Source organism: Psittacula echo, assembly GCF_963264785.1.
Source record: "Psittacula echo genome assembly, chromosome: 6".
Classification (NCBI taxonomy): domain Eukaryota; kingdom Metazoa; phylum Chordata; class Aves; order Psittaciformes; family Psittacidae; genus Psittacula; species Psittacula echo.
The window spans coordinates 19002245-19061996 of NC_137743.1; the positions used below are offsets into that span (position 1 = coordinate 19002245).

At 41.4% G+C, this 59752-nt stretch overlaps 2 protein-coding genes across 2 annotated transcripts; one reads left to right on the top strand and one right to left on the bottom strand.

The window, feature by feature from the left end:
* Positions 1–29394: 29394 nt before the first annotated feature.
* ANKRD1 (ankyrin repeat domain 1) lies at positions 29395–36864 on the top strand (the record flags this gene model as incomplete). The annotated part of the gene is made up of 9 exons (XM_080620542.1): positions 29395–29421; positions 30838–31017; positions 32797–32934; positions 33025–33132; positions 33733–33831; positions 34882–34980; positions 35125–35223; positions 35392–35490; positions 36754–36864. 9 exons carry the CDS (start codon positions 29395–29397, stop codon positions 36862–36864), a joined length of 960 nt encoding a protein of 319 aa, XP_080476668.1.
* A 3067-nt stretch (positions 36865–39931) lies between these two features.
* On the bottom strand, positions 39932–56989 carry RPP30 (ribonuclease P/MRP subunit p30). Its single transcript, XM_080621574.1, has 11 exons — positions 56886–56989; positions 55878–55933; positions 55506–55562; positions 54748–54822; positions 54119–54190; positions 49893–49982; positions 47689–47805; positions 44206–44235; positions 43678–43715; positions 42479–42558; positions 39932–40483 (listed from the first exon to the last, which is right to left on the bottom strand). Exons 1-11 carry the CDS (start codon positions 56965–56967, stop codon positions 40377–40379), a joined length of 804 nt encoding a protein of 267 aa, XP_080477700.1. The 5' UTR covers positions 56968–56989; the 3' UTR covers positions 39932–40376.
* Positions 56990–59752: the final 2763 nt, after the last annotated feature.

The following is a 59752-nucleotide window of genomic DNA, read 5'->3' on the forward strand; positions in this document are numbered from 1 at the left end:
TATGGCCTGCAACTTCTTTATAAATTTGAGATCTACCCAATTATTCCGACCTACAATAAGAAGTTTGCATACCTGTCACAACAGGTGCAGGGGAAAGAGGCTTGGAATGGAAATACAGAATGAGACATGGAGATGGTGTTGGAGGACACCCTAAGGTTTTTTGCAAGGACAGCATGGAAAAAACAGCAACTATTTTTTTTTTTTGCTAGCATGAGGACTGTCTCCTTCGAATAGCTACAGATGCCATGCATGAAGTTTTGTCTGACATGGGACTGGAAGAGAAACTGCATCGTTACTGTCAGCATGGGCCGTGACCCTGCAAACATGTAAGTACTCGTACTCCCAGAGCATCCAGTGCAGATGAAGCTAGACAAAGCTATGGTCAATCCATGACAACCTAGCATTCCCATGGCTCCACTTTCCTGGCAAAAAAATCACTGTTTTTTTTCTGGCAGCCTTTATATTACAACCATCACAGGTACAAAGAATAAACTCTGCCTTCTCAGCAGCCTGCTAACCAGCATTCAGGGGATATAATAAGAACACAAACCTGTTGCTTGCTTGGAGACCAATGTTGCCTGCAGGTAGCTACACTAATATCATTATTACTTTGAGACTGTTGCAATGACTGTCCTTTGTGCACTGGAAGACAATTACTTCCCTTAACAAAGGGTAAGTCGTTTCTCTCATCCTTTAGCACACTGCCAAACAACTACATGAGAACAGTAAGCAACAGAGATCATCAACACAAATCCATTAGAACAAGTTTACATCTATAATTTTATGCTTTACTACTTGTTGACTTACTGGAAGGGCTGACTGCTAAATCAATGCACAGATCACTAAGATGAAGTTTCGTTATTTATTTGTATGATTTTAGTACCTGAAAGCCTCAGCCAAGAATACCTGTTGCAGTGCCCAAGGCCTTATTTGAGACACTTAACCAGCTGTCAGCTAAGTGTTATTCCTTAGTGAAGGCAGGCATGGTTATTATGTGCAGCAGGTTCAAGTGAGAGTGAATTCCACAGTTTGCGACTATATGTGGCTATGGATGCGTTAATGAATTGGTGCAGCAGAAGATTGTGAGATCACATGGGAAAAAAGTGTTTACAGGGAGGCAAAGTGTAGAGTCCAGGGAGTCATCACAGCAGTGAAATGAGATCTAATACTTTGGCAAGGCGTGTGTTTTAGGTTGTTTCTTAGTTTATGCTCTCTCTTCTCCACTAACACACATAATAAGGAATAAGGGAGATGTATGGTGCTGTCATGGCAGGAGAAGATGTAAAAAAAATATTTTATTTTCAGGACTATGTCAAACTCTTCATTTTTAGTTGTCTCTTTTCATTTTCTACTGTGACCGTTTTCATTCTTGCCTGCTTATCTCTGCAAATTCATACAGTATCCTAAGTGGAACATCTGCTTATCACTCATCTTACTGCTCATTTATTCAGGGTTCTGATGGAAGAAAGGTTCAAAACAGAAACAGAAAAAAAAGAGCAAGTTTTTTCAGTTGTAGTTTTTGGAAGGAGTATCCCCAGCTGGGAACATCTCACTTTCTTAAGAAGGGATCACTTTGGAGTACACGATATCAGCAGATAGCCAAGCATACATCGGTGGAGTTAACTACCTTCCTCATGGTTACCTGTACTTGCTGGAATTTTGTATCAGCACTTAAACAAAGAAGTAATGCCAAGCATCACGTGTAAATAACCCTAAATGCTTTACATCTCTTATCTCTTCATAAGTACTTACAATTGATATAGGTAAACCCAATTGTTCATATTTTTTTATTTTGTTTACTACAATACTTTTTCTTGGCAGGAAAGCAACTGTTGTTTGCACAGAAAGACAAAGGTAATAGAAGCATTTTGTCCACATGAACACTTGTCTAGGTATTTGTATGCCCCCGGCTATATGAATGTGTTCTCATACAATAAGATTTAGTAATCTGCAAACACATTTAACAAGTGCCAACCAAGAGCTCCCTAAACGAACCTCCACACATCACAATTCAAATATATGATTCAAAAATAGAAACTCAGTACAAGGTTAATAGAGATTTTTAGGGGGAGAGAGAAGGAAAATTCCTCTGTTTCTCTGTTTTGTTATATAAAACCCTGAAAAGTGAAGGAACACATGAAACTGGTTGATAAATGGGCATAAAATTTCTATCCTGGAATAATTCAATGACTCAAGAGCTCACCTGAGGCACCACATACCCAGGTTCACAATCTTACCAGGTCCTATTCTGACAAGAGCTTTGAACCTGTTTCTCTTTCGTCAGGGAAAATGTCCTCATCAGTGGCTGTTTGCTGCTCTGCTTTCGCATTCTGGTAGTGGCAAGGATTTAAGGAGAACAAGTTTGCACAAAAAGATGAGTTTGTTTTAGTGAAACAATGTTTTTGTATGCAAAGCTGATAGATAAAGAAAAAACCCAACCCTCCTTATCAGTTCTACTCCTGATGACATTAAGGGACTTCAGCGCCAGGGTGAGCACACGGAGACTCTGCTTTCCTCGCATCCTGCTGCAGCCCGAGACCAGCAATGCAGCCTCTCCTGCAGGAGGTCTCTGCTTTGCAGAAAGTCCCTGAGAGAGGGTGTCTGAGTGACTGCAGGGTCCAGCTTAGGGCCAGTATCAGGAGCAAGCCCAAAGAAAACTCCTCAGGAAGATCTAAAGAGAAAACCAGCATGAAAACATGACAGGTAATAACAATCCATCCTAGGGGATATTTAAGATCTGAGGGACTGCAGGAGAGGAAAAATACCTGGTTCTTTACTTGTAGGTAATAGACTCAGGGTACTTGAGATTCTGCCGTTTGGATTTAGGTTTGAGAGAAACTGGGCTGGAGAGAAGGTGACATTGAGACTCTGAATTGTAGCAGAGCAAGGATCAAAAAGGGATGAATAGCTGTGTGGCTGCTATATAAAAATTACTGTAGGCAGAGGGGAAAATGGAAAGCAATCAAAGCAGAATTGCCACACATGTAGCAGCAGAACCTAAAGCATGAGCAATAGAGGCACAAGAAGAATAAGCTTATGGTTGGTGAAGTTGCAGTTATTGGAAAGCTAGAGTCTTCAGGGAAGGTTTAGCCTCAAGATTTTAAAATGAGAGCGGAAGAAAATGAGAAATTATTTGGAATAGGAGAGAAATTGCAGCACCTTCTCACCTAGCCAAGGAAGTTACTTATACATTTACATTAATGATAAAGTTGTCTCTAAAGAAAACAAGATCATCAGGATAACATTAACAGGATAAGAGCAGCCTGCAGATCATTTTCAGTGAAGGTCTTAAGACCTAACATGACTTCTCACTCTTTATTTTGGATAAAACATGGCTCCCATGCCTGCCCTGAATTGGGCATTTTGATAGCTCCATGTTATTACCGTAAAAATTACTTTTCACTTGACCTGAAAACAAATAGGACTGGCTTTTACTGTAACAGGAAGTGCTGGGATGGGTCTTGCCTCAAAGATCGGCTGCAAGAAGTTTTATCGCATCTTACTCCGGGGCCAAGAACTTGGGACAAGTGTACAAAAGCTTTTATCGTCACTCTGATGAGTGTCACCATTTCAACACCACAGCTTATTCACATGATACTAGCAAGGGAGCTTTACAAGATCACCAACAATTACTTTTGGAGTCAGAGGGGGATCACAATCCACACAAGTAGTGCACACTTGAAACCTGTTGCTGGCTGCTGTATACTCAGCAAAAATTGAACTCCACTGAATTGAAGGAGTCAGGCTCACATCAGTACAGCTTGCTGAAAAAGGATAAGCTGAAGCTAAAGCAACGAGACTTGTCCAAGTGGACACTGACTATTAAGCTGAGAAAATACAACATGGAATCATGGTACAAATGTAAACATAAGCTAATGATTACTGCGTTCTCAGTCAGCTACAGAAAGATTGTAGGTGTCCAGACAAAAGCAGTGCCACAAGGACTGCACCATGATGTGAGCTCTCAGAGCACTAAGTAGCTGTGCATCACCCTTGTGTTTTTCATCCTAACTCTGTACATTTCTTTTCCTTGTTCATTACATAGCAAGTATAAATGCACAGATTTGACTCATTATGGGATGTCTCTGATACAAATAATTTCAAAACATTTTCTTCTAGAATAAGTTGCCAGGATATTTTCCACATTGCAAATCCTTGGATCCTCTAAGCTCTGAAGTCTGTCTCTTGAAAATGAGAAAAATTCCCAGGAAATCTTGTCCCAAGACAGATACCAGCATGTGAAGTTTCAGCCCAAGCAGTTGCTTATAGTTTTCTTAAAATTCATTTTAAGAGGTACCTCGTGACTGCCATCTCCCCACTAATCCTTTGTGAGCCAGTTTGCACAAGCTCAACACTAGAGCTCATCATGCCTCTACCGTCCACACAGAATACCTCAGTGTGATTCCTGTTTCTCCTACCTATCACATCTGGTCTATGCCAGGTTATCAAAACCCCTGTAATATCATGAGATTAAAGAATGGAAGGAACAAGATGAGTTGTTCTGACTGAAGAAACAGGACAGGCCATATCTGTGAAGATGACTCTAAGGTAAAATATTTTCATAGCCAGTAGTTCACTGTTTCAGATGACTCATCCTTAAGAAGATGAATCACTACAAACAGGTTGAGGGGAACCTAAAAACCAATTTCCGCATCATGAGTAGCAAGCTGTCTTCTCTGATAGCTGCTGTGCCCCCTTCTCTCCTTCCCTCTCTCCCATTTTAGACACCTGCTTCATAGGAGAGTTTTCTCCTCTCCACTTTTTCCTCTTTTGCCACACTCAAACCTCATTTAAAAAATCATGGGCGAGTGCTTTCTTTCAGGAAACACCACCACATAGCAGAACACATTGCTAATCCTGAGGTAATGCTTGGAGGTGTGCTTTGTACAGCTGACATCCTTGACCCAGATCCTCTCCATGTCCCTCCAGGAAGATGAAGACACACCTGAGAAATCTCATTTAACTTCCAAGAGCAATTTCAGAGATGGATCAACTCTTACATTCTTTTTTTTATTAAATTTCTAAGAGGACTGAAGCAGTTTGCTTAATGCCCTAGTAACCAAAGAACATTGATCCATGAAAATCTTCCCAGTGCTGTTCTGTCTAGGTTCCTACATCCAGCTTATCAGCTGAGTGCCTTGCAGCCTGGCATTAGAAAACACAGCTCAGATCTGTCACATGCTGTTTGTTTTCCCTTCCCCCACCCCCCATATGTGCAGTTTACTGTATGCCTTGTTTCGGTAGGTTTCATTCCCTGGGAATATACATACTGCTGTATGTTTGCATTATAGGCTGGAGGCTGCATGCTTTGTTCTTGGTATTTGTTTTGTTGAAAGCTGCAGTGATCTTTAGCTTGCAGAAGAGAATGCTTCACTGTCTTGGAGATTGTCCCAGGGAAGATTCATCTCCTCTGCAAACCTGAACACTTACTGACCATGAGAGACCTGGAGGCTTGGCTGACAACTAACCAAGATGCCAGCGCAGAGGAGTGAGCAATAGATTAATTAAGAGTCTAAGACAGAAATCCCCATCCAGTTGCTAAAGGTGCTATGGGTGCAGCTGCTCTGCTGCAAGACACAGGAGCCACACTGTGCCAGCTTGGCTATTGCCTCCAGTACTGTGGGAGAGTACAGATGCACAGAGCCAGGTGAGCTTCACAACGGAAGCCACATTCATGAAGAGCAGTGCACACACCAACTGCTTGCAGCCCTCCTAACAGCACCACTGCATTTGGAGTCCAGGGGAATGGTCGTCCTACACACAGCTGCCCCGTGTGAAGGCCAGAGCACAGTCAGCGATAGCTGAGCATGTGGGGGGGGGGTTAGCTGTACACTCTGTTGCATGAAGCAGCCAGACCCTTTGAGAACAAAATAAGGGTATCTTCATTTTTTTCCCATCATAAAACATGACTCTCATTCAATTTCTGAAACACAGAGGAGGAACTACTAGCTAGGAGTTTTGCATGTTAAAAATGAGGGTCTACAGAAGCTTATATAGAAGCACCACCATGTCACATGTGGGTGCAGCAAGAGGACTGCTCCCACCCTGAGAGCTGGTGTTGAGAGGTCTCACTTGCTATGCAGTACATTGAGATATTTTGTTCACAACAAGGGACCCATTTAATAGTGTTGTTACTGTACCAGATGACAAGGTTAAATAGCTTCTCATCCCCGAGGTTGCTAACCAAGCTCTGTTACAGTTTAATGCTGCTCTGGGAAAACCTGAGCCATTTTCTCTAGTAGGCTATTAGCAGAAATTCATCTCATTCTTTCACTGCTCGTTGGGATGCAGGGCCCAAAAAGCTTCCTAAAAAGCTCTGCAGAGCCAAGCAGGGGCAGAACTTCGTATTTTCTGCCCCAGGAAGCTAACACCAGCAGACCTTGCCCACTCCCCAGCACTGAGAAACAAGAGCATTTCCAGCATAACAGCCAAAATGTTGTGCTGAAGTGTTGAAATAGCTTTCAGCATCTTTTCCTTGCAGTGAACTAATAAGAAAGTTTTCACTTGCCAAAGAGTTTAAGTTAAACTGAATTGGTTTCCCCCTCCTAAAGCCATCCATGACATCTTTCTACTTCACATGGCAGCACACCACAGGGCACCAGCTCAACTCTCAACCAGCTCTTCTGAGATACACTTTAAGGCATCTCCCTTAGAGGAGATCCTGCAGATGATTGAATCTGAACTCCAGATGTCTGCAGGCACAACCTACAGCGGCAGATAATTAAACTACCAAGCAATATTGTACGGGTTTGAGTATGGACCCGCAGGATGTCCTGGCCTAAAGCCAAAGCTGTGTAGGCGCTGTCAAAGATCAAAGCAGAGGTTTATGCACTCAGTGGTCAAAGCTGGGGGTGGATTTAGAGACTGATTAAAAAGTAAAAATTCAATTTCTGGTAAAGTAACAAAAAAATAACGAATACCACCACAATGTTGCCATGAAATGAGTATGCCCAGTAGGCCTAATCAATAGGTGAGTACCCACACAGACCACTAAGAATCAGTCCCATAACCCTTCAGCTATCCCTTTCAGAAGCAAGATTACCAATACACTCTCTACAAGCCTCCAAGATGTACAACCAGTTGTACCACTAGATGCTCCTTTCCCCAGAACCTCTAGGCAAATGTGCTTCATAAGTAAAAGCAGAACAGAGCCCCTTCCCTCTCTTCCTCTTGTCCTCAGACTTCTTTTCACCCCAAACCCTGAAAGCAGGCAATGACCTTGATAAAGTCCCACCAGGACCCAGAACTACAGCTGAGCTTCCTACCAAGGGAGCTACCAAAGATGCTATACATGATATAAGTTTCAGTGTAGGCCAGTGGTTTGCCTTCAGGAAGTTAGACCCTAAAGAAAGATGCTCACTTCAGAGGGCCGTGCTGGTTTGTTAAACCACCTTCCTCAGAGTGCCTCAGCTGGCATGAGCTTCTGCCAGCATGCACAAGAAATGAATCCCTAGAGCAGTATTTGTTGTCCATCCCTGCATAGATTTTTTTACCTCTCATTATTCACATCCCTGACCTGTTACATTATTATTTCTGCAGCTTGTCACATTCATTTCTCCTTCACCGTCCTTCCCTTCACACTCTTACCATTATGGAAGCGCTGGACTTTCTTGCCTACCTCACAAGCGCTTCCAGTTCAATGCCCTGCTCGTTTTGCTCCATCTACTCCAGTGCCTTGCAAATGGCTTTTTGCTTGCATGCTTTCAGTAAGCAGATCACCAGATGATTCTCATAGAAGCTCCTACAATTATGGGACATTTGGAGAAGACGATGGAGAAGCAGCTGAATGAGCATGAGATGAGGGGGGCTCTGTTTCCTGATGCTATTTATGTTAACAGTGTTCGATAGCCCACTTTGCTACAGAGCTTTTCATGGCAAGACCTCAAAGCAGTGATTTTGACTTAGAAGCAACTGTGAGAGGCAAGAACTCAGTTAAGGTAACAGGGACCCCCATCTTCCCATTTCTGCCACAGCCTCACTCCGTGGCCTCTAGCAAGACTCTGAACTTTCTTTAGTTTGCTTGTTCAGCTCAGCTTTACATATGCCTCCCCAGAAAGATGGCAGAGAGGTAGTGTTCACAGCAGAAGATGCTTTGTTTTCATGGTACATGTTTCGCATGAGCCTTAGAGCAGTAAAGGCAGATCCTCCTCCTCACACTTATTTCAAGAGCCAATACCTCATCGATCCAAGGCTGTATTTAATACATGTTTTTCCTCTAACAAAAAAAATTCTAAAGCCATCTACCATTTGTCACAAGTGCTGCCAAGCTGAGTCACTTTTATTACTATCTTAAAGGGCAGGTGGAAGATCATATGGATCTTTACTGCTTCAGGAAAAGAAATCTTATTACAAGCTGCTGTTGCCTTTTTATTCTCTGTTCAGCATCTGTGACAATGCCATCTGAAGTATTCACAATTAATTTATTCATTTCTGGAAAAGCGGTATTTTATTTTATAGACTTGACACAGACACATTCCCACGAGAAAAAGAGACACATGGGATAGAACAAAACAGCTTCCAGAGCAGGTCTTCTGAAATCATTGATGTTAATTGGAACTCATTTCCACAGAGCAGGAGGAGATCTCCATCCTGGAACCACACATGCTCTTTCTCCACAATGTTTGCTGAGCAGGCACTGAAATGCAGGTCCACAGCTTCCATATCTAAGACCTGCCAGGAGAGCTGGCATGTGAGCAGAGTAGATGCGGCTGGTGGGACATCAGAATAAATAAAGAGAAGCTGTACTTTCTTTGCAGAGAAGGAAGAGCACGGAGCACCTTATGCCTTGCATTACTCCCCTGCTCCCAGTGTGAAACTAGTTGCTTACACCAATCTAGTCCTGACTACCATCCCACCCTGGTTCATACTCTCAATCTCCTTTACTTTGCCACCAATCAGCCTGGAACAAGCAACCCTATGAACAAGGACACCCTCAGATAGTCATGCTGTGTTAGATATTACATATCTCTCTATGACCAAGTCATACACAGAAAAAAGAACAGCAGATGATAAAAGCAGGAAAAGATTCCTGGGGAGGGAGATGGCAATGAATGATTCCTGCCCAGTTCTCTTCAGAGATAAATGTATCCCCCAGTACAATGCTTACTGCATGCTCTGATATATTCCAGCTCATCTTTTGCCTTTTTTGAACTCAAGTTAGCAGGTAAATACATGCTTACAGCACAAACAACCCAATCCCAGAGTAAAGCAGCCTGTGTTAGGGCTGGATTCAGCCACAGCACACCTGCCAAGCTGCCCTCAGAGCCATCCTCCTCACATGCCAGCATCAAGGGGGTGAGGAAGCCTGGGGCAGACAGGGTAGTCTAGACTTTCCTGCCCTAGGGTACATGCAGCCCTGCCAAGACCATGCTGAGACTGTTTAATCCTATTAAAGCACAAGCTGGGAGTACATGATACTCATTAAGAGAGAATAGCTTTCTTTGTTTCCAAGATCTAAACCCCACAACAGCAGACACTGTGGGATAACCCACCATTATTGATCTCCACAGGCAGGGCTTACCATACCCAGGTTTCACGGCTTGAAGAAATCCCACAGCCCTGCCCTTTGCTCCCATATGAAGACACAGGTCTAGGATCCCTATTCAGAACAAAGGGGTTTTGCAAATGAGGGCACAGCTAGTCCTCCAGCTGCTGCTTTACAGACAGACCTCTGCACACAGAGCCCGTACAGAGTCAACAGCCAGTTGTCACCTATCTTCCTGCTATCAAAATACCTAACTGACCAAAATGGGAATGTCACCTTTTCCACCCCACTCTGGATGTTTCTAAATCTCTCACTATGGCTGCTAACTTTGCATGCACACATGAAAGTTACAGGGTGCAACCTTCAGGCTGTGGAGGAAGAAAAGCATTAGCTGGTTGTGTAAGTCAGAAAACAAATCTGGTCAGGAACAGTAATAATTTTTCAAAAGCTGGGTAAAAAGGTCTAGGAAGATGGGCTGTGCAAACTCAGCCAGATTTCTTTGTGTGAGGAAGGTGCAGGTATTCCATAGCACATAAAGGTCTTTTGCAGCATCCATCTCAAGCACAGGATTCAATATTTCCAATGGTTTTAGCTGTCCTCAACATTAATAGATCTAAAAGATCTATTTAAATATCTGAAACATGAAGAAGTTTTCCCCTTCCAAAATTGCTTATTTTTGAGATACTTGTGCTGCAGTGCAGCACACCAGAGTTGATTAGATAGCACCTTACTAAGGAAGTGATGAAATCAGCATTGTTACTTTTATTCATTCCACCTATAATGAGCTGAAGCAATTCCTCCCACTCTCATGCCATTCAGAAAGACACAGCCGCGTGTATCCAGGTAACCACTGCTGGCATCACAGAGCTCACTGCAGATGTGTGCCCAGAGACACATCTCCCTGGAGCTCATGGAAGGGCCAAGAAGGAAGGGGCCAATCCTCCTGAAATGGTAACACACCTGAATCTACCAAAGACAACATTCTTATCTGCCCATCCTCCCCTGAGAATCTTGGTGAGGGTGTCCAGGTACTGGACTGCTTTGTGTATACATAGAGCTATGCGGCAAAGAAAAATAAATAAGAGAAGCAGGAGGACAACAGCAGCAAGGGGAAGACAAACTTATGCATGTAACCAAAAATTAAGTGGTTTTATTCCTTTATGCATATTTCCTGTCTCTTTTTCTCTGCATCCCTGAGTACTAAAGCATTGCCGCCCTATCTTCTGATAGCAAAAAACCTGCCCCCCAGTAATAACCATAAACCCTGTTATTTAAAGAGACTACCAGCTGATCCTGCTTCCCTCCCCCCTCAGTCAACTGAGCTGTCATCCTCCCCTCCCCCTTGATGCTTGCCTCAGGTAACTCCCCTTTAGATCTTCACTAAGTGTTAATTCACTGTGCTGCTGAAGAATCGCCACAGATCTTTCCATGCTGTTTGCATCCACTAACAGTTGGCATAAAGCAGAAGTCCCCGTTCTCTATACCCACGAACTTGTTTTTTAAAAAGTGGTGGTATTTAAAACAAAACATGACTATAATGTGGTTTTTTGCCACTAAAAATTAACGTTACACAACACTTCCTCCACATAGCCAATTGTGTTTTTTTCAGAGCCTCTGTAGTCAGTTATTTCTTAAGAAGGTACTTTATATGCTCTCTGAGGCAGTATTCATACTATGCCACATATCCTTGCTGTTGCTATGGAAATCATTCCTTCATAAGCCGATGTGCAAATGCAGGTCTCATTGCCGAGTATAGAGGCTAAAGGTGTGCATGAGTCAAACTATTTTTCTGTCCATTATTCCTCTGCAGCCTCACTGCTGCTAGGGCACAGGGGGAAGGAACAATTAGTGTCTTTAACAAGAGCACCTATAACAAGGAGCTCTGAAGGGAGTTATCAGGGTATTAGCAATACTGGATAGTCACAGGAAGGCTCTGGCTGAGAACTGCAGCCAAGCATGATTTAGTCATCCAGCTCACCTGCTCTGGGTGCCACAAAGTGACAGGACTCAGGCACAGGAGGTACAAAGCATCATTTGTAGCATTTTTAAACAATTGAGGGAGAAATAAATCTTGATGCATCATCGTGGATACAAGGCAGACAGTATCCCACCCCCTCTGCAGGCCTGTAGCCACTAAGAAAGGTCAACGATAAAATTATGCTTTCGACAAGGACCTGCTGTTAGCTATAGAGAGCCAGAGACTACAAAGGCTCCTGAAAGCCATCTGACTCGGGCAAAGCAGCAAGACCAAAAGGAAAAGACACCTACAAAAATCAAGCTTCTTCACACTTGCCATGTTTGATACCTCTTCTAATCATGGTTCTTGTGTTCCTTGAGACCAGCAAGTACTAATATGGATATTGGAGCACTCCCAGTCAGAACACAGCTTGATGTAAGCAGGCACTTTTCAGTAACAACCTCTGCCCTCTCAGTCTAAGAAGAACAGAGGAACCTACTGCCTCCAGGACTCAGCAACTCTTCACCATCAGTGGAAATGAAGCCCTTAGAGCAGAGGCCGTGCACAGCTAGCTGCAGAGCTCCTCCATGCCCACTGCAGCCAGACATGAGCATCTGTCTATGGGCATTTATGAACATTTCTGTTTCCAGAGCAGACAAGAATCACCCTACACACTTCTTTCCCCCTGCACTAGAACACTTGGTAGCAACTTCCATAGATGTATTGCAGTACTATGTCTCAGAGCAGTTCCTCTGCCTTGGTAGTTTCCTAGTTCAGTGTCCTTCATCCCTTCTGCAGCCTGGGGGAAGACTGGGATCAGGTAGGAAATAAAGGGGATAAGGAACACAGATTTATATTAGGGTTTTCAAGGCAGGGGTGTTTGGCTTCATTTTTAATTTGACAAACATTATAGTGCCCATCTGAGGGCTTAGGATTGTTTGGGTTGAGGTTTTTCCATTTGTTTTTCCCTTCAAATGAGGAATTAGAAGGCCATAGCAGAGAAAAGCAGATTAATCAAGAAAACAAACATGAGATTTTTTTGTTCCTCCACTCCATTGAAAGAACTGCTCCTGCAGAAGATCAGCAAGTGGCCCATCAATCACACAAACTAAAAGTTTCTATTCATATCTTATCCACTTTCTCACTGCTCTGCAAGAAACACAGGTATCATATCCATCTTCTCTTCTTAATTATCTTCCTCCCTAGACATTAAGGAACTCTTAAAAGCACAGCAAATAGCTTAGAGAGGCATGGAAGTTCATGAAGTTTTGAGCTGACTTTTTTTTCTTTCACCAGTTACCCTGGGGAAATGCAGCCAGAACAGATTCCAAATATCCAAACAAAATCTAAACATCTACAAAATAGCTCAGATCACACAGGCAATAATCTCAAAGCACAACTCCTTTGAGGCAGCATTATACATGAAAATGAAACACAAGCACAGTAAACAGGCTACAGCATATTACTGTAAGCAAGGCAAGCAGATCTTCCTCAATCATAGCCCAAAACAAAGATAGCACTTACTTCAGTTCAGGGCTAGAAGTGAGACTGCTATCACTCATAGTTGCACCAGTCCATCTTACATTCCCAGATGGAGCTGGTCTGGTTTTCTCTCATCTCCTCTTGTTAACTGCCTTCCAGGAGGTCAGTTGGTCAGTGGTCCTTAGTAGAAACACCTGCCAGTTCTGCACAGCTTTGTTAGCAGAGTGCAGGGATGGTTGGGATTTAAATAAAAGAATACAGTTAATGATTCTTCTTAGAATTTGTTGTAATTCTAACTATCCATGAGCTGCAATGGGCAGTTTTATGTTACCTTTCCAGCTAAAACCGTCTGCATTCGGACTTGGTCAATACCATCCTAGTATTCTAATAAACTGTTACACCATTTTATGAAAATCCAATAACAAGCAATAGCAGTGTTTCCAATTGCTTTAAGAAGATATAGTATGAATGTGAATTAAGTCATGCTGTCATAGAGAAGTATCTTGTGATTTATAAGTACCTACCTTATGCAAATTAGTACCACACAATTCTGCAGCACTGTGGATACATGTCTTTTGTGTCGTGGTATGAACACATACTATGCCTCAAAAGCTTTCAAACATGTGGGTGGGAGCTGGAGAATGCAAATGACATAAGAAACTAAAGGGTTTTATTTCAGGAACACCTTAGTATGCTAGAATATAGTATCAGATTAGAGGGTATGGATTAGAGAGTCACTTTCACTGTCTTGTTAGAAAGGGTGTAAAATGGTGAAGGAATAGCAGAGGAAGAGATGTATGTAAATGTAAATAAAGCTTGCGTTTATTATAATTAACCACCATTATTTTTATTTTTAGTATAATGGTGTTCATGATTAATCATATTCTGAGTGTAAATTTAAGAAATGTAATTGTGAATAGATTTGGTATGATCTGTTTATGACATTCATAAGCTCAGACACAATGCCACTGTCAGAGGGGTGGGAAGGATTCTTTGTATGTATATGAAAGCCAAAACCTCAGATCCTCTATAAATTCAAACTCTGAACAAGTTCCTGAATTTGATAATCCATTAGAATTATTTCTTCTTTCCCAACTGCATCATTTCATGTAAACTGCTTTTTCTCTTGGCATCCAGTTCAGAGGGGCAGTTTGAGCTAAAATAATCTTTAAAAATATTTGATACTCTCCTGTAAAAGGTGTAAGTGAATTCGGAAATCCAGATCAATCAAGTGACAGATTGTCTTTAATAGTTTTCTGTGATGGTTTCTTCAACAGAAACCCAAACCGAAACCCAAGTAAAATTCAGATGAGATTTTTGCAAATGTTAAGAAACCTTAGCCTTTGCAGTGATTGCTTCATTATGAAATGAAAGATTAAATTAATACATGAAAAGAGGATGCACATCAGAGAGAAGAGACATTACCGACTCAAAGTTATGCTAACCTTCAGTTCTCACTTGGGACAGACGCTATTTTTTGCTTTGCCTCAGAAATTACTCAAAAAGGACTTTTACATCTCATCTCCCAATAACAATTGCACCTTAATTTATGTGTATGATGACAAAAGGGGTCACAAAATACACATGCCAGTGCCAATTTCTAGAATTAAACTGCAGGCAGGAAAGAGCTTATCAGCATTTGAGAAGCTGGATACCATACCTCACCCTCAGCGTGAGGTTCACCCTCAGCTATCAAAAGCTCTCAGTTGTGATTAAGTCCCATGGGAGTCTAGTGGCTCAGCACCAGGCAAGTGATCTCAATGCATTTCAGGATGAGGCCATTTTCCTACTTGATGACAAACATTGCACTGCCTCTTTATACTGATTCTACACACTAGTAAATCTCTTTCACTCTAGTAAATCTCATCATCAGCACATCACACCAAATTTGGTGTTCTCTTGGCTGAACATTATGCAACTTGGCTTCACTTGACCAGCAACACACCCTGAGATACCGATAGAGGAAGGATATTTTCATCTGACTGGACTGTTACTGGGACCAAATGCTATTCATCTTTCCCTGCCACTCTCCTTTGTTGCTGGATTTAATTTGTGAGAACATTTGTCCTGTAGACAAGAAAGAAATAATGTGGTTGTTCTTGTCATTTTAAAAATAATCCCAGAACCTTTTAAGGGTTGATAGCATTTAATGTAATGTCTTGTCCTTTCACAGGACCAGAGCTGGGCTCTAGTATTCTTTTCTGTTACAAAGCAGAGAAAGAAAGTGATGTTTCCTTCTCTTCAGTATGAGCCTTTGGCCCTGAGTTCAGATCTCCATCCATTAACTCCAGATTTAGAGCTGGAGTAAGACAGACAATCATATATGTTTATCAGATGCATTGGTTCTACTGATTTGGGATAGCAATATACATCTTACCACTTCAAAGAGAAACCTCTCAGTTACTTGGCTGCTGAATATCAGGAAATCTCAGTGAAGCTGTTGCTGTGCACACAATGGAGTTGTTCCAAATACTTTCATTAAGTCCAGCATATTCAGGATGTGTCTGAACATGATACATGATGAGGTCATTTGTGCTACCCATTTGTGTTTGGACTGAAGTGACCTGAAGGTGCTGAGGCCCACATGGCGCTGGTGCAGTGTGTGTTCCTAACAGGTCCCATGAGTAGGACATATTGCACTTTCTGGTCACTCGCTTGCACTGGCATCCCTACACAGTGTAGTAGCTCCTCTGTGTGCTTTACAGCTTATGAGGCTGTTTGTGGCATCTTGTTGTATCTTAACAAAACTATTTCTAACAAAAAGCAGATTTTTGTGAGATTGCAAAATTCTGGGGGTTGGAAAATCGGTTAATTTATGGAAATATTCTTTCAGATTAGTTCTGTACTGTAAATCAGTAGAAACGCATGTTCTTCCGAGAAGACTGATTCAGGATTACTTGAAGAAAGGCATTTCAGAGAGATCCAGCAGAAACTTCACTTCACCCAGCAGCAGCTCAGCTGTCTTCATTCATCAGCAATATAAATCCTCATGTTTTCTCCCAGTGACACCAAACATTAGCATGCTTCCTTAGGAAGAACAGACTTGCAGTGACTCTGGAATGGGATGTGCATGTCCCTTGTCCTGCTGTAAACTGGAATCAAACCTGATCTAAATGCAACTCATAGACAAGGCTAGGAAGCTACCTGGTTCTGGTACAGCTATAATGTTAGAAAAGAGTAACTTGGTACAAAAAAGGTATCACTTACAGTCAGAACTTACACTCAGTAGCAGCAGTTCCTGGTCTGGGAGTATGGCTCTAGATGATGTTAGGATGATGGCTCCATATCCCAACCGCCGTGGAGAATACACACTTGTCCCGACATGACATGCAAAATGACAGTGTCCACAGCACAGCACTGTTTTAACTGTTAGACATTTGTTATGAATACCTAGCAGCTGAAGCTGGGAATAGTTTCTAGTGTGAAGGGCTTGCATTCCCTGTATAGACAGAGTAGAAGGGAGAGTCAGCAGCTGCTGAGGTTATTAGTCCTCAGCCAAAACTCTGCCAGCTTCTGACCCCGCATGATTTTGCTGGACTGAATGGCTCCACGAACATGCAGCTGCAGAGGCTGCAGAGGTGGTGTTGCACTTGCTCTGGTAGGGAAGTGTGTTTGCAGCTCCACCATGTTCAGCTGCTCAAAGCAGCTGAGTTTGTCCACTTCTAATTGATGCTTCTAACACTCTTTGCTCCTCTTTCTCACTTGGGACTAGTATGACTAATAAATACCTCATGTCATTTTTTTAAACATACAATTAGCAGCTATTCCCTTTCACCCCTCATGCTCAAGCCATCTTAATGAGGTAGGAAGTATGCTAAGCTAAAAGAGTTCACTACACTAGTTCAGCCTAGCAATATTCTCACAGATGAATGTCCTTGCAGTTGGGAAGAGATGATTATGGAAAATCATCTATGCTTAGAGCAAGCAGCACTTGGTGAATTTTTCAGAGAAGCTGTTTCCATTTCTTTCCTGTGAGCAGAACAGGTATTAAGAAGTTGTTCCTGTCAGCTGGGAAGTCTTGTGGTTGAGTTTTCGTGTTTAGCTGACTTTGTACAAATATTGTCCTGAAAGAGAGGTGAAAAGGCTTGACACAGAGACAATCTATGCACTTCAACATGGTGATGTTTGTGGTAATTTTATTGCATCTAGCAATGCCTTCCATAAGGATTCTCTGCTTCAGTGACAATACTCCATGAGCTGTCTCACTGGCTGACAGCACACAGCCAGCAGGATATATATTAGGCAAATTTGCTGTGTGCTGGTGAAAGAGAGGGTAAAATGGTTGGTTGTCATCTTAAGTGAACTGGGGCAGCAAGGGTCAAGTCCAGTGTAACTACGGCACAACCTTCTGCAAAGATGCTAAAGGTAGCAATTGAATAGCTCAGAGGCTTCTGTTAGCATCATTTCTGTTTTGGATATATTAGCTTCAGCCAGCTGTTTTTTAGCCAGCATAAGGTAAGAGTTGATTATGGGGGAAGCTTCAAACTCATCTATGGCACCTCAGGAGACTATGGATCTTAGGCACTAGTTTAGTTATGAACTGAAAAGCTTACTACCTGGAAAGAGAAACAGAAAGAACATCCTCAAATACAGATAATCCATAGGTTAAAATTACCAGTTCATTCCAAAACCTTTGAACTATTTGCTTGAATGAAATACTGGAAGTATGACAATTTAAAATTAGTTGAAATATCCAATCAAATATGTTTGTAAATTCTGGGTTTGAAGTAACTTTTAAACACAATGTTTTTGACTATTCTGACAAGTACAGAATTATAGCTCCTTCTTACAGGTCTAGAGCCATTAGATATACAGTATCTATAGCATAATAATGCAAAATAAAAGATAGGTTATGCCTGGGATAACACTTCACAGTGAATAGATCATTAGGTCTTGTTATGTTTCAATAACGTATATCCTATTAATTCACTTATATTTTATAGACTGTATACATAAGACTGAATTTATGTAATTTGTACTTGTGGCTATTTCTGTCAAGATGAAATTGGCAGGTCCTTACACACTGTGATTAGTGATCTGCATTTCGAATGTCTGTCAGCATGTGGTCAAAACTGTCAGCTCATAAAGGAATGGGTCTGCCTCTATTACTGGCTCCTGCACGAGGACATGACTTGTGATTTGCAACACAAAAGTCATTATAAGCATAGAAACAAAGCAATTCCTATGTACAGAGTGGGTTTGTCCCTACCTAACTCTTTCAGCTAGTATATCCTTATGTGTTCTTGAGGCCTCTCTGGGTATGGTTACACTGCCCACTTGGTGCAGCAAGCATGGGGAAGCAATGGGATACAATTTGCTGCAATGTGCTGTGGCTCTGGGGCTGTATGACAGCATCACACCTTTAAAAGCAAAAAGGCTTCCTGCCTTAAGCTCACATCATGCACAGCTAGTGGTGTAATTACTGGGGGACCCTGCATCCACACAGGCAGCGAACCTGTTTCCAGGGCACACTGGGGTGTGACTTGACTTTGATGCCACCAAGCAAGGGAATGCAGGACTCCAAATATAGCTGCAGGGGAAATTTCCCAAAAAGAACCTCTCCAGTGCAATAAATAACTCATGGAAACAAACCCTAACAGAGGCATGTCATGATCTGTCAGGAAGTATGATTGTAAAGAAAGATACAACAGAACTGGCATTTGACGAGACAACAAACTTTCAGCAAGAATTGTTAAAAAAACCAAACATCTCTCAAAATAGATTTTAGTCCTTAGCAATTCTGGGGGAGAAAGTGAGTCCAGAGTTGAGTCTGGAAGTAAACATTGATCATTTAATGTGCACAGTGCATGTTTTCAGATCAAAAGTCAACAGAACTTAGCATAAACTTGTATTAGTCCCCAGTTTAGTGTTAAGAAATGCTGTGATTACTGAAGTAAGAGCTGTAAAGGAAAATTAGAGGAAAAATTTTCATCATAAGAACAACCAGCTGCTGGAATAATCTCCCCATGGAAGTGGTGGGTTCCCCAATGTTGGACACTTTTAAGATTCAGCTGGACAGGGTGCTGGGACATCTAGTCTATGTCATGCTTTGCCAAGTAAGGTCAGAGCAGATGATCCTTGATGTCCCTTCCAACCTGGTATGATTAAAAAAATCCATGCCTAAGAGAAAATATTCATTAAATTATTCATTATTGTTTTGTTTTTTTCAATATAAGATTATTTCTGCTGAGGTCAGATCTTCCATCTGCTACCTCACTCTATTTTCTCAAGCTCTGTTTTCTTGTTAGCTGTCACCCACATTACCTGCTTTCACATGTAGGGAAAAATCAGGTGGTCATGCTCACTGATTGGCCTGTTTCTTCCTCAGACAAGTGCCTGTGTTGAAAGAACAGGATGAGGTTGATAATCCAGAATATGTGAAGTAACACTTGGATTTGAAATCCAAAAAAAGGCAGTCTCTAACACAAAGGAAATGGGAGGTGATCTTTCTGCAAGACTTGAAGTATACCTTTTCCTCTGGCTCTTAAATTGCTATTGTGAGCTGAAGCCACAAAGATCACAGTGCCTTCCATGGAGAAGCCCCCTGAGGAAAAAGCAGGTAATCAAGGTGAGTCATCTGTTCTCATGGTTCCAGCCTTGACCAAGCCTCTGCTCTCTAACACTGATAAGAAACAGGAACAATCATGTGAGAGAAAAGTGCCAAAGAAAGAAACAGAAGTTCAAATGCTACTTATATACAATGCAAGTTTTTATTGTTTCATCTGCAGTGATGTGGTAACAGTTGAAATAAGAAAAACTCCTGCATAGCAATGCTTCTTTAAGATAAGCCAACATGCACATCTTTGTATGGTGATTCACTATGGGGACCTGAGGAGCAAGGATAGGTCACAGCCCAAAACAACACATCTGCCTGCCTAACACTGGTGTCCTAGGAATAGCTGTGACCATCATGACTAGGTTAACATGGTGCAGTCATTTAGCTTAATTGTAGAATTGCTTGAGTATTCATTGAGTATTCAAATAATCTTATTAATTAATGCACATGTGAAACAAAATACAAAGAAAACATACAGCTGAAGGGACTATTCCTGTGTATGTGAGTGCATGTAACTCCAGTAGAGACAAATGGGAGATGCGCATATACCCAAAGGGAGAATACATTCACCATGCTGACCAGCCTGAAACAGAGTAGAATGCATAAAGGGATTTAAAGCAGGATTACAGATGCCTGTGGCAACTGCTCTCAACAAATTATAGATAGATCAAGGAAAAACAGAATGTTTTGATAAGAGATTAACAAGTGCTGTTCTCAAAGGTGCAGTTGTAATTTAAAAAAATGACATTTTAACCCCTTCCTCAAAGTAGTGTGGTTTTCTTCTAGTTTACTTATGAATGACTTCAGGCACCCAGGGCAAAAGACAGCTTTTTCAAAGTCTTAATTCATAAACACACAATCATTATTTTTATGCATATACAGAGTTCTGATACATGACAATGGCTTGGGGAGGTGGTGTCAGTTTTAGAAAGACTACGTGACATGCTGCAGCAAAATGGTAAAGAGATAATAAGACAGCAAGGCTGCTGCTTTCCTTGAGTTGCTAGCTAAGTATTTACCAACTTGTAATAAAGGACAGAAAAGCAAAATTGGATTTGCCTTAATCTACTTTCTAGCACCATTTCTTGGCCTAGAACATAATGAACACATGCATATTGCTGCTTATACAGGTCGGTAAAAAAAATGTAGTTCATTGAAAGATCAGTGGAAAATTAAGCAGTAAAGTCACAAGTTATTATAAATGCAAATTTAAAAAATCCATCATCTTATGAAATATGAAAGTTGCTGCTTTTTTATTGATAACTTACAGCTAGCGTGGGAAAATGTGTTCTGAAAGTTCCCTTTCAGCATCAGGAAAGCAGGAAACCCAACATGCATTCTTCAGTGATTGGGACAGCAGAAGTATTTGCAGGTGCTTGATGCTAACCTTAGAGCAGAAAGGGTAGGACTTCTCCAGCCCTGAGCATTTTAATAGCTGTCTGGAAATTCTGTGTTTGGAAAAATCACCTTCACATGACTACTCCTCATTTCTGCAAAAATTGTTCAGGCAGTAAAAGTCAAATTGGCACTTCAGTCTTATGATTTCATATCTGGGAACTGCTTCATCTACACATTTTTCATCTGAAGGTAGTCTCTACCATTTTCTCCTAGTAGTTCCTGCTTGTGCAGATCATAAGTAGAAACTCTTCTGCACCTGCAAAGTGCATTTAGTAGCTGACTTGACTTTCTCACTCAACTGGCACTGACAGATCTAATACTTTATTCGGAATCAATTCATTTGATTCAACAGACAAGGTCTGCTTCAGCTATGTGTGTTCCCATGAATGATACTGTAATGCCTTGAGAGCTCATTCTACCACACATACATTTCTGATGAGAAGATACTTTCGTCCTCTTGTCAGCAATTTATGGTTGATATAGAATGTGATGCTCTTCCTCCCTTAAAAATTCCTAGTGAAAGCAGCATCATTTCCAACTCTTCAACACTAAGCTATAAAATTTTCTACTAAATGTGAGGCATTAAAGTGAGGGAAGCATGGATGCTTGCTCTTAATTTCTTCAAGTTTAACTAGAGGTGGTATCACAAATTCAGTGTGTGAAGTCCCTGTGTTTGTGCTTCTGGGGTAAAGGCTGCACATGGCAGTAGCCTCAAAAATTAAATAACCATTGTAGGATGTAAAACACACTAATAGTGTTCTTACTGCTGGGTGGATGTTCAAAGCACTTGTCAGTGTTTCATTTCAGCTGTTTTTGGAATATGTTTTTCTCTTGTTGCAGATTTGTTGACTGACTGACTTTCAGTCAAAGAAACAATTCTTATATCTTGGCAGGTCTCTAGGTCACTTAGCAGAGATTTCTGATAGGAGGTGACAAATATCACACATATACCTCTCAGGTGAATTTTTTTTTTTCCCCTTAAAAGTGAAGTAAAATTTTCCCCTGATTTCTACTATCAAACACTAAAAGAGGGAACCCTATAGGAAATTGCAAGGAAAACCACAAATTCCTCTGTACCTGGCTACAAACTCAGCAGTCTGGCATGCCAAGCTAGCATGCGCAAATATAAGAGTTTGTTACTGTGAGTGTGACCTTGGATAAATAAGGCTCAGTAACATTGAAAAGTAAAGACAAAAAGGTTTTCTAGGTCTATTTGGGCTGGAAATCAGAAAATGTTCTCAGTCAGAGATGTCCTTTACTTCCTCACTTCACGAAAGCTGGGAGCTGAGGGGCATTTAGATGGACATACAATGCTTCAATATTTCTCTTCCACTTTCTGCCAAAACTAAGAATTGAAGAGACACCTTATGAAGAAAATAAAATAATTAATTAAAACTGTGCTATGTTTCACAAACTGCAGTTTCTTGGCAAAGATCCTGGTGATTTCTTGTTTCCCCCAGACCAGTTCTCCCACTCATGCTGCTAAGCAGCACAGCAATGCCCTTTCCCCTCCTCATCATGCAAAGTGTTGCTAAAGCTTAAGGTTACTCAACAGAATTGAATGATCACACACTCGAAAGAAAGACAATACAGTGGTTTGAATCACTGTCAGAGAAGGCAGCAGCCTCTTTGTTCTGTTCAGATGGGAACATTACTGAATGTGTTCACTTTTGCAGTCACCTAGTGAGAACTTTTGGCCATCTGAAAAGTTGGGCAAATGAGAATGCTCTTCAGTACTCTCAGTTTCTTGATTTTTTTCTTGCATCCATCAGAAAAAGGAAAGTATGTGTCTATTTTTATGTTTCTGCACCATGGAATGTTTCATTTGGATTAATGTCCTCTATCATCCCCCTTGATGTCCTGGGGGCATCAAGGCTTTCGCTGATGTTTCTATCATGTTATAGTGAGAACAGCCTACCCATACACTGGCTTTGCCACATGTCTGCAAAGACATGAAAACCAAAGCAAAGCTCATGGAAAATTTCTTACAGGGTATGTCAGTTGGATATGGGCAGAGCATGGGCTTAGTACAGCCTGAGCAAGAGATGGCTAGTCACAGCATAGTCATCTTTCTATCTCCTAAACTTGGATAACAACAGATTTTTTGGGGAAAAGGCCTACCCCATGGTCTCCTTATCCAACTGGCTCTGGTATGAAGATGCCTTTGCTGAGGGAAAATAGCGACAGGAGTATTTTTTGTTATTTTCTCTTGTGAAATAACAACTTACTAAAAATAATACCTGCAGATGAATATGTTGCAGTTTGCAGGCCCAGAGAAACCAATTTAGATCATTCACTCCTCTTCCCTCCTTTTTTCATGCATTTCCTACATTTTCTCCTGAAATTAAACAGAATACAGAAATCCCATGCCAAAGTGTGGTAACAGACTCTGTGTGTTACAGAAGGGCGCAAGGTTTCTTCCAAGTTCATCTTCTGACATAAATTTGCCTCTGATTACGATACTTCAGAGGAAAAGGTGGGTTTAGGTTTTGATTTTTTTCTTTGTTTATTTTTTAACTACTCTCTTCTCTAAAATTAAACTCAAACTGCATTTTTAGTATATGCACTGCACCTGTAACAGATTGATAAAAAGGAGAAAATTGATTTTTCTGTCTGTGTTTGCAGTCACAGAAATACTTACCCTCTAGCCCCAAGAGGATGATCAACATAACATGATGTAATATAAGTTGCATCAATGCTCTCCCACCCTCACTGGTATTATGGCAATGAAAGGAAATATTTGTTAAAAATAGCTTGGATACAAATCCAATAATATCTCACTGCCAATGTAATATTAACTCATGAAAGAGGGAGAAAAGCTTTTCAGCAAATTTAATGTGAAGCAGATTTACGCATTTACATTTTAATTGCAATATGTTAAAAGAAAAAAAACCCCACAAAACAAAACAAAAAACCCCAAACCTAAAAAGGTTGGATTTTCCAGGTAATAGTAGTTTTCAAAATCTCCTCAACCTGTTTCCAATGTTATAAAGGATATGGTTTCAATAAATGAGAAACAGAGAGGCTGTTGTACCTGAGTGCACATATTATACCAGTGCTGTGACATGCTATTGTTTTGCTAAAAGATCACAAAATCAATGCTCTATGAAAACATTCTCATATTTTTGAAGCAAAATCCATCCAATTCTTTCTCACCTTGATTCCCTGAGCTCCCGTTCATTCACAAGATGCAGGAACCTCCCTGAAGCACAGCATCCACTTGGGCTGCATCCAAAGAGCTCGCAGGCCAGCCTCAGTGCCAGTAAAGCAAGAAGTACCTTCCTGTTTTTCCTTAGCTCCCAGATATTTTGGCTAGCTGAAAATGCTGAAAGAGAACAACAGGCAGGCTGACTTTACATGGTTCTGGGGAAAAGGGGGGAAGGGTTAACCAAAGCTTTACCAAGAAAGAATCAGGCATGTTACATGCAGAAAATGTGAATCCATGTGGCTGGATGCAAAGCAAATCTCTTAAACCAAGTCTCTTTCCACAGGATGAAAAATCTGGGTGAGAGCAGCATTCACGTTAATGCAGTTCACTTGGCTCTTGCCAAAGCATTTCATTTCATAGCATCTGTTGGTATGATTAAAAAGCATGCATTGTATGGAATTAAAAGGATGCACTTTGGAAGAACTAAAAGCTGGCTGACTGACAGATCACAAAGTGGTGAGAGTTACGAGTGGAACTATTTCCAGAAGATTCCCACAAGGATCAGTTCCTGGTACAACATCATCTAGTATTTTAATCACGTGTCCAAACAATGGCGTAAAATCAGTCCCAAGATGGCTGGGGGCTGGAGCACTTACTGTGTAAGAAATGGCTGGGTGAGGTGGGCTTGTTCAGCCTGAAGAAGACAAGGTTTCAGGGAAACTAAGAGCAGCTTACGAGGAGGTTACAAACAAAGCAGAGCCAGGCTTTACCAAGGTTTATATGGAGGTTCATGGGAAAAGAACGAGAGACTATGAACATACATGAAAACAGGGGAAGCTTCAACTTCATATAATGAAAAAAAGCTAACTATGAGTATGTTCAGGCATTGTATGAGGATGGCCAGGGAGGTTATGAAATCTCTATCCTTGGAGGTTTTCAAGTTCTGACTGGATGAGGCCCTGAGCAACCTTACCTGAATTCAATTTTGACTTTGTTTTGAGCTGAAACTTGGACAAAATGACCTCCCAAGGTTCTCCCTATTATCCCACTTTATAATTTGATTGATTCCATCTGGAGAGTGACTTGGGAATTGCGTTAGATAACTGTAACATGTGCTGTAATGTAATGTTACAGGGAAAAGCAATGTTTGGATGTTATTTGGCTACTGGTAAGCATCCCCACACAAAACTTGCCACCTTTGCAGGGTGAAATTCCAAAACTAGGCAGCATTTCACATGGGTCTTCATGTTACCCAAAACTATAGCATCCCCTTACATTTATAGAGCAAAAAGACATTGCACTACTGGGCGAGAGGGAGCACTTAGGAGCTGTCAGGCAAAGGTATACAAGATTCAATAACTGCAGTCTTTAAGTTAAGACAATGTGTAAACCAAAATAAAAATAAAGTTAAAAAATGTCACAGCTTCTATGGAGTGAAGCTGAATTCTCCCCTGCTGCCAGTCAAAAGCCATGCTTTACTGCAGAGCAGGTTGTCAGTGTAGGTACCTGTTGGATCATGACTCAAGTGATCAGGGTTTGCAGGCATGCTCTCACTGTAAGGGTAGTAACTTCTTCTGCAGTTCTCTACTTCAAGCACTTTTCCTTTCCTGACAGATTCAGAGCTGTTGTGGAGTACTTATGAAGGGCAGAAATCTTTTCGACAACTCCACATTGAGAAAAGCCTTTTTGCAGCAGCTGAAAGAATATTGTACTTCCTTGACCACACAAAAATGTAGTCAGAGGTAATATGAACAGAGCATCAGCATGGGTGTGCTGGAACTGCAGGACCTTGACCTATGTTGCTGACTATGAAGGTCAACTAACCAGTAGATAAACCCATTTGATCACAGATAATAACCCCTCTGTTGTGTTTTGCTGCACTTGCTTGTTAACTGAGATCCATTAAGGTGAATTAGCCAGATTCATGTTTTGTACAAATGCCACAAATTTGAATTTATCTGAAGTTGCAATTAAGCTTATGGCTTCAGATAAATTCAAATCTCTTCTTTTGAAATAGAAATTACAGTTGGCTTTTGTTTTGTTTTGTTGTTTATTTTTCTGTTATGTGAAATCCCCAACTCTAATGACATTTGATGAGGGGGTTTTTAAGCCCTACAGTAAGTGATGCAACTATTGATTCATTGTCGGTTTGGGTTTTGACACCAGAGGACGGTGCTAGACAGACCAGCAACGCGTCAAGACTATGACTTCTTTCTTTATTTGATAGCAAAATCTGAAGAAATGGAATTATAACCTCATCCTTTAATTTGATAATTTCTCATAATCTAATTTTGTAGTTAAAAGTAACTTTATTTTCCTAGGTGAAATAATTTATTTTTTTTCCCTCCTAAGAAGACAACATGTTTCTCTTTAGTAGAAAATATTTTTTTTTACACAAAAATATACATTGAGAAGAAGCCTCCAAGTTGTTTTAAACAGATGTTGTATCAATTCCCTCATCACTTTCAAAAACACACACAGACTTATACATTACTATGTTGAAAAAGTTCGATTTTTTTCATACTCTTACTTATTTAGCAGCAGGAAAAAGGCAGAGACAGCCAGGCACAGAGGCATTCCAAAGGGCAACATCTTCAGATGCAAGGGCAGAGCCAAGGGCTGAGTGCTGGAAAATGTAAGATAGCTGAGTACAGCAGTGGAGCATTGGGAGCATGATGGTAATACACATGACAGGAGGTGGCAATATCATCTGTATCATACATAATGCTTTCATTCTACCATTAACTTCTTTAAAAATTAATTGCAAAAGCTCTTTACACTATTCAGACAATTTCTCTATGGATAGCAGGGAACAGGGCATGCCACAGTTTTCTCTCTGTCAGGCTGAGCCACTGCCTTTTTGTGTTTTTCTCTGTGAAGCTTTTTTTGTGGCAATATCCAATTGTCTTACACCTTGCAGATCATTGCTATGCCCTTATCCTTCAGCAGAGTGGCAAGAATTTTTCAGATTCCCGTTACAAGTCTCCCACTGACCATCTGCCATAACCACCTTAACGAGAAATCACTTGTTGAAAGGTGATTAAGTGGTTTCAGTCCAGGACAAGGTTCCAAGCTCATTATAATACTTCCCCCTCCGCTTTTAAGCAGTAGCGATAAGCCAAGAGTCTTAGCTGTTATGAATCAGTGCATTTCTACTATTTCAGTAGGGTTACCTTGGTTTACATGACATTTAGCTTAAAAGCATTTAGGTTAATTTATATCCCAGGCTTTGGTTAAAGTGTGTTTCTGTGTGCCACCATTTTCACATAGAAACTCAGGATAATCAAGGAAGATTCTTTTCTAGTCTTTATTATTCTTCTAGTCACCAGGGATAGGATAATAATTACGGAATTATCTCTACATAAGCTAGGGTTTTTTTGTAGTATTCGTGGTGTGAAAATGGGTTTGTGTTTCCTCTCAGAGCACAGGTTTCCTGTATAGCTACTCTGGCTCTGGATTTACGTACCATTTGCAGAGGAAGATCTATCTGTTTAAACCTTCCAGTTCAGGTTTTGATGAGTCAGTTTTATATATCAGCTTGAAGTAAGCTTCAAGCAGTGAGGCCAGAGATAGTTTACAGCTTCTGAAATAGTTTTTGTTCTTAAAGCAAACCTCTATATTTCCCTTCTTACATCAGGTCTTTGCTGTGATCTGTTTCAACTAAACTAGAAGTGGTCTTTGCAGCCACCCTGTTAGGGCTCTGGATTTCAATACAATCTCCCAGATGAGCGTCACAAAACAAAATAAAGGGAGGGAAGCCATTACAGCACATTCATAAACAAGAAAAAGCCAAACCAAGCTGCCTCTTATCATAGAGACATATAGCAGGAATACAAAATAGCTGTGAAAAAAAGCCTGGCAGTGTGATTAAGGACATATCACTTGGGGGGAATGATGGCCTGGCTGTACTTGGGTTTGGAAAAAAATGTTTTGAAAGGTTCTCCTGCTGCCACATACTCTTATTTTAGTTCTGGGGCTCATCCTCTAATGCCGTATATATTTTGAGTAGTAAAGAAACCACCTGATGTCCAGCTTAATTTCAGGGAAAGGGAGGGCATAGGTATGATGGGCACTAGAAGACAAGTTTGGAGGTACTCGGATTACTGGGAGATAGTTCAGGGAGACACCTTGAAAGGTCAATGTCAGGAATGCAGAATGCTAATGATGTTAATGATATAAACAACACCCAAGATAGTTAGATCTTGATTTGGTGAAGCACTTATGTACATGTTGTACTTGAGGCACCTGAGCAGTTGTATTCATTTCACCCAGGTGACTTGGATGCCTACAGCCAGTCTTCTACCTCACCAGACAGGAGATCCAAGCGTTGCAGAATGACATGGCACAAGAAGAGCTTTTCCAAAGGACTCAACAACTCCTTTTCCCCCAGACACATACATCATCTGTATATATTTGTCTGTACTCCACCTTATCTCCAAAAATGAACTAATTACATCTGCTCCCTTATTCTCTCATATCCAAAAAGAAAATACTGCCTCAGGAAACACTATTAATTTTATCTTCTTTTTTGGACATCGTTTATTATTCTGCTTAAGATCACTGACAAAGTCCCAGAAACAAAAGCTTACTGTTTCAAGATCTTACGTCGATTGTAACTTATTGTGTCATAGGCCCTTTTGGCACCACAGACATCATTCCAGCTTAGTAATCCCGTCAGAGAATTCCTTCCAACAAATATAGGAGACTGCCATCACAATGAGAAAAATCCTTTCCCCTAAAACTGTTTATCATCCAAGAATAAATAGCAATGAAAATAATGGCTTTCCAAGACTTAAGGAAATTTAAGTGGTTTAATTAATTAAGGAAATATTAAGGGGTCATAATCCGTTTATCAGGAAGATATTACTACAAGTATTGTGCATAACCCACTTACCCTTTCCAGTGTCTTACAGTCATTTGAATGTCAGTTCACAGAAAACATTAAAAAAAGAGATGATGAAGTTATAATGCTATATCAACAGACAGCTGTCCTAGTGGGCACTGGGAACGCAGAATGACTCGCATTGCTGAGCCATGCAGTCATTGCCAAAGGAATGATGAGCTCACATTTCATTCCGATTCACATATTCGGTGTGGTTAGACTGTGAGGCTCATCCTTCCTCGCCCAACTGACGCCCCCCTCCCTGCCTCGACACCAGATCTGGCTCATTAACATGTCTGGAATGAGCGTGAGCCTACCTCTCAGCTGGCAAGCCCAAGGGGCATACTTGGATTCCCAGGTTGGAAGATTATCTCATTCAAGCACAGTTGTCCCAAAGCTATATAAGCAAAGCTAGCGTGGTGGTCCCTGCAGAGCTGGCCTGAGCCCTTGGGAGTTTCAGCTGTACAGGAATACAACACCAGCAAATATGATGATGATGAAAGTAGAAGAGCTGGTAGGTACAACCTTCTTTCACTTATTCATAATTACTTTTCTTTCTAGACTGTCATTATACCAGGCAGAGAGGCTACCTTTGTGGATCATTGAGGTGATTTAGAGGGTTACCAGCACTGCTGAACTCCAGGTGCAAACCCTGTATATACTGCATGCTATCGTATTATATTTTCTCTTTAACTTTTCCTTGTGAAGGGAACACTGACATAAGCATGTAGCAGTTTGGATTTTGCATCAGAATATAGTTGACCACAAAGAAGAGACTAAGCAAAATTTAGCTATGTATTTCCCTCACTCACTGCTGCTCATGATGTAACAAGTCTTTGAAAAATAATGTCTAAACCAGTCCGCAAGTAATGGGACATTCCACTGCAGGGTTCAGACTAAGAATGCCTGATATAATCAATAAACTGGGAAAACAGGAAAGATCCAATAAAACACTGGAACATCATGCAGAAACTGCCTTTTTTTTTTCCCCAGATGGGTATGTTAAGATGCAACTGCCATGCAGCCTATTTAATGCTGTCTCAAATTCTTTGGCAAGTTTCTGTGGTTTTAAACTCTGTAACAAACACAATTTTACTAGGTGATGAATAGAAAGGCAGTCTAGGCTATATGAATTACTGAACCACTCTCAAAACACACAACAGCCTCTACTAAGTTTAATAAGTTATCTCTTTGTACATACTTAATTGAGCATCAGAAATATTTCTGGAAGCTATTGAAAGCTGTGCTCCTGCACAGCATCACATAGATTTGCACAGGAACTACCTTCTGCTATTTTGCTATAAATGGGGACTTTGGTACTGACGGCAATGGGTAAAACCAGCCTTGAAATTACTCATCAACTTGAGTTAACTGCACTGGATGTGTTTCAATAAAACTGCAAGGTCCCAAGGGAGAAAACCTCTCCTTCCACTCTACCTGCTCAGTTCCTCTGATTAACACCCAGTGGGTGCTGATGACTGGTCTGGGTGGCTTTTTCCACCACAGCCTTTCACAGGCTTCTGATGAGTCTGACCCATGCTGGCGAGTGAACAAACAAGAAAACCCCAAACAAAAAGGATGCTCTTCCCAACTCCCTGGCTTTTGTCTGCACAGCTGCACCTCAGCCCCAGCCAGGCAGGGAGTTGGACTGTGAGTTTGCCTCACAGATCTCAGTCCAAGCCCTGAATATGCCAAGGGAGGGGGTTGCTGCGTGGATGTGAAAGATCTGCCTGCAAGTGAGATTGCTCTAGCCATTCACACACACAGTTAATCCAGGCACAGGCGGAATGAGGTCTGCACTCTGTCTGTCACACTCCTAGAGTAGGACAGGAATGACATGCAATTAGCCCCTAGGTAATCCATGTTCCCAGGGGGTGGCTACTGCAGTCATGAAACTCTTGCTTATATCATATCATGTTTGCTTTTACAGGTGACTGGGAAGAGAGTGGACGATAAAGAGACTGGCAGCTTCCTCCCTGAGGACTTCAAAAATGGAGAGTATGAAGCTGCTGTAAGATTAGAGAAGCAGGAGGACCTAAAGACAGTCTCTGACCACACACTGACCCAAGGTGATCTGGCTTATGAGAAGGAGAAAAAACTAGAAGCAGAGGTAGGCTCTTGGGTTTTGCGCCTGGCTTTTTATCATCCTGTGTGCACGTTCTGCTGCTGCCCTTGAAGTTTTGCCTCTTTCTAAGTTAGAAATATATGCATGGTAAGCTAGATAAACCTTTGGGAGATCACCACCGAAGTCCATTGAAGGCAATGGAGATGTGCTGACTCCTTTAGGCTATGGGTGCAGGCAGGCAGTAATGCTGTGAAGCAGAACCCAAAACTCTCCACATAATGTCTGAATGAAACCCTACAGTCTTCCTCCTGCGCAGATACCCCTCTGCTAGCTGCCAGTAAGGGGGCAGCAATCATGGCCAGTAAGACACCTTCAGCTTGTGCACCTAAAGACTGCTACCAATAATTGCTAACTCAAGAAAGACATAAGAATGCATTTCATCATTATCGACTGTGAAAATGTTCTTTTTATGAAAAAACTGCATTATGCATTTAGGAAAAAAATCATAAATGAAAATTATACAGGTCTACAGAAAAGTACCATTTTGTATTCCTGGAGCATGACAATTCTCCCTATATCCCTAAGAATGCATGCTTTTCTCTCCCCCCCCAAAAAAAAACCCAAACCCAACCACAGTAGCTGTAACATCACAAATTCTTTGGTGAATAAGCAATCAATTGGCCTAAAAAATTAAAGTTATTTGGGAATGAAAAAGTTTAACTAGCGCAGGGTATAAGACTGTTCTGAAAAAAGAAGGGGGAAAGTGAGCCTAAGAAATATTAAAACAGACACTACTGAACTTCATCTTCAACAGAGAGATCAATACTTACTACAGAGGTTGTATGAGTTCCTTCAAAACAGTGTCCTAAGAACATTTGGGGTTTCCAGTTGGCTCATTCTTCCAACATAATTATTTTCCATTAAGTCAATGATTTACCCTAAATGCAGAGGTCAAACCCTAAATGCAGAGAACAACACAAAGAAGAGGTGAAAATAGCTTGAATCAGAATTCAGTTTAAAAAAAAAAAATATACCATATGACAGAGTCTCACCAATGTATTTACCCTTAATGATTCCATGGGACAGAGTCTGTCATGTGTATTAGTGAGTTACCCCTTGTTTATGAATCCCCCTTCTGCAGACAAGGACACCTCATGGTACTTGGGATCTCAGTTCAGGCAGCACACTTGCACTTAATGTTAGCAGTGCCCCATACCGACTTTGTGCAGGGGTGCATTTTACAAGCAGGCTTGAAGAAGTCTTAAACTTTTATTGAACTGCCCCTCCAAGAATACTGAGGACATTCTCTGTAGCTTACCAAAACGTAACACTTGCTGACTGAAATGCCAAGATCAGTATAAACCTTGCTTTTCACGTACGGGTATATTTTTCATCAGAGGATTAAGTTAGAACAAGTCAGGGGCTGTATCATTAAAGAAATAAAAACATGTGGTGGGAGTCAGCTCAAACTGCAGACACTTCCCAGCTCTTGTAAGCTGCACATGAGATTTCTGAAGTTGTTGGTCCAGAAGGGGCTGCAGTGCTGCTCTGAGTCCTGGCCTCACAGAAACCAAAATTTCATGCTATTTAGCCCGCAACATATGGCTGAAGCAGCATTTAGGAAGAGGTCTGGTGTTGTATGAGAAGCTATAGATGATGTAGCATTTCTCACACCCTTAGTAAATTATTCTAACATTCAATTAGGCTGTATAAAAAAAGCCTTAACTGAATTCAGCTCAACAGTACCACACACTGTCCTGCCACTCTGAAAGGGAGAGGCAGTCACACTTGGCTCATCCTGCTGACTTCCCCAATTTGTTTCAGCTGAAGAAGAAGAAGTTACAGGAGAGGTCAAAACTTGAAAACTTGGAGGATCTTGAAAAACTTGTTCAGCTGAAGAAGAAGAAAAGATGCAAGAAAGTGAAAGTGCCCGTTTTAAAGGAACCTGAACCAGAAGTTATAGTAAGTTATTTCAAAGTACCTTCTTCTGGGAAAGCACTGATGGGGTTTTGTGCCACACACATTTATGCACTGTATATTTCTTACTACCAGACAGGACCAGTGGATATCCCCACATTCTTCAGAGCTGCACTGGAGAATAAGTTGCCAGTAATTGAAAAATACCTGTCAGCCAAAGGGGATCCCAACGTCTGTGATGAGGTACAAACTTGCTTCTAACTGCAAAGCCTTCTTTGGAAGAAAGGTTATTACAGAGCAAAAATAACTTTACCACTAGGTTTTGTAGCTTCCACACTTATAAGGAGAAAAGAAGGGGGGTGGGGATGGTGGGGGGGAAGGAAGTAAAGTTATCTAGTGATATTAACTCAAAAGAATATGGTTAAAAGAAAGCTGTCGGTGCCCAGGAAACCCTGATTTTCTGTAACAGGTGATCTTCCAATGGTACAGATTCAGAGACAAGAAATTTGTCAGCTGAACAACAAAAAAAGTTATACTGCCTGCCCTCATGCTCCATAATGTAAAATCTGCACTTGCAAAATGCAGCAGAGCATGTTGGATTTTAAAGTTGAATGGCATACTGCAAATATTTCTCACACCCTCTAAAATGCTGGGTAGGAAGCTCTCAGCTATCAAGTTGCTATTAAAATTAACAGATCTCAGGTCTCAAATGTATTAGCTCTTGAAAATGAATCAGCATAAAGTATGCATTTGCTACCATCCTAGGGAGGAGGGGAGGAAAGATTTAAAGGTATCTTTCTGTGCCATATTTACTGTCTGACTTTGCACTGTTTTAATTGCCAGTACAAGCGCACTGCCTTGCACAGGGCATGCTCTGAAGGACATCTAGAGGTGGTGAAAAAACTGGTGGAAGCCGGAGCTCAGCTTGAACAGAAAGACATGGTATGCTCATCACCTCACACTCCTTTCAACAAAATGCTCATTGTTTTCTAAGTGCTTATAGAAGTGCTTCTTGTAGAAAAGGAGCTTTAAAAGACTTTGCAACGGCTTTTCTGTTTGTCCTTAAAATCACACTGTTGAGAAGAGGTTTCAGGAGGGGGGTGTCTGCCTCCCTTTGCCGAAATGGTTGCTGGAAAACACAGAAAGCGGAGGAACACATTGGCCTGTAGACTGCCACAGGCAACAAAGCCCAACGTAGAGAGCTGAGGTCAGGCTACCACATCAGCCTGCTGGCAGGTGGTGGAGATAGCACTGTCTCACACATGTATCCAGGGCTCAGCGCAACACGTACATTCTCCACTGGGATTTCAAACTGTGCTTGGAAGAGATCCCTGCTCCTCTGGAATGCCAACCACAAGGGTAGCTGAGTATCAACAGCTTCTGCAGCTGGTTTTTTTGCTTCTCACTCCCAGGCTCTTCATCCCTTTGCTAAAGAGTCAGAACTGGTCAGCCTTGCTCCCCCTTGCTTAACACAGCAGTGCTCATGGAGAGAATAAGAACCAGGAGGAAAGACAGGCCAAATGAGACCGTTAGGGGACATTCCACTCCTCCCAGAAGAGCTCTAGGGCAGAGAAACTTAATCTTGCAGAGGAAAAGGGTTCTAATTCACTTTGTGGTCCTGCATAAGTTGTTTGCTTGTTTGTTTTAAAGACCACTAGTCTTCCCCTTGATCTTCATTTTCTATGCATTTAGAACCCTAAAGACATTGAATAAAAATATTAACTAGTACGTACCAGCCACAAAGCTGGCTAAAGATAACTTCTAGGTTCACAGAATAGACAAAACACATCTACTCTCATAGCAGTGTCGCCAAGATCTCTGTCTTTAAGAGCAAAATACAGCAAGTGTGAAGAGTGAGAAACTCATGGTACCAAAGAATTTAGGGCAAAATAAAAGAAGGTGTTACTAGAAACAACTCAGTGATCACAGTGAAATGCTTTCTTCAAATATAATGATGAGTTAAATTACTTTCCATTTGTTTTCCTTCTGCAGCTTGAATCTACAGCCCTGCACTGGGCATGCCGTGGGGGGAACCTGGATGTTCTCAAATTCTTACTGGACAAAGGGATAAACAGAAATGCAAGAGACAAGGTATGTGCTTCTGGGGCTCTGCAGCTTTTTAAATTGGAGATGAAAAGCTGACCCTTACTCCAAGTAGATCATGTTTGGCAGCTGTTCTTGGAGTGGTCATTACCTGTTTCATGCTACTGACCACTTCCTCCTCTCACCTCTCAGCTGCTCAGCACCCCTTTGCATGTGGCTGTGCGAACGGGTCGGTACGACTGTGGGGAGCACCTCATTGCCTGTGAAGCGGATCTCAATGCCAGAGACAGAGTAAGTACCAATGACTTCTTACCTGTCAGCTATCAGGTAGAATCAAGCTGCTGTCTGCCTTGATAGTTCCCATTTGCCTTTGTAAAAATCCCTGGCTGCATGGCTGGGGCTGGTCCCCAGTGCCGGATCAGTGGGACTGACGCCGTGGTCCATGTCTTTTGCCTCTAGGAAGGAGACACACCGATGCATGATGCCGTGAGGCTGAACCGCTACAAAATGATCAGGCTTCTGATTCTCTATGGAGCAGATCTAACCATAAAGAACTGCGTAAGTAATACCCAAAAAACCCCCAGTGATTCAAATGCTTTGGAATAAACTTCCCTTCAGAGCCGTTTCATAGGTTTCAAGGCTGGGAGAGACTATTTTGAACAGTCTTAATTAGATCACTTCAAGCTAATTAAAGCAGAGCTGACAAAGGGAAAGTATAACTTGGGAAGATTGGAGAGAATAAGAAAAACCTGTACCTCTTTTAAAGCTAGATCCCATCAGCTACAATTTAAAAGAACATCACAGATTTGTAGGATTTTTTCTAATTATGGACACAACAGATTGAAAAAGCTTTAACATACAGACACTTGCTCTCTGCACAACTCCTGGGTTTCAGCCACCAATGAGATAATGAAGATCTTAGCTTGTCATAGAAATCTGCTCTGTTTTCCCACAGCTGATGACAAACCCAAGCACTACACCTGTATGACTGGCCATTAACCTGACTGTTGGGCAACAAATCCTCAAGCCTTAGCAGAGCTTCAATTTAAGAAGCCCCACACCTGACTGCTCATAGCTACCACAGCAGCAGCAGACACGTTGCTGGAGCTCTGAGACCACTTGTTAAAAATACAGCACATCACAAACCCTTTCTCCCAGAGCAAGCGGCAGTGGGATGCATGGTGTGTTTTACCAATGCCAGTTAATGTTTGATTGGCAATCAATCAAAATTTAAGAGAGCAAGGAAAAAACCAGTCACTGCCGCACTTTGCAGTCCATACTCTCAGCCCATGCTCTCTGAAGCAGTGCCACTCCCAGCATTATCCCTCATCAAGGTATGAAAACAATGACAGGTGCAGCCCTGAAGGCCAAAGACTAGCTGTCTTAGGCTTCATCTGCACACAAAGAAGTTACTCCTGTTTAATGTAGATGTGGCCCATAACTTAATTAAACCAGAACAAACTCTTATCTGAATTCTCAATTAAACCTGAGAGTGTCTCACTGAGGTTTCATCTCAATGTATTTCTAATCAGTTTAATAGATCAAAAGAAACACCTGCATGCCCTGCTAGTCATGGTATTTGCTAATACAGCTTAGACCCTCTGAAACCCAGGGAAATTTCATCACGAGTCTGACAAGGACTGGGAGTAGGTCTGTGGAGCAAAAGGACTCTGGTCTCAGGGTGGTGAGAGTAAATCTGAACCTGTGCATGCAGAAGGGTCCACATCAGGCAGATGCACTGTAAAAATATTTAGGGAAGAAAGATGGATTCAGTAATCACTGACTGAAACTAAATCTTGCTTCCTCTGCTTTTCTAACCAGCAAGGGAAAACCCCTATGGATCTTGTTCTTCAATGGCAGAACGGCACCAAAGAGATATTCAACAGCCTCAAAGACAAATCCTATAAGAGTGGCCACCCAGGCAAGTTCTGAAGACAGAAACCAGACTGCTCTTTTTGCTGCTTTTACATGCTTCATGTGCATCTGGAGAAAAATAGCCCTGAACATAGTATTTTTACTGAAAATATTTATGATACTGGATTATTTGACGTACCATCACTGAAAACTGCAAACCAAACACACAAATTCTGCTAAAAGGCAGGTTGACTGTTAAAATTCCACTGGTTCTAAAATGGCTTTATTTATTCCTATTTATTATTTATTTATTTAAAAGGTAATTTGTAATGATTCTCAATATTGTAGCTTTCTTTTTAATAGAGCTTTACATCATAATGCAATCTTTGCCAGCAACACAAATCTTTTTGTCTTAGATGGGCAATATTTCCAACTACATTAGCAACTTCCCTCAAACCTTCCAATAGCGCTAAATAGCAGATACTTGCAACTGTTGCCTTGACTTTGCCAAATTCTCACTATTAAAATAGTATGCTAAATGAGTGGTGATATGTGGAAGAGCAATGGAAGGTGTACTAAGGTGTCAAGTGGATTTAAAGAAGCAGTTGAATAATGGAGTTTAGACAGGGTTTGAAAATTGTAGTTGGTAAGGAGCTCTAGGACAGAGCTCTAACCATCATGTAACCATTTGGGCTGTGGGATTCAAATGCAATGTTATGAAGGTGAGAGGAGACAGCATCAAGAATGTGAATATTTTTTAAGTTAGACTACTAAGAAGTCTGATGATTTAAGAATGCAAAAACAGATTATGTATATTTGTAAATTTGTACTGCTTTTTCTGTACATTTTGTACTGATCTATTTCAGATTAAATAAACAGGGTAGTTCTTTTTATTTGCTGGAGTGGTGTGCATGCACAGGGTCATTCTGTCTCTCCATAAAGAAAGCTCATGTCTTGGTCAGAAAGCTCAGAAAAAGTCTCAGCTCCCTAGAGCAGCCCGCCCTTGAGCTACCTCCTTGTTACTGCAAGATAAATGCCACCTCTTACTTATTTCGTGAAATGGAAACACATACACAAAAGCAGAAAGACACTACTTGAGTAGTCAGTAAAACAAAGCTATGGTTTTATTACTGAGTTTGATTTAAAATCTCAGTTTCTCAGCCAATCAGTACTTACTATGTGGAGCACATGAGACAGCTTCAGATATCCAAGCCAAGGACAATGCAAGTTCTGCTAGGAAAGGCAGACACCTCTTCTTTTGTTTTTGCCAGCAAGGGCATCAACATCCCATTTCACTGGGACATGATGCATTCACTGAAAATCCTGATGCCCCATGGCACGGCCTCCCTCAGAAATTCATGACAGGCTCCTGAACACCTTCACCAAGCTCTGTCACTTGGCTTCCAGCCATGAGGCTTTACTGTCTGGCCAAAGCAATGTCCTGGGCAATGAGGTGGGGTCAGGAGCAGACAGTGATAAATAGTTGTCACAGGAGTGCTAACTTTGGAGACTAAGTGAATTTACAGAAACCCTGCACAGGAGCAAACAGAAGAAACACCAGTTCTGCCTGCAGCCAGCTATCCTAGACTGAAGCCAACTGTTTTAGACAGATGAGACTTTTCTCACACAAGCACCGTAACTCACGAGTGTCACCTTGCCAGCCATAGGCCTTATTTGTGAACACACTCTTCTTCATAAAAATTATGGCACACCTCTGCTCACTGCCCTTCTCTGAAGCCACTACTTCACTACTTGTTTGTGCACAATTACCCAGACACTGGGAGCATGCCTTGCAGGAAATAGAAATGACATCAGTGCTGGCTAACTCAGTTTGTTTATCATCCTAACTGAGAAGCAGCTCAATTGTTCAGGCTGCAAAGTGGCCAGAACAACATGCTTCAGGAAACTGGGGGAGAAGAAAGTTTTCAGTCAGTTCCTGAAGCACTATATCTTAAAGGATAAAGATACAAGATTGTAAATTTTTTGTATCAAGTCAAACCAGTAACAAGAAGGACCTCTAGCATTCAAAGCCTCCTCCCATATGCTAGTTACCAAACAACTTGTGTCATGCTCAGGGTAGGTTATTCACTAGCCAAGGCAAGAGGATATGTCACTCAGAAAATTGCACTAGACACATTTTGCTTCTTCTCTGATTAGAGCATCATCATTTTGGAGGTAAGCCCATAAACAGCAAACTATGTGTGTCTATGTGCGTGTGATACATACATGTAACATCCCAATAACTAGACGAAACCAGACTGAAATCATCAAGTCAACAAATAAGTCAAAATTTGTTGAATGAAGCAAAAGCTGTTGTGACTTATACCAGCATTATATAGAACTGTTACTCTACTGAGAACTTCACCTATTCTGTTCAGTCCAGTTACCAGGAACTCTGAGATGATTCACTGCAAAATTTCTGCAATATTTTACATGCTGTAACTTCCACTTCTCACCTTGTCAGATGCAAATACAGAACGGGAATATGCACTGTAAAGCTGGCTCAAGAGTATCTTGAGTACAGGAGCTTACATAACTTTTTATATTGGTTTCATCAAAAGAAAAACTTCAGTCAACATTTGGAAGAGCTCTGACAATGCTCTGCTGATTATAAATCTGTTATGATTGCTTTTTTGGCAGCCAGATTCAGTTTACTGAGGCATTAACAGGAAGGAAAACAGAAAGGCAGGAGGCAGCAAAATGAACACTCTCCTAGACAACACTGCCAGACCAGGCCATAAAGAAGGAAATGATGCAGTAAAAATGATGTGACATGGAGACTGCTCAGGCCTAGGTGAGACAGCTGTTATGCTGCGACTGCAACACAGCATGCTGAGCACATATTCAGTGTAACCTTGGGCTCTTCCTTCCCATCTGCAGTAACCATCTCATGTGACTGTGGTTTTAAGAGCTGCAGGACAGGGATGGCCCTTGGGATGTGTCTCTGGCAGGTCAGGTTAGTCAGTCGTACTGTAACACAAATCCAAGGTATCCCCTAGCAAGTGACAGAATCTAGGATCTTCTTTATAGCCACTGGCCATGAAACAGAATGGGAAGCAGTGTTTTGTTTTGTTTTTTCTTTACTGCACAATTATTCTCCATGGACCCCTGAAGGTAAACTTCATCTACTGTTTGCAGCTGTAAGGTTTAGTACAGAGATGTGTTTAAAACTTGAGAAACCATGAGCTATACTTTCAAAGCATACATTCTTAGAAATATTTTTAATTAAAAAGGAATGCACTTGTACAACTGAAAATTTCTGTTAGAAACATCGTGTTGAGTTTGCACTATCTTCAGAAGACCTACGACAGGGCGGAGAGAGAGTCTCCTGACCTTGGCTAGAAGCCCAGCATGACCTTTTAGGTGTGGTGAACTAGCATATAGCAGTCTCATTCCCACAGCTTTCCTCACTTGAGCACCAGAAGAATTCTTCAGGCTAAATAAAGTAGTAAGGGAGGAATGGGAGTAGCTGGAGGGAGGAAGAAGTCTCAACACTGGGTAAAGATGGGATGGAGGTTCTTGTTGACAACTGGTTCAGTTCTCAAGCTTGAGTCTTAGCTTTTTTGCAGGCTGGCAGTGTTTCTTCCTCCTCAACCTTGAGTCTTAGCTTTTTTGCAGGCTGGCAGTGTTTCTTCCTCCTCAACCTTGCGAGGCTTCTTCACTGTGTACACTATCCCACAGGCACTCTTCCGAGTTTCTGGAATAATATAAGCAGAAGCTGTAGTACCTCAAATAAAATGACACATGCATTTAATGCAGTTATTTCAGGTGCCCATGCCCCAAAGCACAGTTCAACATGTTTAACAGCCAGACAGTCAGCACACACAGCAGGTAAGCAACCTGCATAGGCAGGAGCTGGCGATACTCTGCACTATGGAGTGGGGAAACCCGACAGTGGGTGTGGAATTACAGCAAACATAAGGGAAAGCTGAGGTCTGTGGGGACTGAGGGGCTGCAGACACACAAGAACATAGGAAACCAGGCTTAATCAGTTCAATAGGCTCAGGACACATTCTTGAAGCACTGTCAAAAGCATTTCTGAGCAAAACATACTGTTCTTCAAAAAAAATTAATTCACATACCCCAGGATTCTTAAACAGACTATGCTGGCACAGCTCTGTTGGCAGAGGCTCCCTTATACATACCAAGTAAGTAGCTTTATGGTATTCAAGAACATTTTATTTACAGAACCCTCAGCATTACCATAAAATACTACTGTGTGATGTTATCAAACTCCTCACAAGTTTGCCAAACAACCTAGTGAGCCCAATCCAGTTTCGTAACTAGTAGTGGGAGGCTTCTCCACAAAATTAGAGGTAGAAGAGATTCCCTACAAACACTCTGTTATCAAAGAGGCTCTGCAAGAACCTTGCCAAAATGTATTGACTTATTCTGGGCTAGTATTCTCTGGGGGACAGGGAACCAGCATCTGCTATTTAATTTAACAGATAAGATAGATGATGGTCTTCAGAAATTCCACATAAACTCGACAAAAATTCTTCCCCTACACTGTCTCTATGCTAACGAGTAGCAGCTGGAGAAGGACCCTGTTCTCAGAAACACCCTCTCCAAGAGGTCAAAGCTACCTGCTGTGAATTACAGCGAATTCAAGCCCCACCTCTACTGAAACAAGTGATATAAACCAAATCCTATTGGTGCATTTGAAACTTAGAGCAACTCAAGTTGTTAGGAAGGTGACCAGAAATCATACATACCCAACAAACCTTGACAGAGGCAGACATAAAGAGCTAGATGTGACTACTACTCAGCCACAAAGTTGAACTGCCATCAGAATAAACAACAAAAATCAAGAAAGACTGAGAACCTATAACTAAGCATGTGAAAGGGAGGGTATGGATGAAGAAGCTGGTGCTAAGGTGGAAAGCAAAGGTCTAAACTGATTGCTGGAACATCAACTTTCGCATCTCTGCTGCACTGATACCAGGGCACAAAATACAACTGGAAACCTTTTGATTTTCAGTGAAGGGGGGCACAAGCTAAATTTCCACTTTCTTAATATTAACAATGGGCAAACAGAGGAGAACTACTATGAGCTGCCTCTGCCAAAAGCATAAAGAGGCAAGGTTTGTTTCAGCACACTTCAGGCCATTGTATACTATATGAAACTTTTTTTTCCTAAGCAGCAAGCACTCAGGGTATTTGATTTTGCACCAAGTTTGAAATGGTCCAGACTGAAAAGCGAGTAAAAACCAGACCACATAATGAAGCCTCAGGAAGAGACATGGCAAAGGTTGTTTCCACACTCATGCTACAAGAGGGTAAACACAAAACACATACATCCCGATTTTCTCAAAGTCCATGACACATTTTCTGCTGGTGTTACCAAGATCAGCATTCAACCCTTTCTGAAACAAGGGATGTGATAATTTCACTAGGAAACACAACAGGCAGATCTGTGTTTTGGCTAAACAGTTTACGACTCGTTAATGTGGTTAAGCAAGTACTCCAGTACAGACAGCACAATCAGTTCACCCACTGGTTTGCTAACACAGCAACTAGGGAAAATAAAATACCCTTGCCACACAAGCTCCTCTTCATGCATTGGACAAGAGAGCTAAAACCCCAGGCTGACTTACTCTAGAAGGTCTCAGGCCTTTTGGAAAATATGCATTAACATGAACTTAAACAAATGCACATTACTTAGACAAGCTTGCATGTGCTTTTCACTTACCTCCATGAAGCACAGTGGCTCTGCAGTTGGTAGATACAGCTGCCTTGGCTTCACCTTCTGACAGGCCAAACAGCAAACCTCTGTCACCTTTGCTCAGGATCAAAATGCACAGAAAGGAACAAACAAAACAGGGAAGTCCGTCTGCACGGTAGGTTTGCTTACTCCACAAATAACTGGGAATTAGCGAAGCTGTAACTCAAAGTGACATTTTGCGTAAGGTTATCCAGAGGCAGGGAACTGAGGCACCCAATTCTCCCAGCAGTAGTTCCCCAGCAGCCCTCCTGGAATGCTCCTGGCAATGTTGCTTTTTTCCAGACAAGAAGCGATACTTTTGAAAATAAAGGTCTGCCATCACGGGAACATTTTTATGTGAATAATAAGCAAAAAAGTTACTCCATTAAAAAGTTCAGGTTTGGGGAAGGGCACTGTCTGATACAAAAGCATTATGCTGAAAAGTTCCCAGCCACCTTCAGCAGGGATGACACCAGATTAGGTATGTTAATTTGGGTTGAGCCTGACTACTCTTTTTAAGAGGGAAGGAAATGTTGTGCATAAAATCTTTCCAGGCCACACAACCTCCCACACGGTTCTCATGACTCAGAGCATGCTCCTTCCCTTCAAGAGACAGTCCAGATACGTGCTTGTCGGGCAGGGAGGGGGGAATAGTAAAAATGCATCTGAATTCCTAAAAGAGGGGAGAAAAGACACTCTCCTTAGTTTCTAGAACATAACCTCTTACTTACATACGTGCAGGTAAACAAGGACTGGAAAATTCAGAAGTAACCAGCATTCTGATAGGAACTTTATCTTTCTTAACATAAATTCAATTTTATAGCTTCTCCTACTAAAGATGTGGCATCTTGGAGACCACAGTAATAATTTCTGGTTTGGTTTACAGTGTCCATAGATTTTGATGGTTTTTATTCATTTCCCCACTTAAGCCCACACAATATCAATACATATCACAATCAAATATACCTGTAGCTGAACAGAGACATTACTATTTAGTGACTGCTCATGCCACCTCAAGACCAAGATGTTGCTCTTTCCACACCCACTCAGTCTCAATTCATTGAACTGGTCATCAGCAATCATCACTGTGTGAAGTTCAAAGAGTGCAAAAGATAGAAGTATTTCAAAACTGCTTTGCACTTTCAATGTGAATAGTAACTGCTGTCTTCTACTTGAAAAAAGGATACAGATTAGCCACGTCATAAGGACCTCGTAGTTCTAGAGGCTAAAACAAAACAAAGAAGGTTGGACATGGCAGGGAATTGCAATTAGATGATCTCAAGGTCCTTTCCAACCCCACCTATTCTATGATTCTAGATGTGCGTTCACTCTCTCTCAGGCTGACACAATGTGAGCAGCAGGACAGGGATATAAGGAAGGCAAGATTAAATACTACATAATAGCAAGCTGCTGAAGATGCACTAGGAAATCAAGCAAGTAGTACTACTTTGGAAAACACAGTCCTCATCTGGGAGAAAACTGTCATGGAAAATACCACAGCAGCAAAGAAAAACCCACCCAACCAACAGAAAAAAACCCCAACCCATAATACAATTCTTTGGCAAAACAGATTGATTAAAAAACCACCCACAAGATGAAAATAATACTTAAAATTACAATTTATTTTAATGTTTAATATGCAATTAGAGCTCTATTTTCAGGCACAGATAAATCCTCAACTTGTTCTAACTTACAAAAAATAATCTGGGACTTACCCTTTCAGCTGCACTAGATATGACAATATTCTAGAAAACAAACAAAAGAGAACAAACATTCATCTGTCAGACAGCATCAAGAAATGAAAAAAACTCAGCAAGCAGCAAAGACTTTATAAGCATTACCTACGTTCAGGCTCAGAGCCCAATCAAACATCAGAGTATCTGATGCTCTCAGAGGCAGTGAATTCTAGCAAGGTGTGGATCTTAATTTGGGGACATGAATAAACCCCGGTCATCCCCTTGCCCCCTACAGAGAGAGGGGCACAGGGACAAGACCCTCCTTGCAGTTACACTTTCACAGACAGATGCGAGATGAACAAGTACCGCACCTTTCAGAGGTAATAGATTAAGCAATATAAATGTCAAGAGTGATGGCATTAAGCCAGTATCTCTCATAGTATACTTTAAAGGGTAAAGAAGAAACGCAGAGCTGTACACTGTGTTAAGTGCCCCCTTTATCTACACTAGCTGAAAAAGGCCTCACACAAATGACAACTCAGCCTGAGCTGTAACAGAAGACTTAGAAGTGGAGTTCAGGATCCCCCAGTACCAGCTTACAGATAGTGCCTTTTGACAGTTTGGTGCTCCCAAATTTTCAGCCTACTCTGTGCTGCAGTACAACTCAATCCTAACCTCAGCATTCACACTGGCTTTAACTGAACTCACACTGGTGTCTGAAGCTAGTGGCTGCCAATTCATGCCATACACTCACTTCTGTCAACACTGGCACCCCCAGGAAAATCATCAGGTGGAGACACATCCTTCTGCCCCATAGGGTTTCTGCAGAAACTGACTGCTTGGGGGCTGGCAGATACCACAGCTTAGCTGTCAGTGCTCTCCTGTTATTAAACCTCCAAGGATGCTCACTCAGGGGGTGGCTGTTTTGCACAGGTGGAAGCCTTGAAGCAGCAAAAAAACCCCTTGCACCTTTTATTATACTGAACGAAAGGCTTTGGGAATTCCTGCTCGAGTGGGTGGGAATGAGCAATTGTACTGAGGCAGCGAAAGACTTTCCCTCTCTGACGTCAGTACCACCAACACATCACACCACCCCTGGTTACAAGGTGGGGATTTTGATCCCTTCCTTGAACTGGTTTGCTTGTCCTGCCACCTCCCCAGCAGAGACAGCAGGGCATACACTGGAAGAAAACACTGTACGCAGCTGGAACTCAACACATGAAACAGCTATTTGCATGGAAATGACTGCATGTTCATACTGTGCCCAAGGTTTCATGTGCTAAGGAGGAAAGTATGGGACAGACCACTGCCTTAGCATAAGGAAAGCCAGAAGCAGAAGCAATACACACAAAGTGACTTAAAAGCACACATTATGATGGAGCCTAAGACATTTCTTTCTGCATAGTTCACCTTTAAAATGGATCCCCGGTGTGCTTTTGTGCTTCAGCGGTGCTGACTGCTAGTTTGCTGTGAAAATCAAAGTCTCCTGCTCTGAGGTGTAGCAACCGATGCCTGCCTCCCAGGCTCAGAGAAGCTCCCAGAACAGCTGTGCAAGCCATCTTCAACCAACACAGGATTGTAGTTCACTGCTGCACATTGGAGATATGCTCCACCTGGTTCAAAGGCCTCCATTAGGGGATGGGTAAGATGGGAGGAGGCAAGAGCAGACAAGAAAAGCACTGCTAGCAAGTGAAGGAGGGCCAAGCAAAGGCAAATCCAAGGGAAGGGCTGAAGGGAAGAATTCAAAGGCAAAACATTATCTCCCCAGGCAAAGGAGACAACAACTGTTGAGTACACTGCTTCAGGCGTAGTACCTACACTCAGCTACCAAAACATGCAAGGTTTGGAATATAGGTGGCTATGCACACCTTCTGTCTGGCAATGCAGGTGAGTTCTTCCCTCATTGCCTGCACATTTTAGCATGTTTGAAGGATTCTGCTCAATGCCAGCTCCAAGGATACAAGTAAATTTCTGGAAATTTCTCTGCCCTGCTATGACAGAGGAGGAACAAAAGGATCCAAAAGCTGCTACAAGTTCAGCAACTACAGGTTACAGAAGGCAAGGGCTGCATGCCAGACGCCACTGCAGACTATGGGCCAGCCATCTCTTGTCTCGTTAAAAAAAGGCCTTTCCATAACCGATGGAGACAACCTGCCAGTGACAGCTAATAACCACCTCTGCAGGCCCACCAGGCACTGAGCCTGATGGCAAGAATAATGGTGAAAGGTAAAAGACAAGCTAGCAGTTCCCTCCCAGCGCTACCAGTGCCTAACAGCAACTCGTCATGTCCAGCTAATTTACCTTCCAGGCACAGATGATGTACTAGATTGTCAGATGCAGAAAGAAAGGTCACTGTGCACAGACTGAGCACCCAAATGTCTCACTTGCTGTGTTCATGATGGCAACTCAACTGGTGCTCTCCAATAGTCATGAGAAGCACATTTTTAACTGCACACATGAAAAACAAAACTGGCAAAAAAGGAAAAAAAAAGAGAAAAGGGGGCTTGTGTGTATGTACCTCATCTCCAAGTCAGTATTTGTGCAATTAGCTCCCACAGCTGAGCCTCTCAGGAAAGGCCATGAAAATACCTTCTGTAGCACCAAGGGAATTTGTCTGACCCACTCTGCTATCCTATAAAAGAGGCTGCTATGCCTGAAGGGAACGAAGGTAACAATAGATCCACTTTTCATTTGCCTTCCTAGCTGTATATCCCACTTCAGATTAGATTTGCACAGTAATGCCAATTTTGGCTTTTCTGGACTACAAGGCTGTAGCAAAGGCCATTACTTCCAATAAAGGTGGTGGAAGCTATAATCTCTTTTAACTTGGATACATATGATATGCTTCCTTGTTAAAAAAAAAAAACAAAACATGGCCTGAAAGGACCCAGCATGACAGGCAGCTCAGGCTGGTAGCTGGGAGGAGGTAAGGTATGAAAGCAATTCATTACAGGCATCTCAGCTGCAAGCATTACTTCTTCCTTGGATTTCAGTAGCAGGGAAGAATGCAGTTATTTTTACTATTAAAAATACTATTTAATAGTAAAATACCTTTACTATTAAATTTACTAACTGTTTAACAAAACAAGATTTCTACTTTTTTATTATTATTTTCTACTCCCCCATATTCAAGGTACACTATTAAATAAGCGCTTTTGGTCAATTAGAAATAAGAAATGGATTTTAAAGAAAGAGATGCATGGGTTTCAGTTCCAGTGCAAACCTTAGGTCTCTTGACATATTTTTCCCCTTTTGTTTTGAATAATGCATATGTTGTACAACAACAGATAGACTGTTCTGAAAAAAGAATCTAACAGTTTGACAACTTAAGAAGAAATCATGCAGTGGTGCATGGCTGGAAGTATCTGGAGCTAGAATAATTGTGTCCTTGTATTAGCAGGCAAAGATTCAGTTACAGCTTCAGAAACCCCAGCATCAAAGTCATTTAAAATGGCTCAGTCTGTCCAACTCCAGAAGAATTTGAAGTGAATTAATTAGCTTGCTTTCACATCGAGAGCTTACCTTTCCTTTGCAGATCTGCATCAGGCTGATCGCATTTGAAATTGTGTATCTTCTCATTGTGGAGTCTTTGATGGCAGGCGTATAGAGAATTTCAAAGTAAATGCCTCGATCTATTGCCTTCACATGAAAGAGAGTGATCAAAAATCAAAAGCAGAGAAGCATAACAACCTAACAACTGCTGTCTATTATTGATGTAGCTTATTCTCACTTTAACTGTACTCCATACAAAAAAAATAAGATGGAATTGTTCCAGAAAGAGAACAGCATAGCATGCAAGGGGCAGGCAGGAAGGTTTCACTGTACACCAGATATGTGTACTTGAATCTTGGGATGACAGATAAACGAGACTTAACAAACAAAGAAATATCAGCCATTTATCAGTTGTAACTGGCTTTCCACTATCCCAGAGTTGAGTAGAAAGTTAGCTACTTCTGGTCAGAAACAAGTCTTGAAATTCTGACGACTCTCCTCTAGCCACACAGCCTGCTGTAAGGAAAACCACTGGTTTCAACAGTACCCATGACTCGCAGGTGAGGAACTTGTCCTTGCATAAAACCAGCAATACTGATATTTGTGACAATGTTAAATAACAGTAAGTCACAGCAGAAGTTCCAAATAGTAATACTCATTATATTTTCAGCTCCTTTAAAATCTTTTGCTGTCTGTTAAAGTACCTCACCAAAAACCTAGTTTTTGCAAACACACGGAGAAAAGTTTATCAACTTGTTATAGGACACAGTGAGTTAGCAATAAAGACACAATTTAAAGCTAGTTCTTTGTTCCATGGCCTAAACTACATTTGCCTGAAATTTTATCTATCCTTTATACTCATATTATTAAGAAATGCTGCAATGCTAGTAAAAGAGTCCAGTAACTGAATACAGATGGAATTAATCCAGCTCCTATCCATGCATGACCTCTGCATGCAAGCACAACAGAAGCTATGTACACATAAAATGTTTTAAACAGAACTAGTCCAACATCTGCAAACAAGAAGAGAAGCCTGAATTTATCAAAACCAAAACAGGTGATGGCAATACACCAATTTCCAGTCAAGCAGATTTTTAACCTCATCCCCACCGCTTCAGCTGCCTGTCAGTCTGTCTGTCTGGCACCACAACAACCAAAACTGACTGCCCCAGGATGCACAAAACCAATCTGACAGACAGACTGCCTTGAAGCTGCGAATGTGGAAGATGAGAAGTAGCTTCTAAGGAAAATGTCTCCTAACAGGCCTCCAAGAGCCACCTTTGGTCTTGCTGGAGCCAGGTCAGCTGCCGGAGTTTTAGCCAGCTAGGTTACTTTCAAACAACATTTCATATAAAATTGTTATTTCAAGTGGAATGTTAAAATTCCCAGCCTATAGTAAATTCCAAAGTATTACTTTTGCTCTGTTTCAGAATAATTTCTAGTTAATTTTTGATTTTAATTCTTGAACAAACTTCCTGTAGAAAAGGAAGTAGGGTTTCTAGCCAATTCCAAATTTGTATTTTTTTAGCACTAAGGACTACACCAGCCAAGAATGCCCACATGGAATGAGCCCTGACATATACTCAGAGGCAAAAACTAGTTCACTGAAGAGCATGTTTGGATTAAGCTTTCTGGCAAACCACCAACAGTAGGCAAAACTGTATTAACAAAATATTTGATCCATGCTGATAGTCTTCTAGTGTCTCACAGCAGGTATTTAGCAATTCCACATTTGGCTCATCTGTCAAGACATTTTTTTGTCTAAATATGGATGCAATACAGTTTTCTTCCAAATAACTGCACAAGATCCCTGTCCCAAATTAATACTGTCATTCACATTCTCCTATCTTTTAAATTACAGGGCCGTTTATCTATTCTGACACAACTGTACCACTTCTGGTATGGGAAGCAGCTTAGCCAGCAATCATACCACATCTCACTGCTTAGCATAGTAGTGGCCTTTAGGCTCTGTTTCCACTCCTTGGGAACACCACTTCTGCCTTCTTAAGTGGGGGACAGGGAGGAGAAAAAGAAATAACATACATCAATGTGTATTAAATGTTTTAGTGGAGGCCTTGAAGTGAGGGACATCTGAAACAACACCATACATTATGAAAGCAAATAAAAGAACCAAGTGGATGGGAATGGTGGGAGGAAAATGGTAGGGAATTAAAATCAGACTGACATTAAATACAGAATTTAACAGCAAGAAAACAATTTAGATGTAAATTTACCATATTCACAGGGGGCCTTCGGAAGTAGAATGGCAGTTTTTCTGTTACATTTATGCATACCAGATCCACGTCTAGAGTTGTGCAAGCGATCTACGGCAAAGAAATAGGAACATATTTTTAGATACGCCAAAAAAACACATAACCAACTTTAGATTCACTAATGTTCTCCTTCATCTCTTAATGCAATAAATGTCTCTCCAGGGTGAGTTCAGTTTTAAAGTGAAGAGGTACTCTGTCTTGCATGTTTGCCAATAAAACAGCAAGGCTACAAGCGCAAAGCTTGAGCATTTTGGGCTTAAAACCCAAGTCTTCTCTCACAGAACTACTTTTCCAGCAATATAATGACCAACCCGAAGGCAAGACTTAATGCTTTTTCTTTGACTAGGACATGCAATGTTGGTTTTTGGCAAAAGAACTCACAGCTAATGAAGGAAAACCCCTATTTGCAAAGGGAACAGCCCAGGCACTGCCTCTTACCCCATCACTCTCTAAATCCAGCATAGCAACTGTTTGGTTTAGGGGTTGTTTTTACCACAAGCAACCAAGAAAAGACGGAAAGAAAAGCAGAATTGGTGTGCTCCATGCCCAGTTCTGGGCCCCACTTTCCTGGCTGGGTGGGTAACATACAGCTCTTCCTGACTCTGGAGGAGTCTGAAGATGGCATCAAGTGTTATAGTTTAAAAGCTTAGCTTTGAACTCACCACAATTTACAGCCTGTATTAAAAGATAGAAGGAACAAAGAGAAGCGTGGAGAAGGGAATCTCCACACTGACATACAGAGAAAATTAAATACACATAAAAGTTACCGTGTGATTTACATATAAACTCATGCACAGAAGATATGTAGGATATGTAGACATATGCCTACGCCATCAAGACGATTACACAAGGCCAGATTAATGTCTGCAAGCAGCGCTGTAACAAAGAAGATAAAAAAGGCTGAAGAAGTTGAAAAGGAATTTTCATGCATAGGGGAGCTGGGCATCCAGAAACCTGCCAGCAACTGCTCCAAATACACCGGAGCCAGGTGCCAGCCATTCATCCCTCCTTGCACCAGCACAAAAGCAATTGGGGTTGTGGGGAGTTCCAGGGCTGGGCTGCTCTAACACAAGGCAAGCTGTTGCTCTGCAGACTAGTTTTCTACCAGTTTGTTCGCATGAACTTTGGATGGGGATGAGAGTAAATGCCCAGCTTTAAGAATGCTTCTTAGCTGATAGCACTCCTCTTAGACAGAAGGGCCACAGCACATGTGCAGGCAATTCAAAGATCCAGAAAACCACAAGGTTTTTTATGTTAAAGTGTTTCTACCCTTCAGACTAAAATTTATCTTCATGCCCTACCTTTACCAACTCTGTTAGACAGAACACAGTTGGAATCGATTTCATTGAATTAGACTTGCATGCATAAGTTTAACACTACTACAGCCAGTTTTACTCCTTTTCTTATGTGGAATACAAACTACTACCTAGACAGAGGTGATTCATGGGAAAATGCACAGAGCAAATAGCTCTGAATCACATCTTAAAAAACATGTCAGTAAGGCCATAGGAAATTTAGAAAGAGAGAAAGCAGAAAATGAAGGAAAGCAAGAATACACATCAAAACATCAAGTTGCCCTATATGATGAGAAAACAAGCGTTCCTAATCAGCTCCAGAAACACTGGAAAATTCATTTCCATTTTGCAATTAAGCACAGTGGGAAAGGGAGGGACCCAAATGCCAGGATATCTACAGGACTCCAGTGACAGGAACATTTCAGAAACCACCACCAAGAAAAAACAAAATTAAGAGTCATACTTCTCATAAGAAGGAATTCCTTCATTGCATGGAAAATTTGAGAGATTTCTCCAAACACTCCAATGTTCAGCCTAGCTTTGGATCCTGGACAAGTCACACACAGAGGCACGTTAAGGTTACCCTGCCTGCTGAAAGGATCTGAAGTGCAAAACTTCATAGAAAACTTCATAGAAAATGATCTGCAGCAGTCGCACAGCCCAGTGCCTGCCTGGCCACATAGCAGGCAAGAGCCCCATCTGCTGGGAGACTCCAGACAGCCAGGAATAAATAAATTCGTCACTGCTTGGATGGCCTGAAGAAAGTTTGGGCAAATGTTTTAGGAATAAACACTGAAATTTGGCTTTGCACTACATCCTCAGAGTTCTACGTGCAGGCTTGTTAGATACAGGTGACTTGCTAATTGCTTACAAACAGCAGGCAGAACTAATATCATTAAAACAGTCAGAAATCTTAAAAAGCAGAATTTTTGCAAAGCAACAGGCACAGACCTCATTACTGGCAAGGAGTGGGCATTCCTGTTGCAGCCCAAAACAATCCTCATGGGAGACTTAAAGGAACATGTTCTACAATTATCTCAGCAAACACAGCTTACTCATACCCCTGAGGATATAAATTACTTGGAGAATTCGAGCACATCTTTCAGAACATATCAATCACACTGCTGCCAGAGATGAAAAGAAAGAGGTGAAGAGTGGCCTTCAAAAGTATTTTACAACTATTCGCCTCTCTCACATCCCCAACAGTCCTAAAATCTTACAAGGGAAATAAAAGCAATCAGAAATTAGTTTCATTAAGCTGTTAACTATTATAATTAATGCTCAAATTCTTCTACTGAAAGATGATTTAAAGTTCATTTTATTCTACAGCCTCTTGCTTTGAACTTTATTTTTCAAAAAGTAGGGGAAACAGAAGAATAGAATTTTAATGTATCAAAGCAGGTACTCAGCAGTACTAGAAAGCAGCTTTAACTTACTTTGAAAACACTACCAACAGACTCAGTTTTATAGCGACAAGCTCTCTTTGGAAGTAAATTTTGCAAAGAGATTCATGTTTCTTTTGGTGTTTCTGTGTCTCCTTCATGCTGCTTTAAACTGCATGCCCGCTTGCTGCCTGCCAATGCTAACAGAGGCAGGATGTTTCCACTTACTCTTTCAGTTCAAAGTTAATGTTATTATTTCTGAGCTTGCAATAGGTCAGATGTCAGAGTTTGGGGTCTTTTAAGAAAACCATTTTGACAAAAAGATAACTTGCTTCCAGATGCTTGACTTGATCAGACCACTCACATCAGCTGTTAGCAAGTATCTGAGAAAAATTTAGTTAAAAGTATAAGAGACATGGAGATAACGAACACCTATTATCCAACAAGCCAAACTGAGGTCATTCTGCCCTAGATAGTGGAATTTTATATTGGAATTAATATATTGGATTTTATATGCTGCTGATATAGCAACACCTTCAATGGCTCAGAAATTTTGTGGAGGCAGTTTATAGCTGCAAGTTTGCACTGAACAGCCAGGATAAATCTGAGTGAGCAAATGACTGTCTGCCCTTCAAGTATTTCCCCTGAGGCCGCTCTACTTTCATACAGCCTCAGTGGTTTTCCCAGTAGGCAAAGTAACATACACATTATGAAGTCAGAGTGGTGAAGCTTCTCTCACTCAACTTGATAATCCAAAATACTCAAAATAAAACCAGAAATCTCAGTCTGGCAACGGAGTAAGGGCCGTTATGTTCAATCGGGCGTGTTTACATTTGGAAATTTTATCTGTTCATAAGATGCTATGACAGCTGGAACTAACTCCATCTCATAAGCTCTTGCTCCTCTTTTGATTTAAAATAACAAAATAAAAGGAAAATTTAAAGAAAAAAAGATCAGCTATTCATTTGGACAAACTTCCAAGACAAGTCCTAAGCCTAAAAGGAAGAAGCCAACTCTCAGAATCACATTAATTCCACTTTAAAATCCTTCCACTTTCCCTGGCATTTCAGAGACCAGAAAACAGCAAACGTGTTTTGGGAAAGCTGTCAGAGTATGAAAAGTTAAAGTTCAAAACCAAAGTTCTCTACACGCTGGTAGTGTGTGTGTGTGCATATACATAAGAAAAAAAGGATATTTTCCCTCCTCACTAGAGAGAAGTACTCAGTAAAGTACAAGACATACAAACGAAGCCACACTGCAGGGGCATACAAGTCTATTCATCAGGTAGATATTTCAGACTGTAACCAGTCACCTCAAAGCCTTGCAGCCTCCCGCACTCCCTCCCAACCTTCTCAGCTTATCAACTGATCAGGCAGCCTGTGTTGCTTAATTAGCTCCATGACACGCAGGCCTGTATAAAATGGGAAATAAAATCAAAACAAAGCATGTACTCAAACTAGCCCAAGGCACTAAAAGTTACCCAATGAGCATTACCAATCAGATGACTTACGTGGAACAGTTTCTCAGTCTTCGGAAATACTGCTATGATGTCATATAACCTTATATTTGGAGATGTTGATCTCTACAAAAGGTCAGAACAATTACTATCTTGAATTCTGGCAGATGCCAAAGCTATGCACAATGATTATTATCAAGATAACGAGAAGAAAATCCCCTTTTCTCTTTCACTACTAAAACAAAGCAAATAATCATCCAGTTACACAGTAAGTCTCTGCTGTGAGCCATACTGTGAAGTCATTCATTCTCATTTTGAGGCTTATCCCACCCACCTAGTAAGGCACTTACATCTTTTGCTTCGACCATGTAGCACTAAAACATAAATAGACACAGGGCTTGCTCACAGTCTTTTAGTTTACGTGCAGAAGTCCAGAAATCAAAGAAAAAAAGAGGAACACAACTGTTGTCCCATACTGACAAATGATCAATAGAAGCCATATCCAGTCTTGTAAGTCTGCATCTCTTCATGATCATGTTATTTGCTGAAAATGCCATATAAGAAACCAATGCTGAGTGTCCTACAAAATCCACAAAGTTCTCCCCATACAATTTCCAAAGTTTCATTCATTCATTGAGAAAAGGAAATAAAAATTGTAAAATTGATATACTAAACATACTTACCAAGAGATTACAGTGGGAAGGATCAGAAACAACAAGTGTTAGCCGGGTTAAAACTTTAATTCTTTTTGATGTCCCCTATAAAAAAGAAATAATACAAGACTTATAAAGTTTCAAAGCAAAAATCTGTGGTGACTTTTACTCTGACCACTATATAAAAAGAAAATGGTGCCTTGCTCATATTCTTTCCTATGCTAATTTTCTGAAGTCTGAAGTTACACTTTCCTATTTTAAATTGATCTCTTTGATATTATACATGCCCTTTACAAAGAAGAGCTTATTGTGTTTTTCTGAAGAAGGGTGGAAGGACAGAAGGCATAAAATCATGCAGAAAACCTGAGTATGTTTTAATACTGCTATGGTTCCCCAGGCAGGCCACAACTGTGTGCAAAAGCAGTTCCTGAATTAACATACATCAGCAATCTGAAATACAGACTTGGTTCATTATATCCAAATGATGCTCCATCAAAACCAGGAAGTGATTGTCAAAACTCAATTTTCAAGAATTACAATTATTCAACTACAAGAAGGTTCAAAATTCACAGAAAGCAATTGTTAAAATAATGTTAAATATAACGAATAGCACCTACTCTAATACTAGTGGACCGTTCTTCCAATGCTAGGAGTTTTAACAATCAACCAACAGACAAACTTATTTTTTTTGCTTAACATGCAATACACAAAATCACATATACAAACACACCAAAGTAAAAAACATAACCCAGAATGACAATACATAGATAGAATGTAACTAGACATACTTGTACAACAGGCAAAGATGGAAACAACTCTGAAGGAGATACAGGCTTCATGATTTCCTTAAAAGAGAACAGAGTTACTCAAAATGTCAGGGGTTAAGTTTACAATATAAACAAAAGCTGTGTTCTAATCCTAAAAAGAAATCTGCAATGCTAACAAAACTGTATCCCAGGGACAATACATGGACCATATTAAAAGTTAACTCCAGGGCAACTATACAAAATTATAAAATAGGAGTTCTGTCATAAATTCAGACATTTGTACTTGCATTTAGATGTGCTTTCTGCAGATAAGGCTACCTGGGAACATGTAGTGAAGCATGTAGGTTTACAAGAGAAAACACACTAAAAACAAATAATCCCAACAAAAATTACCTGTTTCTTTTCTTTAAAATCAATGACATGATTGAGAGCAACCGCAGAATATCCCACTGAAAAAGTAAACACAGTAAACTAATGGAAACAAACCAAAATGTGTTAAACACTCATTACTTAAATGTCTCAGAATTAATAACCATATGCATATTTGCCTTTCACATTATTTTTCTCTGAAGATTAATTCACCCCAAAAGTGCCTTAAAAAATTATTTGCCTTTTAATACGCTCCAGTCCTGACAACACTTACTCAATGGCAGAGCTTTATGAACATGAATACTCAGGAATAAGGTTCCCGATGACTCAGCCCTAGTTTGGTCCTGTTGATATCTTTCTTTAGGGAAAATGGTTAAGGACATTCAAAACAGTTGTTAAAGCTACAGACAATGCAGAGCTGGGAGAAATACAGCTACAGCAGAAGGCAAGGTGAGCATTCAAAGTGATGCTGAACAAAACTGACTGAATAGATCTCATTCGGCAGAGATCAGGGGAGAAGGTCAAATCGCCCCCCAGACGCTTAGCAGGCAGAATGTGGCTGTACAGCAGTTCTGCAGAAAAAGGCTTGGGCTATAATAAACTGCAAGTGGAAGGATGTGTCCACGCGGGTAATAAAAGCAGGTGTTACAGTGGGATAAAGGCAGAGATAGAGCCTGCAAGGCTCTCATCGCTACACGGAAACTACACAGCTTTCCTCGCTACTCGGCATTGGAAAGACCTCAGTTCTGGTCACTTCACTCGCAGAAAACCACAAGTTGAGGGGTAGAGCGGAGAGGAGCGAGGGAAAACGCGACCCGCCGGGGAAGCAGGAGGCCAGGTTTAGCCCACGGCGAGGGAAAACTACGCCTGGAGACTCACGCCGTGCTCGAACGAGCCTGCCGGGGCTGTCGCTCGTGTCCCGCCGCCCTCCAGGCTGGGCCCTGCTCAGGCCCACCCGGCTCTGAACAGCAGCCAGAGCCTCGGCTCCGCCGCCGCCCTCCAAGCTCCCGCCGTGCCCGGGCAGGTACTTACAGTGTGCTGCGGTCTCCAGCAGACTCTGCAAGGACTTCTTGTCCGACCCCTGCGGGAGGTTCAGGTCCGCGAAGCCGGCCATGCTAGACGCCGTGGAGAACCGGGCCGCGACTCCTGGCACCGCCCCCAACGGCCCGCGGCAGCCTGGGGCTTGTAGGCCCGGCCCTGCCCGGGCAGGAAGCCCTCTGCACCCGTCGGCAGAGCGGCGGTTTGTCCTGCGGTGTTCTTTGGCACTGCTCACAAAACCCCAGCAGCAAAAGGAGAGGATGTTTCACGTCTTCGCTGTACTCTTCGATCGGAGGTGCTCTACCAAAGGGCCGCCATAACTCGGGGGAATGTGTCAGATCTCAGGCGGAGCGCTGAAGATCAAACCTGGCTGCGAGGAAGACCACGCTTGGCTCATAAGATGGGACCTGGCTCTTGCTCTTCTACACAGCCGAAGCAGAGCAGGCCGAGGCACATCGCTCTCCTCGTCCCCACCAGATGGAGCAGTTACCTCGCTCGACTGAAGTGTTACTAGTGAAACTCGTTGAGCTCCATCTCAACACTGCCAGTAATAAAAACCGAATCATCTCTAGTTATTGAAAGGTCTTATCTTTCCTATGTTAGCTAAAAAAATGTGAAATAAAGCCCCAAGCTCCCATGTCAAGAGATACCCCCTAAACCTCAAAAGGACTGGGGAATTGTAATAGGCTTGTAACCAAATAGGCATTCACTGCGTAGCACTGTTACAAAAAGCACAAATATCTCTTTCTACCATTGATTAATAGCACAGAATATGTAAAATACATGTGGTAATTACCACTAAGGGTTTTTTGTTCAGCAGCAGTTGCAGACAGCAGGTCTGCAATTCCCATTCGCCTCAGCTGGGCTGAGGATCCTCAGATTTCTCTTTCTTCAAAATGGGCTAAATGTTCACCAAGGGAAATCTGTGTGGTCTGAAGCTCCAAGCTCTTACTGAGGCAAAACTACTTCTAACCAAGGCCAAGGTGTCAATGCTGCCAACTCCCAGTACGTCCCTGCTTACGGGATCTGTCCTTCATGCGACTTCTGCCAGCTGTGCCTGAGGACTTATGGCTCATTTCTACCAGAGATCCCGTGGTTTGCAATGGATGACCAAGGAACAATAGTGCCTTCTGGGCACGTTTCTAGCCTTGCTGTCTGATGAATTACAAAGACCTGGGATGGTGGTAGCAGAGAAGCTACTTCTGGGCTGCAGAGAGTGGACTAGAAGCTCAGGGTCCTTTGTTCTTGCCACATCTGTGGCAGCATTTTGTTCTTGACAATATTGGGTCAAGATATTTCAGTAAAGGAGCTTTGGTTTGGCCTATGTGCATCTGTAAGGGGCTTGCCTATTATATTAGATCAGCCTGCACTGCTTCTCTGCTTCAAACAATCAGCATAGCCTGAATGGTATTGTCAAGGCTTTTCTTTGATCTAGGTGAAAATGGAAGAGCTTGAGATACAATTCCAGGTTTTCTTTGGCTGAGCATGCGATGGAACATAATTTGTCTTAATGAGTGTAAGAAGCAGTCCATAAACATGCATCAGTTATTTTTGAATGGCCGTGCTGCAGCAGTGTTCAGAGTCATCAAACAGGATTAAGCAGCTTTTATGTCTGGCAATATACAAACAAAACAAACCTTTCCTCAAGGCACTTAAAATGGAGAACATTTAAACAGACCTTCATGCAGAACATCTGCACAACCCTGTTTGCTGTAATGGTGTAAGAATCTGAGTATGAAGCACTTTTGGCATCAGGTATCATGAATCATGTACTCAGACTAGTGTACAATCTTATATCCTGCATGAATAATTCAAATCCTACTACTTCTGTTTAGGCCAGCCCCACTGACCTACTACTACTTAAAATATCTTTGTGGTCCTCACTGTTAAGCCACAAGCTTCTACTGTGATTTGTTTCATCAGTATCCTGAAGATCTCATGATGGAGCCAGATCTCCTCCCTCCAGGTGTTTTCTTTCTCAATACACATAGATCTCAAGTCAATTCCTTCAGAAATTTGCATGCAGGAATCCTACCAATGGGGCAAGCCCCTGGTAGCAACTCTTAGATTTTGTTTTGCTTTAGTTTTGCATTTATCAGTTTTAGGGAGCTAAAGTCTTATTTGATACTGTCTCAGTAATGTAAATGTCACGGTCACTTTTATCATAACCTCCTTTGTAAAGGTGCAGACTGAATTTTCAGGGATGTGAGCTCTGTTTTTCTGAGCAATACAGATTTTTTTAGCATAAATTTTACTTTATTTGTTTTCTTTTCATATGACAGCTTGCTGTTGTTAGTATTTGCTAGTTCCAAAAAGAGAAGACGTGATTTCACATTTAAGTTGCACAGATGCAAGTATTTATTTTGACAATGATAAGAAATGCCAAAGATGAGAACGGTTACCTCTCAGCTTTACTGCTACAGACTGGTGATGATGTATTTTCACAAAGGCAAGAAAAGACAGAAAAGAAAACTGCAGCTGCGACATCTTTGCTAGAAGTTGGACAAGAGTGTTATTTGCTGAACAGTACATGCTGGGAATAAAAATTGAGGTTTGAGTAATGTTTGTCCACGGAATTCTAACCAGCCTCTGATAAATATTCTAAACATTTTGACAACATATTTCCCCAAGGCAAAAGAAGCATATACCTATACTTTATTTATTGTCCCCAGCAGCAGGTCCTGACCAGTCTTATATTTGTTTCCAAGAAAAGAAAACAGAAGGAAAGAAAGAAAAAATTACATCAGGCAAATGAAAACCGTTTATGAAGACAGATTGGTGCACACAAGAAAGGACAAAAATGGGTATGATAAAAAAAGGAAAAAGAGCAAGAAAAAATATCTATTTATTTATTAGCTTAT

Coding starts and splice junctions, on each gene's coding strand:
- RPP30 (XM_080621574.1), bottom strand. CDS start 56,967: ATGGCCGGCTTCGCGGACCTGAACCTCCCGCAGGGGTCGGACAAGAAG. Junction 43,716..44,205: donor TATCTAGTGCAGCTGAAAGG/GTAAGTCCCAGA, acceptor GTTTTGTTTTAG/CCTCTAGAACTACGAGGTCC. Junction 40,484..42,478: donor AGCCACTGTGCTTCATGGAG/GTAAGTGAAAAG, acceptor ATATTATTCCAG/AAACTCGGAAGAGTGCCTGT.